The sequence below is a fragment of the Larus michahellis genome, chromosome 2 (genome assembly GCF_964199755.1).
Source record: "Larus michahellis chromosome 2, bLarMic1.1, whole genome shotgun sequence".
Lineage (NCBI taxonomy): Eukaryota > Metazoa > Chordata > Aves > Charadriiformes > Laridae > Larus > Larus michahellis.
Genome location: NC_133897.1, coordinates 27665954 through 27727391, shown reverse-complemented (window position 1 = coordinate 27727391; position 61438 = coordinate 27665954). Strand labels below are relative to the sequence as shown.

The following is a 61438-nucleotide window of genomic DNA, read 5'->3' as shown; positions in this document are numbered from 1 at the left end:
GGAACGGATACCCAAGTCTTATCACAAAGAAGTGATCTATGAGATCCTGGTATATAGAAAACAGTAAAGGCTATGGAGATGGTAGTATCATTGTGTACAGGGCCAGAGAAACACGGGCTTAAATATGAGCAAGGTCTTAGAAACAGTATTGTTTACTATTGGGCATGCTTGTCAAAATGCATATTTAATGGTTAACCTGCAGCAGGGGATGGGGGGGGTGGGTAGGAATGTAATTCCTGAAGCTCCAGGAGAGACAAAGAGCTCATACTCCCAAAGGAGCTGAGGGCATCCCAGCTCAGGAGGAGAGAGCTGAAATGTTAGTTCCTCTCACCGGGCAAAGAGAGCAGGCACAGGGAATGGAGCCAGCCAAGGACACTCTCATCTGTAGGCACAAGCCACCAGCTTGTCTTGCACAGAGAAGGAATTCTGAACCCTAACTCTTAAGATATTCAACAAATTGGAGACTACTAACTAAAACAAGAGTTTCAAAAGTTACAGGAACTATATGAAATAAAGTATTTGAAGTCTGTACTCCAGAACCTGGAGTACAGGAGGAACTGAAAAAGTTCAAAGGACCTCTTGTATCTTATTTGCAAATAATAGTGGCTGAGAGAGATGACGATGACGCACACTTTAATTCTCCTCTTTGTGTACTGTGAGGCAGGTGCTTTGCATGGATGTGGTTTGCCCTCTTTGCTCTTCTTCAGAAGAATAAGCAGAGGTCCTTTGGATTTCATTACAGAGTCTGGGGAAGCAGTCATTTTGGGTATGTGCAGCTTCTGTAGGAACTGAAATTTTAGATGACTGTGGTAAACCAAACACGGTGTAGAGATAGATACGGCAATCATAGCCATGGATGTCCTTTTGAATTGAGGAATTGGAGTTAGTCTTATTCCCTGTTAAATGCCAAAAGATAAAAATTAAGGAGAAGGTAAAACAGGCTATCAACCAGAAACAATTGTATACATGAAAGTGTTTTTCATAAATTAAGGAAGGGTCTGTGTGAGTGACTTTTTCTTGACGCTTTTTTAGGCACTGTGTAGAGAATTTACTGGGAATCAGGAGCAGAGACTAACACCTTGAGATGCAAAATACCTTAACCAAAAGGTAGTGGTAAACCCCTTTGGACAAAATTCCCCAGAAAAACCTATAATCATTATGGAGGGAGGATTTCATGACGACAAAACCCTGTCCTTTAGACTAAGTAGAGAAGGTCATTTCAGCAGTTAGGCTATCGCATGATTTTTTCCCAGGCCTGAGAAGCTGGCCTTATGTACTGCCTCAGGGAAGAATACAAAAAGGGTATGGGTACATTTGCGTATGGCGGTGGGGATACACTTAAAAAATAAATCTAAGTGTAGAGCTAGAGCTGGCAGGGTGAGATAGTTTGCCATACTGGTGTTAAGCATGAAAGAAAGTGTGAAAAGAAGAAAGAGACAGGTATTCCTCCAACAGTCATGAACATGGTAGAACAACTTGAACAGAAAACCAAAAGCAAATTCTGTTTTTAATGGGAAATTTCTAATTATCACATCATGTAATTATTTAATTATTGCTATTTAATAGTATAATATTAGCATTAATCAACATTTTCCTAATTAAATGCAGTTAAATGGTTAATTAATATCATTAATATTTACTATAATTATAACATCTAGTTATTACTACTGCATCATTTAGTTACTCAGACATCTTATTGATCCTGTCAGTTTTTAGATAATATAGATTATTTTTTTTTCCCTGGAAAGAGCATGAGTAGGCTGGGAAATGCCGCTCTGCTGGATAGTTTGAGTTTTAACAAAATAGTTAAACCTCAAGACACAGGATGAAAGATCCTTTTCTTGCTTTCTGAAGTGAGAACTACCATCTGTTTGAAAAAAAGATGCATGGTGATAGAAATATGAGGTCTGTGCCATCACCTGCCTTTGCAAACAGTAAGTCAGCACTCGACTCTCCCGTGCTCTGACTCTGTAATATGGAGGAAAGACATTCTGCGCTCCTACTGTGGAGTTAATGCCTCCGGAACTTGAGGCAGAGTTTGTTCATATCAAGCACCCAATAAATGCTACAGCTGGTGCGTTCCCATGGTAAGAATCTTGGAATAGTGGCATTTCTGAAATAACCCTGTCGGTTGACTTCTGCTGTGGCAATTCGTGGAGGAAATTTGTGCCCTCCGTCAGTGATGAGAGGGCATCCAAACCCATTCTCATCTCAAACTGGTTTCATAATGTCTTTTCCCCTATTATGAATCATAGAATCATAGAATCATAGAATTGTTGAGGTTGGAAGGGACCTTTAAGATCATCGAGTCCAACCTTTAACCTACCCTGACAAAAGCCACTTCTAAACCATGTCCCTAAGTGCCCCATCTACCCTTTTTTTAAACACCTCCAGAGATGGTGAATCCACCACCTCCCTGGGCAGCCTATTCCAATGTTTAATAACCCTTTCAGTGAAAAAATATTTCCTAATATCCAATCTAAACCTCCCCTGACATAACTTGAACCCGTTTCCTCTCGTCCTATCACCTGTCACCAGGGAGAAGAGGTCAGCCCCCATCTCTCTATAACCTCCTTTCAGGTAGTTGTAGAGGGTGATAAGGTCTCCCCGCAGCCTCCTCTTCTCCAGGCTAAACAACCCCAGCTCCCTCAGTCGTTCTTCATAAGGTTTGTCCTCCAGACCCCTCACCAGCCTTGTAGCCCTTCTCTGGACACGCTCCAACACCTCAATGTCCCTCTTGTAGCGAGGGGCCCAAAACTGAACGCAGTACTCGAGGTGGGGCCTTGTTGCGTGAAACGGGGCCAAGCGGTTTTGGCAGAAGATAAACCCCCTTGCGTTCTAACACTCCTCACCGAGGTGGGAGGCTAGGTGCGGCTAGGTTTAAATTCTGAGTGATGCCCAATTCAGCACTATCAGTCCAATCGCGTTTAATATGTGTTAAACTATTACAATTTGGATCCACTAATAGTGGACTGCACCTTCAGTCTAGTCGTGCTCCTGAACTAGCACGGCCACTCTTGAGTCTTTGGTCACGTTCAGTGAGAAAGCGGAACGACTAGCTACTTAAACAGTGCAGTTTATTTAAACAACAGATATACAGGTTCTTTAGGATTGCCGGTGATAAATACACTGTCTGCAAAGCACGTGCAAATAAAGATATTGTTAAGTATACAAACGCACGACAAAATTATAAACGATACAGCCTGGCTATAAATGTAGGGTAGAGATTCTCTAGAGAAATTTCTAAGTCCCCGAGAAAGCGCTCGGTATAATCGAAGTCTTACCCAAAGGCGTCCCTATGGGGAGGAAGAAAGGCTCAGCCCATTGACTGATCCCGGAAATCAGCGGTGGAATTCTTCGCGATGGTGTCTTCCCTGACATCCCCTCTCTCTTGGGCTATTTTTATATTATTTTTTTATCTTCAAAGTGGAGTTTGAGTGACTTTAGTCATACGTACTTTTATTATGATTAATGTATTCAAGGAGGAGTGTTCACACCTCGGGGGCAGATAGCCTCTGGGATGGAGGTGTGTTTTGGTACATTGTGGTGAGCAAAGTTCGCACAAAAGGACAGCATTTCATCAACATTTGACGAAATGTTGGCTTGGGTAGCGTGTAGGCCGCTTATCAGTTCCTAGTACCATCTTGTCCACATATCTGCTATTCGTCACAAGGGAAGGCCACGGAACAAGCGCGTTCCGTTCCATCCCTCGTGTAGTTTCGCAAACAACCTTGTACAGGGAATCACAGATGTTGCATTCTTCACATGCCAGCTGCGGCTGTATTCTACCTCAGAAGCCTCTTGATTTTATGACTTTCCTTAATGTGTGAACAATGCTGTATTTTTGTATTCTTGGCCAATTTAGTAATTATTCCACAGGCCTCACCAGTGCTGAGTACAGGGGGATGATCACTTCTCTAGTCTGGCTCACCACACTGTTCCTGATAAAGGCTAGGATGCTGTTGGCCATTTTGGCCACCTGGGCACACTGCTGGCTCATATTCAGCTGGCTGTCAACCAACACCCCCAGGTCCTTTTCTGCCGGGCTGCTTTCGAGCCACTCTGCCCCAATCCTGTAGCGCTGCTTGGGGTTGTTGTGACCCAAGTGCAGGACCCGGCACTTGGCCTTGTTGAACCTCATACCATTGGTCTCAGCCCATCGGTCCAGCCTGTCCAGATCCCTCTGCAGAGCCAACCCACCCTCAAGCAGATCAACACGCCCGCCCAGCTTAATGTCATCTGCGAACTTACTGAGGGTGCATTCAATCCCTTCATCCAGATCATTGATAAAGAGAACCGGCCCCAGCACCGAACCCTGGGGGACACCACTTGTGACTGGACACCAACTGGATTTAACTCCATTTACCACCACTCTCTGGGCACGGCCATCCAGCCAGTTTTTTACCCAGCGAAGAGTACACCTGTCCAGGCCATGAGCAGCCAGTTTCTCCAGGAGAATGCTGTGGGAAACAGTGTCAAAAGCTTTGCAAAAATCCAAGTAGATAACATCCACAGCTTTTCCCTCATCCACTAAGTGGGTCACCTTATCATAGAAGGATATTAGGTTTGATAGGCATGACCTGCCCTTCACAAACCCATGCTGACTGGGCCTGATCACCCTGTTCTCCTGCATGTGCCGTGTAATGGCACTGAGGAGGATCTGTTCCATGACCTTCCCAGGCACCGAGGTCAGACTGACTGGCCTGTAGTTCCCCGGATCCTCCTTCCGGCCCTTCTTGTGGATGGGTGTCACATTTGCTAACCTCCAGTCAGCTGGGACCTCCCTGGTTGTCCAGGACTGCTCATAAATGATGCAAAGTGGCCTGGCGAGCACCTCCGCCAGCTCTTTCAATACCCTTGGGTGGATCCCATCCGGCCCCATAGATTTGTGCACCTCCAGGTGCTGAAGCAGGTCCCTCACCGTTTCCCTTTGGATTACAGGGGCTTCATTCTTCATTCTGCTCCCCATCCCTGTCTTCTAGCTCATGAACCACATGTTAACCTTGCATATGTATTTGTGTAAAGCATAATTGTTGATGCCCAAGTCCCACCATGAGGTCTAGAGGCTAATTTAGTGAGTTGTCAATAGTTTACTCAAGCATGGGTGCAGTTGTTAATGGCTTCCACTTGTGCCTCGGGACAGGTCTGTCTGCCTTGCAAAAATGACTTTTAACCTTACTAGAAGTGCAGGCAGATGACAGGAGGAAAAAGCTGAAACCTTGCCCTGGATTAAGGTAAAATTAAATAGTCCAGAGTGATTCTAGTGTAAATGTATTGCTTAGAAAGCGAGGATTTTCTGGTCTGAAAACACAGGGTACGTTCAAAGGCTAAGGCCCTGAACATGGGAGCATCTAGCAGTTTGTTAGGAAGACAGAGAGGAAGACGGAGATGCCTGTGAGATGCCATCCTGAATGTCCTTTCTGCCACCTGTGGGCTTATAAATCTCACAGCAGTATTGTGGAACAGAAGGAACCCGGGTTCTGCAGCTCCTCTGTGAGTTCAATTCTTTTTGTTCTGACCTGTTTGAGACATACTGCATACCCCAAATGACAGAAGTCCATTTAACAGCAGTACCTTTGCACAGAGGTGGTTGCAGAAGGCTGATAGGTGAGTTACGGGCGGCATGTTAACAAGAATTTGCTTCATTGGGGAGCTATTAATCATTGGATTCATAGAACCTAACAACTAAAAGACTAAATTGTTATTGTCTTGAGTCTTTTCTACTCCAAGTGAGACTGCGGTTTGCTGCCAGGAGCTTTCCTGGTTTGGATGCGTGTCCTTCTGATAAGCTGATATATGTTTAGGATAAGTTGTGTTGCTGTTATTTTGCAGAAATAGCCCTTGGGATATTCTTGGCCACAGGCAGATTTGGATAGTAACCATGGCAGTGAATTCAGGAAAAAAACCTGGAAAAACACTCTTCAGGGACCGGTAGTTAGTGTGTAAGTCAATAGGTGGTGCACTAAGTGTGTGGAAATGGTAGAGAACTGCTCTTGCTGTTTTACTAAAGGTCTTAACAATTGGCATTTGGGATAACTCGCTTCATTTCACCCAAAGAACCAATTTTGGTAGCTTGAAAGCAGGAAGAGAGAATAAAATATATATGTGTTTTTAAGATGGTGTTGACAGCAATTGTTGGAATGAATTACATGTATTTGAAATGCTTGTGTTCAAAATGGCATTCAAATGTTGTTTTGATGCTTGTATTTGGCTTAATAAGAACCATCGTTTCATGAGTAGTTGGAGAGTATACTTATGCATGGAATCATGTTTAGGAAATTTTGCTCATGTAACACTTGTATTCAACCACCTATTTTCCAGGAAGGGACAAATTTACTCCAGCCAAAGAATATGGAAATACAGTCATTTCTGTGTCAGATCTACATTTATGCACCATAGATTGCATTCATCTTGCATCTGAGATTTATGGGGGAGCAATACAGAAAATCAGTGGTATTTTAATGAGCTCAGAATGAAGCCTGAATAAAACTAGATGAATTAGAGATTACTTCCGGTAGCATGTCTTAAAATTTCATTATTTGAACTTGCTATTATCTCATTGTTTAAAATTGGTATACATTATTCTAATACTGTAAAACACTGCATCAAGTGGGTGGTAGAAAAACAGCTTCCAGGAGATCCTGTCTGAAACCACTAAGCACAACTGGAAAACTAACCAAAGTCACATCAAAAGCTGCAGTTTAAAGCTGTGCGGTGGAAATGTAGATCTGTTAATCTGTTAATGTTGCTTTGTCCCTTACTTGTATTAAAGGAAATTTGTCTATTTGTAGTCTTTGGCACTTTATTCATATTTTAAACTGATAAACAGAGATCTTTAAGGTAGTTGTCAGTGGCTCATGATCGATTCTCTTCCCAGTGAAGCAGCCTGCACAGTTACAACCGTCCCTTCTACATCAGCTTTCCAGGTTTTGAAGCTTCTTTTCGCTCTGCCTTGGTTGAATTTACCGTGTTCTCATCACCTCCATTTTTTACTTACTTTACACCGTGTTCATGCAAAAGCAAATGCTAGAGGGAGGCCAACGTGCTGCCAGCTGAGCCTGCTGAAACGGGAAACAGCATCTACCAGCCTGACACTGGGCCCAGGAGAGCAAGGTAGGTGCAGGAGGAGCAAGGAAAGGGGAGACTGAATTCATCACCCCCGGCAACCTCCGTTTTGTTTGATTCCCATTTATCCGAATGATTCCCCTGCACGCTGGGATCACAGACTCCTGAGAGGGAGTTGTGCTCATGGAAATACATGCTTATAAAAGCGCAAACCAGCCCCAAGAGCTGTTGCCCATCACAACTAGTAAAATTCAGGTGTCAAGAGGACTACGTAGCAAGCCCAGTTCATACACAGAGATGCACTTTAAACACTTCTGAAGACTTTTTCGTAAGATTTATGGATACAGTAAAGAATATTTCTACAGGACACTTCAGGCTTCAGTTTAGATGCAATTCAAAGCACCTACTGACAGGAGCCTTTTAATCTCTGTTCATCTCTGGGGAGATGGCTTAAGGGACACATTTACTGATCACCCAAGTGGCCGATCAGTCCCACAGAGCCCAGGGAGGAAAACAGTCTGAATGCTGTAATATTTGAATTTACCCATGCGTGTCAGCACCCCTCAGCCTCCCTGCCCAGCCTTACCCAGCTTCTCCAGCAATTCTGGTCCTGTGCTTCACCAGAAGTTCACTCAACATTTTATATTCCTGAAATCAGACAATATGAAGGCTTCCTGCGCTCTCTACAGTTCATCTCACTTATTTTCAGATATGGTCCTTGAGAGGAAAGACAGTTTCTTCAATATTGTGCATAGCATAAGCAAAATGCTTGATTGGGCAGTAAGTTCTGATGAGCTCAAAACCTGCAGGCCAAACTGAGTGTCTTCTCGGTGCTAATCAGGCTAGAAATTTTGGGGGAGGTGCTACGTATTTTTTCTGGTTTAATTTCCAAGTGAGTCCGCTTTAGTGGCGAAATTTTTAAAACGGAAGAATTTGGGTGTTACCAATGGGCTGGTAGAAAGGCAGCGTTCTCTGCCCAGCAGGATGTGCTGTGGAATAGGTCACAGAGAGCAAAGGAGAAATCAGAAGATGACAAAAGAGACAGGATTTGCCCTCTGTAGTTTCCTTTCTAAACCTTCAGTGTTGCTTTAACCACAGGTTTTTTTCCTTCCCAGGCAGCAATAGTCCACCTCCCAGCCCTAGCAATAACCTTTGCATACTTCCTAGTGGATTACACAGACTGAGGGATGTAATTTTATCTTTTCGGTCCTTGTAGGAACTTCCTGCCATGTAGATAACCTATGTGAGAAAAGAAACTCTTACCATTTTAAAGCATTTAATTGTTTTCTTTTTACATCAACAAAAATTGTATTTTGAAATACTAAGACAGTGATTGCAATATTAACACTGTAAGAATCATCATGGTCCAATGAATGAATTCAGGTGTTTACCTGCAGCGCGTTTTACTCACTTAGGAAAGAATGGGCTGTATTTTATCACGGCAATTCCCCTTCTATTAATTCAGCACACAGCTGTGGGCACAGAGCAGTTGCACTTAGGGCCATGTTTTGGTATTTGCCCTTTTTTCCTTAGTACTTTGCAAGCAAGAATGAAAAAGCTTTCTTCAGAAACAGTTTTTAGCGCTTGTTCCTTTCTTGCGCTGTTTGGAGCTGCCTTCAGATTCTCAGCCACTAACCTTCAGGTTACAGAGACCTTCTGGATATTTCTTCGTGCTTCCCTGGGGGGGTTCCTGCTGACTCAGCCTGGCTCACCTCTCCCCTTACCTGCTTTTGCTGTTGTCCTCGCCGTCCTTTGTGTGTTCTCCCAAGCACCTTCCCAATTCCAAAAACATGGCTGTTGGAAGTGAAGTTCGTTTAGGGTTTTCAGAAAAGCACTGTTATGATAGCAGTCTCTTAAAAGGCCTCAGATAAGAAGTGTCTTTACTTCTTCTGGTGGTTTTTGTGATAGTAAACTATGAAGGTTAGCAACAGTAGGTAGTTCCACGTCTTACACAGAACTGAATGAACTATGAAGACCTAACAAACCCTAATCTTCCTGATGAGACAACTAAATTCAGAGATTCCTTGCATGGTCTTCTGCACATCATTTCCAAAACACACAGCACCAAGGAGCTTTCTGTCTTCAGGCGCAAGACAGAAGCCTCATTTTTCTTCTCTCAGCCATTAATCCTGCTTAGCATTTGGAAAAAAGGAAGGAATTATTTCTGCTTTTGAACTTCTCATACTATGAGGCACGGAGTTACTGAGTTTCTTGTGGACTTTCCAAAAGGTGGTGTTGAAACGAATTGTGGAACAGACAGTCACACCCGTAAGACAGTTGAAGGCAGACTCTGAATGCCGTAAGCAAATGTTTTACAGCAATGGGCTAAGAGAATTGCAGTCATGCGAATGTATTGTAAATTCTGGGTATGAATATCTGCCAATGCATCCAAGTAAGTAACTTAACTCATTAAGTAGTTTCTTTTGGAACACTGGACATGCTTTATTTTATTTTTTCACAATTTATTTAAACATCTCACATATACAAAATACATTTTATTTCTTTTTTTGAGAAATGATGATTTTTTTTTTTAACCCATTGTAGAAGATGGAAATGAGATTTGAAAGCAGGAGCACCTGATTTTGGAGGAAGAGGACAAAGATGAGGAAAAATGATCCACATGCTTAAGCTGTGGGTGAGACAGGACATTCTGAGTTTTGAGACAGACTTCAAAGAAACAGAGAAGTGATATTTTAAATGCTACTAGCACCATCAAAGTTCAAGTATTGGAAAGATACTCTGTAGTAATAATGCAATTAGCACCACTGTTATTTTGAGTGGAACTGAAAGTACCTCAGATCATATAGAGAAGAACCTACAAAAGATGTGGATCACACTCGATTTAGTGTATGAGGTAGTTTAAACCTTTGGAAGTCGTGGTTTTAAACTTCCTCTGTGGAAGATATTCAAAGGCCACAAGTGGTGCGAACTTTCATGATTTTTTATTTTGTTTTTTTTTTCTTTACAAAGGTTGACATTTCCCAAGGCAACGTGTTGAAACTTGAAAGATTTCCAAGTCCTTTTGGGGCTGTATTAAATTTCATTGCACAATGCTCCAATCAATTCTTCTCCTTCTCTTTCGCCCAGAGTTTAAGCAAGTAGATGAACAGAAGAAATGGAAGGAGTCAGTTTTCATTATAAAAAGAAATGACAAAAGAATAATTTGGGAGAGGCTTTAAGTTAATTTTAGTTCATTCATTTGAAACAGACTGGGCCAATGTCCAAACCGAATTCTTGGTCAGCGCCGCCAATATCCAAAGGTGCAATGTCAAGGATGGGCAAGCGAGATGGCTTATTTGTTCTGTATTCAATGATTGTTTTGCCCCATTCATTGTTCTTTCTCTGCAAGAGAAGATTCATTACAATTGATATTGCATTGTTCATAGTATTGAGAATTGTTTCACCTGAATGGATAATTTCTGAAATAATTTTGTATTAATTTTGCTGCCGTTGTTTGCAAATCAGGTATCCATATCCAACTGTTTAGATCTCTGATACAGAGAAAATATTTGCTTTAATCTTCTGAAGTCTTATGTGTGATGCTCTACAGAAACTACCATATTATTCACACTGATATTAAATCCTCAGTGCCTGAGTTTTGAAGATCCTGTCCCTCTTAGGGCCTGTGCACTATTTTCTAATCAATCTTCAGCTTACACAGAATTTAGGTCTGGTCACTCTGAAAAGCTTCTTTTTTGCCACACTGCACAGTACAAGGTGGGATTTGTTTGTACCCCAGTACTTCCCACTTGTTGAAGATCTGGCATACTTGGTTTTGTAGGCTATTTATCTTCACTGCATAAAATTTTGCTGGTCTGAATGACAACCCAATTCTGAATCAAAGCGCAACTCTTTCCCTAATCACGTGCTTAAGCACGGGCAATCATAGTGCCCGTGGTTTCTGTGTTACTTACAGAGCAGCCATCCTCAAGAACACTGAAAGTGAATCTGCTGTTGCCTTCAGCTCGTAGTTCAACATCGTTGGATCCCTGCAGTACAACAGCCTTTTTAAGGTTGCCAGTTTCCGCATCCATGTAGGCAATGCTGTTCTTGCAGTGGTAGGTGATATTCTGAGAGGCATGGTTGGCCAGCAGACGCATGAAGGCAAGTTGGGTGGCCATATCCTTTGAGGTCACTCCTTCATTGTTGTATTCAAACTGAAAGCCAGAAAGAAACCCAGTCAGTTGTATTGCTGAGGAAAGGTGGACGTTTGTAATGGAAGTATGTGATATTTGACCTAGGAATATTAAAAAAACCCAACATTTAAGTCTGCAATCACTTGTCTGTTGCAACTCCAGAGCTAAAGAGCATCACATAAAACTAGCAGGAGCCAGGCTGAAAACCAGACATGAGTGGATGAATTGTAGAACTCTGTTCCAAGATGGAGAGTTAACAGTTTGTGGGGATTCAAAGACAAGATCAGACAAGTTCAAGGAAAAGAAATCCATTCTTGCCATAGATACACAGAAACAATGCCTGTCTCAAGAAAACCCTGATTATTTTTTTTTTTGGTATAATAGAATAGTCTAATAAAATATTACAAATGTTTACTTCATTCTTATATTCTTTTACAGCATCTACTTTTAGCCACTGTAAGAAACAGGACCCCATACTGCCCTGGACCCTTGTTCTGACCCTGTGTGATCAATCTTATGATCTTATATTAAAGACCTTGGACACTGAAATTTCGTCATAAGATCAACTCAATTTCATTTAAGAATTATGTAATTAGGTCTCCTTAGCTGTACAAAAGTGATTTATTTACAATTGGCTGGTACAGTGTCTAATGTGTAAGTAAACATATTTCTTGTTTTTACTTACACTGGCAATTCTGGCTGTTATGGTGGCATACACTCAGGATCTGTGATGTGTAATATAAATATTTTTCCAGGAACAGTGTAATTTGTAAAAATCTCAATTAAAAGAATAAAAAAAATAATCATTTTCTTACTTTTTCAGACACTTTCTGGACTGTCTTTATACTAATGCACCCTATTCCAGTCCAAGCTGCCCTTAGTAACAGCCACTAGTCATGCTGAATTGATCATTTGCAGACACCAAGTAAAATTAGAACAATACTGAGAAATCCTTTTTGCAAATTGTGATCCAAACCAGAACTGAAGCCCTGTTCCCTTGAGACAAAGGTTAGTTCCCTTTTTCATACTTCTTCTCTATGAGAGTTTAATTTATGTATTTGCCTGCTGAGAGTCAGTGATTTGGGATTTTTTCAGACAGCACTGTAGGAAACAATCATCCTCCCATACGTCACTTACCTGGCTGCCACCATTGATAGTTTCACCAAACCATACATGCTTCTTGTCCTTGGGATTCTTGTTGATATACCAGTTCTTAGCGGGAATATTGTCAGGGTTGGCATGGATGCAGGTCTCACCAGTGGCAAAGTCACAGTATGCTCTAATGGCATCCGCAGAGCAGCCTTGGTTAGGATCAATCCAGTAGAAGCCTGCCGTTGAGGAAAGAAATGCAAACAATAGATCACTCAGCCGAACATTTGCATTGTTTGATATAGGAACACAGAGAGAGGTCATAAATATCAAACTAGTTACAGTGCTAAGGTGACAACTGGGATAAATACATATTTCAGATTGTTAATGAATAAGAAACTGTATTTGAAAGCTAGGGTTAAATCTTTTTATATTATTTTGGAAAAAATATTGCAATAATTGCAGAACAATAGCTATAAAGAGCTTTTCAGAATGTCCTTGTATCTATTTTCAGTGGAGGCAGAGAGAACTTCTTCGTTGGTCGTTTAGTATTTTCACAGGATGGCCAAAGATACCGTTTATCAAAGGAAGCTAACGAGCTGGAGTACTCCCTGAGCCAGAAAGGGCAAATATCTGGCACTAACATACCGCTGCTCCATTCTGGGTGGCTAAGTCTTAGGTCACGGCAGGTGCGAGCTGGGTTCTTTCTGGAGCCTTCTGGGGTCAGCAGGGTCTCAATTTGGTTGTTCAATGTTTTCAGAGTGGCATCAACTTCATAATCCTTGGGTCTGAGAGAAGGCTGATCAGCCCGGTAGTATTCTGCATCATAGCCAACTTCGTATCCACCACCATTGGGACCAGGGGGACCAGGGGGACCGGGAGGACCAGGAGGACCCTGAAGTTTTTCAAAAGCAAAAGACAAGCAGCATTCTGTTACACATATGGTTCTCTCAATTAAATACTTCCACCCATGCATAGTCCTACTTAATTCCTAGCACCCTTAGCTCTGATCTGAGGCAGCACATATGGACCTGCCCTGTGGCAACTACTATGGGCTCAAGCAGTAGAAGATGCACAGTGTAGAACTACCACATCTTCTCTGTGTATGTGCTGTCTCGCAATAAGGACAGAACACGCTCTTCAGGTTTAGGCCTATTAGTGAAACATTTAATGTTAAATAACAACAGACATTCGGAAGTCTTTTTTTTTTAAAAAATCCAAATAAATAATTAAATCACATCTTTTCCTAAACTGCTAAGCTTTTGAAGTGATTTTCTTGTAACAGTGACATAAATGTGTTAAATCAACAAAAAATAAGTTATACTCACAGCAGGGCCTTGGCTACCATGAGAGCCACGCACACCAGCAGGGCCAATAGGTCCAGGGAGACCATTACGACCATCTTTACCAGGAGGACCAGAAGGACCAGGTGGACCCTAAAAGGAACCTCGAACAGTTTAATGACAGTAGAAAACACTACAAATAGAGATTCATATAAATGGGAGTGTACATATAAATTGCACAAAAGGAATGGGAGAATCATTTGAATATGCTCTTAAATTCACCTACCCTTGGGCCAGCAGGGCCGTTGTTACCAGGAGGACCTTGATCACCATGTTGGCCCTATTAGGAAAGATATATCCATAGTCATAAAAAAAAAAATAATGCAGTGTCACACATTTGTTATTAGCATGATTCAGAAGGGAGCTATAGTCAGCATGTGTATTTGGGCTCAGTGAATGGGAATCTAGGGCTAATAGCATTTTTTAGTGGAGTTGTGGTATGAAGTGCCTGTTTTGGGGAGGGAGGACAGAGAGCATGAAGAGATATTTAAGGGGATAACCTATAAAAGTTTCTATATAATTTTTTCAGATTTTCAGAGAAGGCTTTCAAATAAAAGCCAGAATTCCTAAAGAGGATACCAGAATTTAAAGGGAAGAAAATCTACAAATTACTTCTGCTTCTCTGTGATACAAAGGCTTTACAATTTCTGGCCAAAACCAGAAATAATATTAAAACAAAGGCAGAGCATTTTGAATTCTGTGCTAGTCAAATGCAGTCAAGTTTCAGGGCAACTAATGGTATTGACAGTTCTAAAGTCAACTATCAATGGCAGTATCAAAATTTGCCATTTTATGTGAAGAGTGTTGAGTATTAAAAGAGAATCTTATGACTTTTGAAATATGATGCCGAGTGGAATTAAGCGGTATCAACCTGCTGGGTTGTGCATATCTAATTCCACACTAGGGTGACCTTATTTCCTTCTTTTGCTCTTTATATTCAAAATACTGAAAATCATTTACTTACAGCAAGACCAGGAAGACCCTGCAATCCATTGTGTCCCTTCAAGCCAGGCAGACCTCGAGGCCCCTTATCACCAGGCAGGCCCTTCTCACCACGTGGACCTTGTGGGCCCTAGGAAGGGATACAGGTGTCAGAGGAATAAAATAGAAGGCTTCAGGTATATACTACTGTCAAAGCAAGAATAAAGCATGAACATTCAGTCTTATGCCATAGGTTGCCCCAAATATATGTGTATATATATGTACATCCTGTTAACACACCCAGGAAGAGTGTGAATCCCAAAAGCTTCAGGATTGGTCCCAAAAGAGAGGATGCTGATTGAGATTCTAGGTCTACAAATATTTACAGCTTCTTAAGCACTACTTTTTGGGCCCATATCTTCAGCACAGTCATGAGTCCTCGCTAATAAAGCACGCTTTCTCTTCTTGCATCAATGTGGTAATGTATTTAGAAATCAGACTTACAGCAAGACCTCTTGGACCAAAAGCACCAGCAGGTCCGACAGCGCCAGCAGGACCCTGAAACAGGAATAGAAGATGCATGTCACTGCTGTATATTATACCTAATAAAGGTCCCATGCTCAACACATCTCTGCAGAAAAGAAAGTAATTACCAACATATTGTAGAGGTTTGATGTATAATGTATATGTATGATGGAAAAATGTTAGTCCTGTGTCAATCAAAAAAATTAAGGTCTCATCAACTTACAGGATCACCACGATTTCCAGGCTTTCCAGAAGGACCAACTTGTCCATGAGGACCAGGAGCACCCAGAGCACCACTGGGACCAGCGTTACCAGGAGCACCACGCTCACCCTAGGTACAAAGGAATGCAAAGGGAGAGACAGTGAGTTGCTACTGTCTTACACATATTGTAATATTTCTTCCATGATTATGAAATGAAGGAAAAGAACAAGTTACCTTGAAACCAGGAGCACCATCACGGCCTGGAGCACCATCGTGTCCAGGACTGCCCTGTTAAAATACCATGAAAAAGCATTAAATGCCATCAGCCTTCATCTCACGTGGAACTGTGTGTCAGTCTAACTGCTCCCAATATGACTAAGAAGACGTTGAGATGGGATAGCATAAATCTTGAAGATAACAAACTCTTCCTTACAGATGCCACTTTCAAATCCCTTAATTATATTAATATTCTCAGAAAAATAAGATGGTCTTCAAGTATTTTGGGTTTTGCAAGTTCAGTGTAGAAGAAAGTTACTGTGTTTTGATATTTTTCTCTAAACGAAAATGTCCAGACAATAGTGGTCTTCATCTAGCTTGCACTCTTGTAAAACAGAGACCTACTTTTAAGATGAAAAATGCCAGTGTCTGAAAAGGACTTCAACAGTAGTCACAGCTAAATTACTTTGTTGTGGTACTTCACAAGCTTAAATGGCTTCCTTTGTGAATTTCACTTCAACTGTTTCACTATGTACACTAGCAAACCTTTTCCTTCAGAAAATTCCCACAGAATAGAAAGTTCGTTTCTTTTTAATACTTATAACATAAAATTACTGCTCTCTGATGTCTTTGAACTTTTGAGTCTCAGGACTTCATAATGCTTCAGGTTATCAAAAAGGCTTCCCTGACAAGGCCCAGAGAAAGCTTTATATAGTTATGCTTACAGGAGACAAGATAACTTTTAATACTTTAACTGTTCTTTTAGTGTAAGTCATGTTTAGCCACTGTACGGATACCTTTCTTCAAGGTGAACTACTAACTTGGATGGTTAAATTGGATAGATAAGTTTATTTGCTGCTCTATGAAGAACTGGGAGCATGGCCCTGTCCTCCAAGTAATCACTCATAAGGCAGGGCATTAGAAGGAGCAATTTGTTCCATTCCAGATTGACTCCAGGATGTATTTCAGACACAACTTGTGCCTTAAACAATCTGTAACCTAGTTGGGGTTGGGAATCCATGTCTATTAGAATCCTGCCCTGAAGACACCAGAAGGTACAAATTTGCTAGCAGAACAACCTCCAGTTGCATCCATCTTTTCTGTGTATTTGTCTTTGGCTCAGCAAAATAGAAAAGCAATCCTGAAGAGGAAATAAGACATAGCTTACATCACGACCAGCTTCACCAGGAGCACCATTTGGACCAGGAGAACCCACAGGACCAGAGGGACCACGGGCACCAGGAGGACCAGAAACACCCAGGGGACCAGGTTCACCCTAATACAGGAACAGTGATAACAAAATGTGACATTATAATACAACACAAACCAGTCTTACAGAACTTTTGGCCTATATCTAAGAGAAACATTTCTCTGTGATCAATTCTGGAAGTGAAACAGATCCAGGACACAAGAAACATATCCAACTATACCAAATACTATCTTCATTCTAAATTTTCTACCTGTTCTATCAGAAATCTCTGATACCATTCAAAAATACGCTCACCTGCAGACACAAGTCTAGTGTGTCTGCAGCAAGCAATAATTTCTTCCACCGCTCTGTTAGGTCCCTAACCTCTGTTTGCAGCAGCAATGGAAATAGCAGGATCTACATCTCCTTTTTCCTGGTTTCCCTTAAGAGGAGACCTCTACTTTTTTCTTTACACCTATCTGCTTAAAGGAGTTAACTGGTCATATACTCACTGTTGCTCCAGAGATGCCTGGAAGACCACGTTCTCCCCGAGAGCCAGGCAGACCAAGGATACCAGGAGCACCAAGAATACCCTGAGGACCTGGGGTACCAGGAGGACCCTATGACACAAAGAGAATATTAGTTATATTAACAGAGAAAAATCAGTTTTTATGGCCCTTGAGGTTTCTCATTTGTTTTGCTCTAGAACAGCACCAACTGCTTTCCGAGGATCTCAATGTAGTGTCAGTGCTAGTTCCTGCATGGAAGTAGTTGTAACCAAGACATAAGACTTTAAACTCCAAAGCTAAAGGTCTATAAGTACATAATGCTGGTTATACTCCCCTCACAACTGCTTTCCAGTGAAAATGCTGTTTCGGAACACCACTATACACATGCTTTTTCCCCTCCCACTCAGTAACAGTGGGTGATGCAAGAAAATTGGGGCATTCAGTACAGAGAAGATGACTATGTGAGGGGATTCCATAGCGAAGAGATTGATCATCTGAGACTGATCCTGAGATTGCCTTGGAAGGTCTGGCATCTCCAAACAACCCTTAGAGCTCTATACTGACCATCTGAAGGTAAAGGCTGTTTAATTAAGTGACTTTTAAATTTCCTTGGAATTGAGCATATGTGGCACTGAACTTGGCGTAAGTAATCATCCTGACAGATTACCTAAATTATTATCCTAACTTGCAGTGAGCTATACTAGTTCAATTATGTTTTTCATAACTGAAATTAAATTAGAATATAAAAATTAGAAAATGTATTGCTTTATTTTGGACATTAAATGGCAAATTTTCAATTGTCACTTTCAAAATTTTAAGATACATATCTGACAGTGACACTGAAAATTTCATTCTTAGCTGCAACTTCTGCAGATCAAGGAAAAAAATTCTATAAATTTTTGAGAAACAGACTGGTAATTCACACAAGTCCATAGCTCCGTAAGACAGAAATGTGTCTGACTTTAAAAATGCCAGTAATTCTGGATGTGCAAGCTTCAAGACACTCTAATTTATTTATTGGCATGATTCTAAGCCACCCTAGGGTCAGACAACTTTAACCTTATGATCCCCACAGATTAGTGGGTCTGATGCAGAAATGAACTGAGATTGTTCTAAATGGATGTTCACGTGTTCCTCCGTTTCCACCCATGATGCTCAGTTTCAGAGCAGGAGACTCTGCTTCCCTTTCTCAGACTAAGTAGCAATTTCTGCAGTTAGCCTTGTTGCTCTCATTTGGACTACTTGCAGAGAAAGATGCAACTTGCCATGAGAAAAAGACAGAAAAAACCTGACCCATGTGAAACACGCCTTTTGAACAATTTCTTGAGACTCAGTGGAGCGTCTACTTAAAAGCTTTGGTAAATTTATGTATGAAACAGAAAAGCCCTACACAAATGCCCAAAGTATCTTAGAAGCCATAGCATTTACATGAAGAGAAACATTTTTAATGAGATGTGATACTCAGTAACTTACAGCAGCACCAGCCTCTCCGGATGGACCCTTCTCACCAGCAAAACCAGGTGGGCCAGCAATACCTTGTTCACCAGTACGGCCAACTGGACCAACATCACCACGTAGACCTCTAGCACCATCTTTGCCAGCTGGGCCAGGAGGACCAGGGGGACCAGTGATGCCCTAGGATTGAGTATGAATATGATATCACTACAATATAGACCCATTAGCTGGGGAGAACAGAGATAAGTTTCATTTTGTGTCCACATACAAAAATTGTGCTTTGCAATAAGCAGGTTATCAGCTGTTCTGAAGCAGCAACTCTATTACTTTTGTTAGCAGCGGACAACTGGAATCAGTAGAATTACTGAACTGAGAGATTTTTTATTTTTTTTTTTACTCAGTGTAGGTGAAAGTGGCAAAATTTGGCAGGAAAATATTGATTTGGCTCTGGAGACATTAATTGCAACTATAAAATCTATGAAAAAAACTCTTCAAGGAGGATTATGTGCTTTGGATACTGGAATTTACAATATATTTAAATGCAGGGTATCTAAGGAAAGAAGTGCTTTTTGGTAAAGGTTGGAAATACCTTTGAAAAGAAAACCACAAATGTCAAATTGAAATGAGAATTTTTGGCTGAAGCAGGGATTCACATTCTTAAACACAGTAAGAGGTTGCCCTACTGGAGACAGGGGCTGGAACTGCAGACAATTTAAAAAGCACGGACACATCCTATTTCAAATAGGATACGACCTTCTTATTCCACTCAAAATCAATGGCTATGCAGTTACTCATGGTGAACAAAAGCAAAAGAAAAACAGATTTTTCCAAATGGTTAGGCACCTCAAGATGCAGATGGACGCTTGATGTAGTGTAAAAAAAACACCAAACAACAAACTAAATGCATAACTCCCACGATGGGAGTTTAAACAGTTAGGATACTTTTTTCTTATCTCATCCAGTCCTATAAGGATCTGAGGCAATTCCAGTGCAGTTAGAATTTGTGTCCACGTAACAAAAAATGAGGATTATCCCTAACTAATGCAACTTCTGGCTTATCTCCCATTAGAACTTTTTCATTAGTTACTTACAGCAGGGCCAGGAGGACCAACTCTTCCAGCAGCACCAGGGAAACCAGTCATACCCTAAAAATAAAAGTGAAAGGAAGATTTAGTTTAAAGGAAACAATGACTTCATGAAAAGCAACAATATCAGTGCCAAAAGCCTGAATACTTACAGGAGGACCAGCATCACCACGAGGGCCAGCAGGACCAGCAGCACCAGCGGGACCCTATGCATGAAGGATTGAAAAAGGGAGATGAATCAAAGACTGTTAATGTTCCCTGTCTACAGTATGGGTTCAGTCTCGCTCTCATAAAAGCTAAGGGCGATTTTGCTTTTTACTTTAACAGGAGAACTAGGCCCAAAACCACAATTCCTCTCCTGATACTGGAGTAGTAAATTCTCACAGATATTTTAAATCAGTATTGTATGGACTGAGAAGAGTTGCATAAGGCATTTATGTTTCAAATGAATTCACCTTGCAAATGTTACGTGCATCTAAGCAAATCTAGAAGTCAAACTATGAAAAGACATAGTAAGGTGAAGAACAGCAAATCCTCTGCTTGCACTGTATGACTGATAGAGCTATGTAGTGCAAGGGCCTGGTATTGCTCTATTAGAAGCAAGAGAAGTAAGAACCCCAAGCCACATTATCTTGCAACACTTTACAGCATTTGAAATTCCAGGGCCTGACTTTCTGCATCATTTCAACCAGTTCCCTAATAATGGGCTGCATGCACGTGAAGCAGTATATACCTTCAGGCTAGAAAGGTGTTAGCACATGAAATGCCTGTATGCAAGTAGGTGTGCAGACAAATTTGCACAAATGCTTCTGGATGACTGGGTCTGAAAGTCAGACTTGCGACAGCACATCCTGTCTTTGAGAGGAAGACACTATCATCCTCAGCTCAGAACTTACCCACAATCACCCCCTGAATGGTCCAAGACAGATTGATTTTGCTGATCTTCAGGGCAAGTTGAAAGTTTATTATTTTTTCTCTTCATTTCATTTCCAGACTCACGATCTGAGCCCACATAAATAGACTGACAAAGTTTACATAATGTGCGAAAATCAGTATGGTGACTTTCCTCAGAGCCTAGTTTGAAGTTTTGTTTCTTTTTTTAATTACCTTTTCAAAATTCAAGGCCTTCAGACTAGTGTTTTGCTTGCATAGCACAGTTAAGAACTATGCATTTTACAAAGACACAGTTCACTTACTGGTGGTCCAGAAGCACCCATTGGGCCGATAGCACCTGTTGGTCCACTTTCACCCTTAGGTCCTTTAGGCCCACGCTCGCCTTTAGCGCCAGGCTGACCAGCTGCACCCTGTGGAGAGAAAAACACACAGAATAAAGAGTTGGGAAAGCATGCAAAGGAAATAGAGAAATGGCGTAGCATCAATAAGAGGAAAGCAAAAACAATACTCACAGGAGGTCCAGCAAATCCACTAGGACCTACGGGACCAGGCTCACCACGTTCACCCTAAAGAGGACAAAGAAGAGAAGAGCGGTTGGAATGGGCTTTAAAAAGACATTTTTTTGAACATCATGTCTTTGACACAGGACAAGTTGTAGGAATTGCTACTTACAGGGATACCACGGGCACCAGCAGGACCAGCGGGACCAGCGGGACCTCCTTCACCCTACAACAGATGGCAGAAATCATTATGACAATGTGGAGGAAAGGCCTCACTGCAGTCAGAACAGGGATGATCTTGTGGTACACATGCATGTTGTTCAGGCCCAAACCACGACACATACAGCGAGTCTCCCCGTGTCTCCACTGGAGAGGGTGTTACTGAAAATGCTTCTGTTTTGACCCACCCTGTACTAATAATTTCTAACGATACTGGGACAGGATAAACAATCATTCTGAGGTAATGTGTTTATCACCGTATCAAAACCTCTTCTCATAGTGTGAGGAGGATTGTGGAGATTAGCCTCAACTACAAAGAAATCAGAATCTTCTCCCCATATATAACCCACTGCCATGTGGATGGGCATCCCTTCCCTGCCCTTTTAGGAAAAAGTTTGGGGTGCTATAGCAAATTTCACTGAATAGTTCTGCAGTCCCAATAACACTTGCCTCCCAAATCTGAAAAACTCGCAGAACTTGTGCACACTAGAAAGATGGAATTGTTTCCTATGGAACTCCACATCTTGGATATTCATGCGTGGGTAAACTGTATAAACAAAAAAGACACTTTTTCATTCAAAGAGTAGACTTACCCGATCACCAGCACCACCAGCCGGGCCAGGAGCACCAATAGCACCAGGGAGACCCTATAGGACAAGAGAAAGGATGCCATTTCTAACAAAATGTAAGCAGGAGTGACTACTTTTAATATTTTTTTCCTCTTTCCTCCTGGAAACAGGTGTGTGACTTTCTTCCAGCTGTTTTTTTTATATAATCATAGAATGGTTTAGGCTGGAAGGGACCTTAAAGATCACCTAGCTCCAACCCCCTGCCATGGGCAGGGACACCTCCCACTAGACCAGGCTGCTCAAAGACCCATCCAGCCTGGCCTTGAACACTCCCAGGGATGGGGCATCCACAGCTTCTCTGGGCAACCTGTTCCAGTGCCTCACCACTCTCTTAGTGAAGAATTTCTTCCTTATATCTAGTCTAAATCTATGCTCTTCCAGTTTGAAGCCATTATCCCTCGTCCTATCACTACATGCCTTTGTAAAAAGTCCCTCTCCGTCTTTCCTGTATGCTCCCTTCAGACACTGGAAGGCTGCTATAATGTCCCCCCGGAGCCTTCTCTTCTCCAGGCTGAACAACCCCACCTCTCTCAGCCTGTCTTCGTAGGAGAGGTGCTCCAGCCCTCTGATCATCTTTATTGCTCTTCTCTGGACTCGCTCCAACAGGTCCTTGTCTTTGGGGGCTCCAGAGCTGGATGCAGTACTCCAGGTGGGGTCTCACCAGAGCAGAGTAGAGGGGCAGAATCACCTCCCTTGACCTGCTGGCCACACTTTTGATGCAGCCCAGGATGTAGTTGGCTTTCTGGGCTGTGAGCACACATTGCTGGCTCATGTTGAGCTTCTCATCAACCATCACTCCCAAGTCCTTCTCCTCAGGGCTGCTCTCAAACCATTCCCCACACAGCCTGTATTTATGCTTGGGATTACCCTGACCCATGTGCGGGACCTTGCACTTGGCCTTGTAAACCTCATGAGGTTCACGCAGGCCCACTTCTCAAGCCTTTCAAGTTCCCTCTGGATGGTACCCCTTCCCTCCAGCGTGTCGACCGCTCCACACAGCTTGGTATCGGCAGCAAACTTGCCAAGGGTGCACCCAATCCCAACATTCATATCGCCAACAAAGATGTTAAATAGTACCGGTCCCAGTAAAGGATACATGATTTTATAAAACAAAATCTATTCTGTTATTTTCCTTCAAAACTACGAGTACTAGGACAGGCAGCCAAATTCTCAAATTAATGATAATTTTGTGTGGCTTTGCAGGCTGCCTGTAGAATTAGCTGTCTGGGCTGAGCCCATGATGTTAAAGAGGATAACATCACACTGAACAATTGTCTATGAAATACAAGGTTCTCTGCTGATGTAATTTCTCTGCTTGCGTGCATGAGAAGTGATTGCTTTTCTCTATCTCCCCCTAAATTGAAGCATCCCTGGACAAGGTGCAACAAAATCATACTGATTTGGATCAAAACCAAGCAGAAATAAGAGGAAATGCAATAAAGTGGGCAATGTAAGTCCTGAACATCCTTTTTAGTCACTTGTGTTCTCAGGCGTAGCAAGGTAAACTCAGGCAGAATCAAAAGATACTTACACGAGCACCATCTCTTCCTGTTGCACCAGCATCACCTCTCAGACCTGGGGCACCCTAGAATACACAGAGGGGAAAAAAGCATTTTATTGGTAATGAGCACAATAGTTTGCATGAAAGAAGTCTTGAACTGCTTGCTGAGTATCCATGTATTACTTGCATATCATATGAGATGCTTATCGTGCTAGTTTTTTTGGGTAACGGACTTTGATTATTATTTCATTGTTATTGCTGAGTATGTACTAACTTGTAAAGTGAGAATTTCCAGGCAAAGGGGACTAACATGCTTTTCAGAATTATGAGCTCGCCTCCTTCACAGGAAACCTATTTAGTTTCCCCTCGGCGGCAAGAATTTTGAATGGAATTAGAAATTCAAACCCAAGTTGATGTATATTCCAAATGATGAAGGTAAATCCCCCTCAAAATCCCTTTTCTTTTGATCAAATAATAACCATACATGAAATTCTTTTGGGTATTCATGTTATAGTTTCTAGTTGAAGCAGGAAAATAACTGTTAAAAACAATGATGTCATATGAGTGGTTACATAAAATGCCATATGTTTCGTATAATGAAAAGTTATATCCAGGCCATCACTAGTATCAAGAAATCGGACCAACACTCTGTTCTTTTTTTTTTTTTAATACATTCTACTCTTTTGTGTTTATCTGCATGTCAGTACATAGTGGTTTATAAAACATTGCAGCAATTTTCATCTTCATTTCCTTACAACTGCGTTTATCCTAAATGACTATGGATTTTTTTAGTTAAAACAAATAAAGCAGTTCTAGAAATCTCAGTTTTGAGTTTAAATAATGTAAAGAAGAGAATATGGAATGAGATGTACGTAGCAAGATAAAAATCAATTTCATAGATAATTATATGGATAAAGCAGAGGTAGCAACAGGACTTGCAACCAGACTTCACAACTTTATATAAGGGCTTACACTGGCTAAAATGCATTCTGATTTTATAGTCAACTGATATAATCATAAAATTTTTGTAACTGATTTACTTGTATCATGATCACCACACCTAGAGTAGTTAAGGATTTGATCAGAGACTCGGTCCTTTATGATCAGTAGACCCATTCCTACTATAAAGCCTGTACTCAAAAGACAGCTTTAGTATTATCTCGGTAAAGATAAGCTCATAGTTAACCAATCCTGTGAAGCACTAACTGCCACTTAAACTAATTCCAAATGCTGAGCAAAGATCAAAATACAACCTTAGAAAAGACTGTCAGTCTGTCAAACCAACAAAACCTCTACTTATTCACTACTAGTGAGTCATCATGTAATACAGTTTCACAGTAAATAAAAAAAGTTGCATTGGGGTAACCAGCAGGTTTTTTAAGTTAGTGAAATTCAAGCACATCACAAACCCGATCATGCAGTAACAAAGCAGGTTGTCCACCTTACCTTTTCACCCTTGCCTCCTGGAACACCAGCAACACCTCTCTCTCCTGGGATTCCACCAGGGCCAGCAGGACCAGGAGGACCAGCAGCACCAACGTTGCCAGGCTCACCCTAGCAGCAACAGCATGTCATGTATGACAGGGTCAAATCAGACACACAATTTGGAACAAAATTCTGTCATTGCTACTTTGCCCATCATTCTGCCTACCTGTAAACAGTGTGAGTAGTAGTATTTCATCTTAAGCTATTGTCCTTATTTTACTTTTTCGGCTAGTAAAGATGCCAGATGTCTCTCTGATTCTGTGGGCTCCTGAGATTCTATTCTCCCATATTCTAAACTAAACTTCTGTGGAAAAACTACCCATGGAAATCTTGAGAATTAAGACCCGTATTCAGTTAGCATCAAGTCATTTTGGTAGACGACTGCGCATTGTTGTGCTAACATTTTAGGGAAAACATTGCTTACTAGACACAAGAGCTTCCTGTGTCTAAGTAGAGGTGGGTATAAATAGAAGTTAGCATGAATTTTGGCCAAAATCTTGGACCCTATCTCAGAACAGAATAATAGTACCCCCACCTGACAAACTGTATTCAAACTGAATACAAACTGGAGTTCCCCCTCCCATCATCCATAATGCTAAACATAAAAATCTTCAATATTGGTGTGGACTAGCTGGGATGGAGCTTTACCATTCCAAGAAATGACCCAGGGCCTATGGTGTATAGGTAACTACATATTACCAGTAATCACTTTTGCTCTTAGGAAAGAAGGTTTTGAATTGCCTTCATCAGGAATTCAACAGTAAGGCAATGGCAGCTGGAAAAGGCATACCTTGTTACCCTCAGGGCCTGGTGGGCCAGATGGACCACGGCTTCCAATGGCACCAGCAGGACCAACAGCACCACTTTCACCAGGAGGACCACGTTCACCCTGAAGGAGACAGTCTGATTTGAGTTCTTCCTTGAATTGTTCTGTAGCTTAGAGGTTTAAAAGCACTGACTAGTAGCAATTACAACGTGATGCATTTTTGTCTGAACAAACCATTAAGAACTGTACTAAAATTGTGCAGATATTAACTAAACTGGTCCTAAGAATTGACTCTAGCTTTCGATACAAATATAGCAAAGCGAATTACTAAAGTCTTGCACCATGATAACAGCTGACAAAGTACAAGTATTGCTTGAACATGTATTTTGGCTACTGTGCCTTTTGTAGTAACAGTGTCTTGTATCCTATTGTCAAATGGAGCTTCTGATACCAATTTGAGGGCAGATAATGGATTCTAGTGAAATTGGAGCCATAATAATTGGCAAACAATTATTTTTACAGTGGCATATGCTGGTGAATATTGGAGAATAAGGGTGACAGCTAAAGCCTACAGTTGTGACCTGTACATTATAACAGGATAAATTCTGAAACAGAGGTCATCTGGAGATGTGGAAGTAGCCAGAAACTGGTCTTAAACGCACAACAGATTTATCAAGGATAGAAATATCAGTTTTACTAAAGACATGTCAAATTATCCCGCTGTGATCAAGCTGGACATCAGTGAATAATCTGATAAGGCATAATGCAGATTTTTAGTTATGCTGGAGAATCTGGGAATTTGTATGAGAACTGTAACATGGTCAAGGAACTGACTCAAGGAGAGACAGCACACTGGTAAAAAGCACCCAAGATGCAGAAAGCTAAGTTACGTTGCAGGGATGTTTCCCAATTAATGTATCTTTTCATTATTTTTACATACATTTTGGCAACAACAAAGAGGCAGAAAAGGAAGAAAGATATTTAAGGAATATGCAGATATCACAAAGATGGAAGGTCTTGTCAAGAGGAAGAAGGGTTGGCATATTACACAGGAAGAAGTGAATAACCTGCTGGATGGCTGTCACAGTAGAAGTGGAACAAAATTCAAGCATGCAAAGTACCAGGCCATTTATTCAGGCACCAAAAATGAGGAGTTTCACCTGGTAAAAATGACAGAAAGGGAAAGGTGATAGCCAATAGCCAACAATATGCTGCAGACATGAAAAAGGCAAGTGTGATCTGGCACAAGCAGTGAGGTATTTTTCAGAAGTGTTAATTTTGTTGTACAAAGCATCAGTAAGACCTAATTTGAAATACTGAATGAAATACACTCTGGCTGGGTACGAGATGCTGAAGGCAAGGTAGAGCTGAGACAGATAACTGCTACTACCGCGATAAAGGGAACTTGGCTTGGATAGATTAGTAAAATGAAAGTTTAAAGAGGGCATGGCTATCTATACAGCCTCAGGGCACTAAATATAGGGAGGAAAAGTGCTATTTAAACTGATTGACATGACTGACAAGAGTGAATGGGAATATTTGTCATGAATATATTTAGTCTGGGAGTCAGAAGAAAAGAGGAAGCAACAGAAGTAGTTTAAATATCAACCTCTTCATAGGTGGATTTGGAAAGCAAGTAATTAATTGAGCATTTTATAAACTACTCATTGCTCTGCATAAATAGGACCTTCCTGCTATGCAGAAAGGCCTCCACACAACGGTCTTAGAAATGTTTAGTCACAGTGCAGGAATAAAGGGAAGTGGGAGGCAATATCTCCTATTGCCTATTCCAAGCTTTGGATTCAGCCCACCATTTGTTCATGAAGACCTTACATGGGAGGTAGGAGCTGGCTAGCAAGGGACAGTATGGCTGAAACAGTCAAGCTAAGAAGGTCTGCACACAGGCACTGGAGATGAAAATTCTCATATGCACCAGACCTCAGTGTAACACTGTAGGATCAGTCTTTTGTCATCCACATTCCCATTGTGAGGTTCATTAATGAAAAATAAAATAGATCAGCTCATCAGGATTATTTGTCTAATATTCATATTGCCTATCTAGAATTTTACTAACACTGGCAACTATTGTGTTATATAATTAATATACCCTGACACATGCAAAATGCAGAGAAAATCCTCCCTCATTGCTGGGAGTCTGCTGCAATACACTGCATTCTGTAACTGAGAAGAGCGATTTGTCTTGAGAAACTGGGAAATGTATATAGCTACTATTATTACTGAACGCATTATTAAGACAGTCTGTACTAGATTTCAAATGAGTGACTCACTCTTGGGCCAGCAGGACCGGGGACACCAAATTCACCATGAAGACCCTAGAAAAGAGTAATGTATTGGTAAAGCTTATTTCTAAAGCAAACTTATTAGCTTAAATTGTGCTTTGTTTTTTAGCAGTAAATAGAAATGCTTCTCAAATTGCAGCAGTATATTGAAAATCTTCAGACTAAACCCAGTCTTTTAGACACAGAGAAATTAACCCTTTTCATATAGCTGCACAATATCCCAAAGCACACATAATAATTTTTCAACTGGAGAAGAGAGTTGTCAATTCAATTCCAAGCTCATTTTTCAGGTGCACGCAATGTAAACTTTTTTTACAGGGACACAGAGCGATGTAACTATAAACGTAAAGGTGGTTATAATGCATAGGATGCACAAATTTCAGATCACATAACATACTGACCAAGCAGAACCTAGAGCCTGAATCACCACTGAGCTACCTCAGTTGTATGCCATTATAAATTCACTGAAATCAATTGAGTTGCAAAAGCATACAATTGGAGTAAACCACGTTAGATTCAATCTCGAAGATTTCAAAAGAAATAAAGTAAAATATTTTTCATGTACTCTCTTGTCTTTTGGGGGAGGGGGTATATTTTATTGCTGCTTAAGGACCGAAAAGCAAAGGATTGGCTTTGCTCAGTTTCATACCAAAACTTTGGAAAAAAAAAAAAGTATGTTGCAAATTCCAACAGATCTTTTTCGTTTGTGGCTAGCTTTGACAAAAGGGGCTATTAAACTTTGCATATAACACTGATTGATTGCATTCTTTTGGCAAATGGATCCAACAGACTCTTGTTTTACCACACGTGCAATTGTAAACATAACACTTATGCAATGCCTGCCCCTGCTTGTGGGGTACTGCACACTCACCCTTTCGCCTGGTTTACCAGCTTCACCAGCCGGACCCGAGGGACCTGGCAGACCCTAAGCGTAAAGAAACAAGAATACAAATAAAGTTAAGGCAGAAGCCCTTTGTGCTTTGTAAACCATAGATAAGGCTGAGCAGAGCATATAGTTACTTACCTGGAAGCCAGGAGGGCCAGCGGGACCTGTTTCACCCTTTGCACCTTGGTTGCCCTGGATGGAACAAACAAGTGATTAACTTGGAAGGAAAAAACCAGCAAAATCGACTTTAAACTGGGAAGTCCCATTAATGAAAAATAAATCACAAATTGGATCTATAACTTACAGTGACTCCAGGAGGACCTTGAGCACCGTTGTTTCCCTCTGGGCCAGGAGCACCCTAAATGTGTTCAAGTAGAAAGCTGTTACCAAAGTTTGAATTTGTTGTGAATAATATATCTCTAAAGTGATTCTGTGCCAAGAAAAAAAGGTCCCTGGATGCATATTTTGAACTTAACCATTTACTTGTAAGAGCTTCACTATCAAAGGGTAGTAAAGATGCTTAAAATTTTAAATTCTGATGACTGTTTTAGTTATTGCACCACATTCATCTTTAAGGAAATGTCTTTTGGAATTACAGATTATAGGAACCGTGCTGATAGTTTTTTTCCCACAACAAACCAATTATTTGGTCCCTTACATGGAAGAAGTAGTAAGTTCCAACTATCGGTAAGAAGTTGGAAATTTACAGGATAAATAAGAAACCATACACTGTCCTCAAAAATTTGCACAGGAAACGCTATTTTTTCCAATTAATAGGAAGCTAATACTCCACAATTAACCACCCAATTAATACCCCAGAAGGGTAGTTTTCATTTATCCTTTAATTAATAGTCCCTAATAGTCCCCACTGACATGAGATTAGCTGAATGCGTTCCCAAGTGCTTTTCTATTTCATCATCTATTCATGCTCGCACAAGATAATGCTATCTTATTACAGAGGTTTTGAAAATCTACTTTTTTCTGTCTGGAGATTGATAAAGAAAACATATCCACATACCCGTGGGCCAGCAAGACCAACATTGCCTTTTTCACCAGGTTTGCCAGGTTCACCCTGAAGTTGAAAGAAAAAGATACAAAGTTAACTAAGACTTCATAATACATGTAGTTTAAACTACTAAACAGCAACTGATACTCTCCTTCTTTAACCTGAATTTAAAACACCCACAAGCTCCCATCTGCCTTGTTGAACCACTTAGAAAGAATAGCTCAAAAATAAACATCTTTCCTTTTCACAACTCCATTCCTTTATTTTTTGAGATCATAAGTCATGACACACTGCATGCCATCCTATGCAATACACTATATTATGTCTGCATGTATATATGTATGTATAGCAACACCACGAATCCAGGAGATGATTATTGTTATCTATGGCCTCTGTGTCACATGTCAAGAGCCCCACTGAAATCACTGGTAGCTTTTCTTCTGAAGTGAGTGAGCTTTGGATTGTGCTCCATAAATAACAATACTCTGGAACTGAAACTTAGGCTTGGTGGCCAACCCTTCCAGAATGTTTACAGAAGTGTATATACAGAAATTATAAAATGGGCATGCAGAAATTATAACATAGACATATTTTTCTAATCACCTCAATGTCCAAATATTCCTCAACTAATTAAATTGTTTTTAATTTCTTTAATAAATAACTGGAAAATAATTTAAAACAGAACTCTTCAATGTAAGCAGATGCCATCCAATAAGGAGTATGGGAAGACACAGGGAGATGTGTTTGATTGTTAGAGTTGTGGACCTACAGATTAGTCTGGAAATACTTTCACAGTAATAGAAAATTTCTGTACTGTACTTACAGTGGGACCTTTTGGTCCAGGGAATCCAATGTTGCCAGGCTCACCTCTATTACCAGCTGGACCAATTGGCCCAACCCTACCATCTGCTCCAGGGAAACCCTAGAAAAAAAAATCATACTATTAAATGGCTGCGGTAATTAGAGTTCAGTTTTAGGAGAAATGTGTACTGACAGGAAGGAAATGCCATTTAACTTTTAAACACTATTTATACATTGCATGCTCATGTATTCCTCTATTCTTCTCCTTTTTGTACAACCATGTATGTCTTCTTCCCCTCCCAAGACATAGGCCTGACCTGAGACCCGTAGAAATGAATGGGAATTTTCTCACCAAATAATATGGTAGTAAAATATCTTGCTGATTTTACATGAAGTTGTGTTAGAGCTCAGAGCTGAGATCTCTGCTTTTTAAAATCTCAGGTTTTGTCCATGTTTCACGTGCAATGGGGAAACAGAATGAAAAGCAAGGTACTTACAACAGGACCTTCCTTGCCAGCAGGGCCTGGGCTTCCAGGCTGACCCGGGAGACCCTGAAAAAGGAAAGGTTTCATGTTTTTCAGAAGGAAACCAACGCATCCAACTGTTAACCGAAGTTGTTTTTTTTTTCCCCTCTATGTGTTTGCACACACATACAGACACCAAGTTATCAATATATACTGTGGAAAAAGGACTATACGTCCTACTAAATTTACATCTAAAACACACTGAAGTTTCATTTGGTGGTGTGCGCTCCCATGCCAGTTCAAAATCAGTATAGGTAAGTACCGGTTTCACTTACATAAACTCATTTAGGCTCTACTTGAGGAGAGAATGTGCTTAAACGTTTGCAGATGCCCAACAGTTCATATGTGCATTGAACACTCACTTCATGGAGGAGGGTAGGAAAAGAAATAGTAGTATAAAAAGGATAAAAGACAATGACATGAACATAAACCGACTGCAGCCAGCACCAGTGAAAGTGGATGACTGTTTTCAGTGAAATAATTTGCAAAATAAAATTGAAATAATTGAGATCAGCCATCTCACACGATTTTAGTACGGTTTGCTTTTCTTTTAGTTAGTTAAAGAGGACGCACACTTTAGCTGTGCTCTTAATGATCACGTTCTGTAAATAACCTCAGAAGGTAATGCAGTATCCAGTATGAGGGGCACTGCTCCATGACAAGGCAATCAAATGCTACCACATACAAAAGAAACTAATTTCAATAAACATTTTGATGCTTCTTAATCATTTCCTCATAGATGCTTTTTCAACAAAGTGGTGGAAGTGCCCTAATTGTGGTTAGCACAGGCTGAATTTTTGCAGTTGGATTTCTGAATAATTTTGTCCCTAAATTGTACATAATTTTCTTTTTGCATAGTTCAAACTTACACCACAGAGTTCAAACTTACTCTTGGACCCATAAGACCAGGCTCACCAGGACGGCCACTATCACCACTAGGACCCTTAGCACCAACAGGACCACTAGCACCACGGTTACCGGCAGGTCCCTACCAAAATAAAAACATAAAATTAGGTGGACGTAGCAAAAAGCATTACACATAAAGATGTGTAAATAAAAGATCATTTAGAGACAGTGACGCAGACAAAAGTCTTACTATGACACCAGCTCTGCCATCAGCTCCAGGGAGACCACGAGATCCAGGCACACCCTGCAAGTGAACACAAAACAAATCAAGAAAAGGAAAGAAATAAATATATTCTTGTAAAGCATATAGTGCTTGCTAAGTTTCAGCCTTCCAAGCAGGTCTGCTAAATTTGAGGTAGGTGCAGCTCTAAGCACACACACCTCAGTGTAAAAGTAGACTGTGAAAGAAATCTCTCACTTCCTTTACGTTTCTTTAAATTCTAATCTGCTTGTATCAGAGTATTTTCACTGTTCATTGTAATCTATTAGTGCCTAGCCAGCAGCTAGGATCCCACAACGTGGCCCACACTGTTTCACTGTTGCTTCTCTGCAGGAAGTTAACGGCTTCTCTATGACTCTGTACAGCCTACCCAAGGTGCAGTACTGAATCCTTATCGCTACCAAAAAAAACTGGTGGAAAACACTGCCATTTTTCCTGTTCTTTTCCAGTTCCCACTCCTGTGTGAAGCCATGTGCCTCCTGAAATTCACCGAGTGGTTTCCTCAACCAGTGAAAAGGATACTAGGCATCCTTGAAGACACTGAATTGAAACCTTTTGCCTCACATTATGTGTGAGCCAATTACCTGATTTAGGCAGTTAAATGCCATCACAAAGCTTTAAGAGTAATCAAAGATAATTCACTAAATATTACACAACAGATAAATCAAAACAACCTCTGATTACTTCAGGGATAATACAGTAAGCAGCATTAATACAAAGCAAAAATAGGTTTGGTCACAACTAATCAAAAGGCTCAGAATGGCAAATGATCTTTGCTTAGCAGCATTAATGTAAATTTAATTACTCATAATTACTTAATTTGCCTTTATCAGTCTAGCTTTATTTCCTCTTTCCTTCTTGCTTCTACTTCTGGAACATGAAAAGAAAACGTACTCTTAGACCAGCAGGGCCTGGGGGACCAGCAGAGCCAGGTTCACCGTTGCTGCCTCTCTTGCCTTCCTCACCACTAGGACCAGGAGGGCCAGCGGGTCCAGCAGCACCCTATTGCAGGCAAAAAAGAAAAAAAGAAGAAATCAGATGCTGTGCTGCAGATACTATCAGGCTTTATTCATTGAAACAACCTTCACATGTTGCCATACTTACAGGTTCACCCTTGTTACCGCTTTCTCCCTTGGCACCAGCAGGACCTGGTTCACCCTAGAGTCCAAAACAAAAAGAGATCATAAAATTAAACATCATTCCAAAAATCTCACTTCTACCTGGACAACTTTTTAATTAATCAAAATGCTCTTTAATCATCCAATGCCATGCCTGCCTCTATTTTGATAAATAGTCAGTGAACTTAATTGTATTTTTGGCTTAACAGGCACAAAAAGAAACACACTAAGGACACTTAGAAATGGCAGTAACTCTCCAAAGGGAGAGCAAAGTGTACGTCTTCAGTCTCAGCATCTGGAGCAAGCAGTGAGACACAGAAATGAACTACAATGTTTAATTATACTGAAGCAAGAAAAAAATATCTCTATGATGAAGTACAAAAATATATCCAGAGGAAATCTTTTACAACTGTGGACACTGTGTCCGATTATCAAATGAAGACATGCAATACACAAGGTCACTTACAACAAGTCCTCTAGCACCACCAGGACCAGCAGGGCCAGGAGGACCAGGAATACCACGGGGACCGGGCAGCCCAGGAGCACCAGCAACACCAGGAAGACCCTGTCCAATGGAGAGGAAAAAAGGCATTATGAGACCATTACCTTTTCTCTTGCATTAACTGAATTATTTTTTTAAAGCAGACAAGTGTGAGTAAGGCTGTACTTACAGCTGCACCTTTAGCCCCTGGAAGACCATTAGCACCAGGGTTGCCCTGTTAAGAAAGATAAAAATACTGGTTATTTCAGAGTCTCAAGTGCACCTGTCTGACAATAAAGTCTGGCAAGTTACTCACTGGAGGGCCAACAGGACCACTAGAACCGGGAAGTCCAATCTCTCCTCTTGGACCAGCAGGACCAGTAGGACCAACATTACCAGCAGGTCCAATTTCACCCTGTTTGAGAGAAGGATAGAGCCCTCTATCAGCGAACACAGTGTTAGGGCAATAGGGAGCAATCCTATATTACCCTGACATGAAGAAAAATATCCAATATATATTTTCCCACTTCAGAGGCCAGGAAATCAAGGATCTGAGAGATTTTAAAGGCACTGAAGCTAGGAAGCCTATATAGGCCCCATCAAAGCTGATGACTAACGTGGGAACAACAGATGCTCAGCATATCTAAGAAACTACATTATCACTAAGGGTTACATAGAAGTTTGACCTAGAAGATCAGAATTACAATTACAGTCTTATCTGCAGACATGTACCTCCAGCATTGGCCTGAGATGCCTCATGGTGTATGAGACCTAATTGACCATTATCTTACATCTAAAGATGCCATTTGCACTGATGCAAAATGAAAACGATGCCTGATCAGAGTGCTGTAGGATAGTGTTCACAGTGGAGTAAATGACAGGAAAAAGGTTCTTGGTTTCACTCTCAGAAGCTTGTGTTCAGTAAGTCTACTACAAAAAACTGAATATAACGACAACTTCTCTTCAGCAGTTCTCTAAGTAGTCAGAGTTCATCCTGGACATGTAGGCAGTCTCCTCTTGAAATTGCATGCTGTAACCACACTCACTTCTGCATCAGACAAGACTTCATCACTTCCAAAAGTCTTGCCTTTTGACAAAAATAACCTTAATGTGATCTCAATTTTTCCTCATCTTCCCTGCAGTTAATATTAAGAAGTCTAGCAAACAATACCTTATTTTCTTCTAAAGGTAGATTAAGATAAGAGTTCTGTCCATTGTGACATGGAGTTTGTGTATTTGTGTTAAAGATGAAAAACTATATCACACTACATGTAAGCGTATGCAGCTCTAAGCTTCTTGACAAATGGTGAGTGAAATTTTTAAGTGCACTATATGGGACACTCTTGCCCAAAATCCTCTGCCCTCCCTTGGACAAAGTAAAATTCAAAATAATGAGAGTCTTACCCAGGTAAAAATGCTAAGATCTGAGCAATGAACTGAATCATCTAAGTTACAGTCTGCAACAGCAAAATGGTATTGCCCTAAACCTGAAAAGTTTCTCCATTGTCATTTCAAGAACTTAGGCTGGATGGGGCCTGATACTCACAGGCAGCTTCTTGGCCCTCCACTACTTCTGTAAAGTGATGTAAACTGCTACTTTGGTAATTTATCACAACTCCCATCACGTTTATAAGGTGTATACAACTGCACCACATAGGAAGTAGTACAAAAAAACAGAAAGAGGTTATGTGTCTTCCTGAACCCACCTAACTTCTCCAGCTGGGAAATAACTGCGGTACTTTAAATAAGGATTCATGTATGATTTCTCCAAATACTACAGGGAATAATTCTCATCCTAATCTTGATAAGAAAGCATTCCTATTTCAGGGGGGGTTTTTTGCTGCCTAGCAATACCAGTTACTATATTTCACCTTCATGATCAAATGGACCAGTAGAAGCAGATACTCTTACCTTAGCACCAGGAGCACCTGGGAAGCCTGGAGGACCAGCAGCACCAATAGGGCCCTAGGAAATGAAAGGAAAGCAGTTGTGTAGAAGTATTCAATGATGACAGAACTATCTTGCTTGCTGAAGTAAACAGATTTAAAAAATGCACATTTACTTAGACACTACTGCCCATTACACCTCAGAACATCAGCTGCCTTTTGCAACTCCAAACTGACAGATTTGGTTCACTACAAGCAGTTAAGAGCGAGGTCAATGCTGAAAAACATTTGCAGTGCAGCTAAGAAAGTCTGAATTAAGCAACAACTGGTAAAACCTTGCCTTGAGGCCAAACACCTGAGCAAGAATAAACAGAGGATGGGCAGAGGCAGGCATCTATCTGCAAGGCAAGATGTCTTGCTGTACAGTTCCGCAATGAATGAAGGGAGCACTGCATCCTGCAACTGCGAGTCTTAGGTGCTCTTTCCAATACATTTACTGTGCAGGGCTAACTGTAACTGTGTACTTTCACACCAGTGGTCCTTCTGGACTACTGGTCACACACAAGAAAACAGCATTTGTCCTTCACACATGGGAAGAGGGTTGGTAAGATCTCTGCACCACTTTACAAGACAGCGTCTGACACAACTTGTATTGAAGTCAGTAAGAATGTACTACAAATTGGATGAGGCTTAATAGCAGCTGAGGGCAGGAGTTGATTCTTACACACGAATAGATTAAAAATCTTGATTCATACCTGCAGTACATGTTTTGAGGCACTGAACATGCGCAGCCCCCACGCCCTTTCATTAGACTGGTTTTTTTTCCAGCAAAGGCAATGGCATGTCAGCTTGAAAAGGGCTTTCTACTGATTCTATTGTGTCTAGCTATTGCTGCAAGATTTGTAAGTGGGATGGGACAAGCTTCCTAGCCTACAATACCCAGGTACCACAAAAGAAGATACGCTGATGGATTCACAGCCTTTGTTACTCTTTAATGCATAGAAAGACATAGGCTTTTTTTCAATTATTAATGAAATACCCAACCTATTCATAGCTACTGAGGATTGATATCTACCTTTTTTTTGAGCTAACATCTTTCAATTATAAATATTTATTGCAAAACTGCCTCACAAATCCAAGGGAATAAAATGGGCCTGCTGGGGTAGTAAATAGGAACTGGACTCTGACATTCTATAACCTACTGTGGTTGTTATAAACTGGGTACCTGAAATTCTCACTGGTTTTGCTTAAGCAAAGGAAAAAAGACTAAATGCCCTGTAACATATGTATGAAAATATAAACTTTCTGAATTTCCATTACAGTGACTCTTTTGTTTTAAATTCCCAGTGGCCAGGAGAATATAACAATATTTCTAGTTTCGTTTTTAAAAAAAAGAGTGTTAATAAATGCTATATAGAATGTTTATAGCATCATAACCTAAGCATGTGTAAAATAACTTTAGTCTGGCATACATGCTGGGACCCAATGCAACTCTCTGCTGCTGCCCATTCAGAGTAACACCTCTGCAGTCAGCAGCTCCGCAATATTTTTCCTATGGTAACTCATTTGCCTTCAAGATAGCTAAAATGTTTTGGTTCTACTACAAAGTATAGCATCAGCTCTTGGCTGTAATGTCCCTGTTTGCCTGCAATTCAAATGCCCTATCACATATTTTTCAGATGCTCCATATGGGAGAACTGAAGTGAAATTCATGCCTCTGCTAACATTCCACTCTGTTAACGCATGACAGGTATTTGCAGTGACAACGTGTATTAAAACCAACTTCAGCAAGACTGAAAGAACCAAGTACATCTTCATCATTGATCCAAATTTTGAAGGCAGGAAGGAAAAGCTATTCTGAGCTATTCCTGATTTTTTTTTTTTACAGCTTTGAAACTACACCCTTGTACACACATTTATTTCACTGAAATAAATGAGGTTTACTGAAGTCAGTGGTACACTATGACAACACTAACTCCTTTTAAAGGGACAATCTGCACTGAATTAGCACTTACTAAAATAGTTATTGTTTACCAGTCAGATCAGGACAGTTGGATCTTTCTGGCCTTTCACACTAGCTCACATAACTCAGGTATCAGTGGTGAATGAAAAACCTTAACTCCAGTCAGTCAGACAGGACAAGACTGCAGGTGCAAAGTGGTGTCCTGGAGTGCATATTAATAGTTTCAAGATGGATACGAATGTAGTCATCTGCAACATGTGCATGGTATATACCTGTTAAAAGGTATAAAGCCTTTTTATTTTCAGGATGAGAACCGTTCTGTTAGACTGTTGGAAATGAGGATTCTGTTCATCAGGTGTTTTCCTATGAACTCACCAGTGCAAGTGAGAGAATATTTGGTTCCTTTGATACAGATGTGTTTAATATAAATCCTCAGGCTCTCAGGATATTGTCTGCAAAGGGCTTATGGTTTATTAAGTCTTTTTGTGATGGTCTGATAAGCAAAGAACTGTATTAAAAATGTCCACACCGCAACTTCTTAAAAGCCCAAGAAATCCTCTATGAAGAGAAAGAGGGACACAAGGCCTAATGGAACCAGATTGTCAAAGATCAAGACCGGAACTTACAGCAGGTCCGGTGGGTCCAGTGCTGCCATCACTTCCACGAGCACCCTGTGAGGAGAGAACGTGATAAACAGGGTTTGAAAAGAGACTCAAAGATTAGAGAAAGCCACAGTAAGTGACTGGTCATGATGACAAACAAGCAGACAGGAAGCCACTTACAGCTGGTCCAGGGGCACCTACTCTTCCTCTCTCACCAGGGAGACCACGAGCACCCTGAAAGAAAAATTAAATTAACTCATTTATACCTATTCACTGAACAAAGATACAGATTTTTTTTCTTCTGCTAAGTCTCTATATGAAGTGTGTTGCAGCCAGGCAATTCTGTTATAAATATTCACATACCATTACATTAGAGTATCTAGCTAGCTGGAGTGTCACTGATGACAAAAATTGACCAAAATGCTGGCTGAACCATATCTATCAGATTATCATTTTACACAGCATGGAGTAGATACTTACAGGTTGTCCTGGGGTACCATTTTCGCCAGGGGCACCAGGTTCTCCCTATGAAAAAGAAAGTTTGCAGGCTTGAATTACTTAAAGGCTGCTTTGGACAGACAGCACACCACCATCTACAGAGATATTCAACTGCTAGATCCTACTGTCCTGTAGCACTGTCTTCTATAGCACATACACCACAGTATACAATAACAGCACATCAGATCCTGAGGGTGACTGTCCCTGCATCTACTGAACGTGGCCAACTGGAATCCCCTTGGAAGAGGAGGGCCACAGCAAGTTGAATCACTTACCTGTCTCAGCTTGCTTTACCCCTTTTTCTTTATTCTGATATTTACTCTGTAGCACACACCTAAGAGATAGGGCCTGGATAGTCAACTACCAATTCAGATCGATCAGCAGTTGGTTTTTCGCTAGAGCAGAAGCAGAATGCTTAGGTTAAGGTGACAAAGTTCCTGTCAAATGGCTGGAAATAAGGATCTGCCTCAGGTATTTTTAACTTCAGACCAATAAAACTGACAGCCATCAAAACATGACTCCTCTCCCTTTAGTATTAAGTGTTCTCAGTGAGCCTGCAGTTGGTCTAGGCTGGTCCGTGGTAACAAGATTTGTCCTAGAGCACTGGTATCCTGAATATATCTGAATGCTGCAAACAGCGCAAGTTTTTGCCTTCATCACTGCCTTCAGCACAATTATACCATAAGTGACCTTGATTTATTATGCTTGTGTTTTCCAGTCAGATTAGCACTCTTACTAATAGCTGTTCTCTCCTTTACTTAATTGCTTCATCTGCTTTTCATCTCCGAAGACTGGACAGACTGTTTGCTCTCTTATTACCAAACTTTTTCTGGTGATTAACAGCTTGCAGTGATATTGGGGAATGCTATGTTACAATTAATAACTCTACAAGCAAGTTGTGCTAAGCTCTTAGAAACAAGCAATAGGGAGAATTAGCATTTCAGCTTTTCATTGTTATATTAAAAGCTCAAGTGAACACCTCCTGTAATAAGCCAGCAACATTAAATCTTTCTACAACTCAACACTGCAGTAGTGTTTTTTAAGGACACTGCTATTTGGTAATGAGGTGGAATGAGAGAAGAAACTAAGAGAGGGAGAGGTTGCTAAATATGTTTCTAGACCATGTTTCAAAACATTTTTTTAAGGATACTGTTCAAATGGGCACTAATCTGAGGAAGGTAAAAAGCAACAAGACTGTGAAGATCAAATAGCCTTAACTCAGAAGAGCACTGCACCTATCCAAAGTTTTAGAAGAAAGCTTTACACTAGAGCATGAATTTAGTGGAAAAATGAGATCTTTTCATTTTAGTGTGTTTTAAAAAACCCACCAAAACTCCAAGTACCATCCACAGAAAAGCAGACATAGCAAAAATCAGTCTTACGTGCTGCTGGATAACCAATCACTAGGAGCCAAATTCTGCAGCTCTTACTCAATGAAAGCACTAACTTGACTGAGGGCTCCAGAGTAAGGCCCCCAGGAATAATTTCTCATGGTAAGGTGCATGTATTTGTCCTACATGGATCCACTGACTACTAGATTATTGCAGCTGTGAAATGTCTGATGACAACATGGAAGATTAATTGCAGGGGATTTCATATATCTTTTGCTAGAAAGAGCTACAAATTCATCCTACATTTTCAGATTTCATCTTTACCTTGGTGCCAGGAGTACCAGGTTGTCCCTTTTGACCGTCCAGACCATTGTGTCCCTATATTGAGTAGAAAAATAGTATTAAGTATGTATTTTCTCACTAATGGCTATACACAAACTCTTAGTCTTGTAAGGAAATCCTTCTTTAGAAAATTATTTCTTAACATAATCTTATGATTTTTTTTTTTAAGAAATCACTCTTTCATATCGGGAGATATTAAAAACTTCAAAGAGGTTCATGCACTTAGAATATATATTATTAACTTTGAGGGCATTTCCAGGGATTTTCAGTATGCCGAACTGTTGTCAGTCTTAATTATTCAGGGAAACAGTATGTATAGACTCACCCTAATTCCCTTAAAGCCAGGCAGACCAGGAGTTCCAGGGAAACCACGAGCACCCTAAAAACACATAGCGCATGAATGATTGTCTCTCATATTATATACTGCAGTTAAAGAGAAAGAAAATGCCTAAGTCTTTCAATAAAATTAATGAGTAAATCTGGGTCATGATCATCGAAGTGAGGAACACAGTCCATTCCGTAACCTCCCAGGACCAGACTTGTTCCAAGACTAAGGGTAATCAACCTGATTTTACAGTTCTGAATCTCAGAAATTTCATGCATTAACATGTGATAGCACAACTGTTTTAGCTTTATATGCCCAGGTGCCTGCTCACCTGCTCTTGTGTAACTTCTCACTATGTCACTTCTGTTACTAATTACACTAGCTTTACTGGAGGGAGAGAACACAAAAAACCCCAATAGAAAAAAAACCCCAAGAACTGAAATTGGATTAATGCATAAAAGGAATATTACTAGACTGTTAGTGTGGTGCAATTCAGAAACTTCATCAGGTTTCATTGATAAGAACTGTTTTGTATTGTATACAGTAGATTGCTACATACCTGAGGGCCAGCAACACCTCTCTCACCAGGTCTTCCAGGTTTGCCAGGGTGACCCTAAAAAATGCAGTAAAAATGCACTAAGAAGGAAAACTCATTTTATAAAACAACAACATAAAATACCAAAAAAAGAGAAAAGACATTGAAAAAGAGAAAATTTGCCAATAAATACAGAGAGCTTGTTAGCTTTCAAGTTTCTCTCTTCCTGTATTCAGGAAGCTAAATTATGTATTTGGAGAGGTTTTGAACTTATAGTTTTTTCTGTACATTTCCAACATACAGCATCTCCTGTACTATAAAATAATTATTTCAGGGTTTATTTATTCTATCCAATATCATAGAACAATGTAAAAATTATAGCAAATAGAATGCTTAGTTTAATGATAACCTAATGTAAGACCCAGAAGAGATGAGAAACATTTAATAACCACTTACGTCTTCACCAGCCTTTCCTGGAGGACCAGGGGGACCACGAGGACCCTGGGGACCCTGTTAAAAATAGATCCAGGATTACTTAAAGCATCATTCTTCACATAAGTCTTCACTGGTTTCTGACTTGAGTTGGGGCATAGCTGGAGCCTGAACTGAAGCAAGGTCCTTCCATCCTACTTGACCTTACGCTTCATGATTCCAATCTGAGTGTTCAGCTCTGTTTGTGCAACAGGACCAAGCAGGAATATCCAATTCCAACACTCAAGCACGTGCATATGGATAGGAGAAACGGGCCTAAGCTTTATAAGCCTACTTCGGTCTTCTATTTCTAATGTTAACAGGGTCTGTATGTGAAACCTGTACTTACTGTTTGACCAGGTTCACCAGGCTCACCAGGAACACCTTGAAAACCAGGAGGACCCTAGAAGAGGAGGGAAGTTTTGTTAGTGTTTGAACAAGCTATTTTGTGATTTTACAGGTATGTTAATGTTAGTCAGTAGGAGAGATGAGACCGTACTTACAGGGGGTCCAGATGCTCCGGGTGGGCCTCTAGGTCCCATTAAACCCTAGGGGAGAAAAATTACAAAATCTTTTTAAAAAATCACCTTTAACTAAACTCATCTGTAACACCAGTTCCTGGTATTCCTAAAATATTGGTAAGCATTAGTTTTCAGTGTGCAATGTCCAAATCAAGTTAGAGGAAGTTAAGAGATCTGCATGAATTTGCGCAGGCAGCCCAAGTGCAAACAGATCTTCTAATGGCAACAAACCAGCGCAGAATCCAGTGAGGTGATTAGAAATGTACCATTATGGCTGGGAACCTTGCGACTAAGCTTCTTAATCTATTCTGGCTTGTTAACCAGTTCACCAGTTCATTCTTCTACGTACCCTCTCCCTTCCCGTGCATCAACTTCCAGAGTTTAAAAACAGGATCATCACAACATGTTAAGAAAGGTTGCACTTTTGGGCCTGTTAATTTTATCATGATTTTCAAGAAGCGATATTGGAGAAAAAGATCATTAAAATGGTAGAGAGGTAAAAGGGAAAATTAAGGTATATAAATGGCAGTATTACCATCAACTGGGAGGTTCACACATAATTTTGGGAAGAAATCAAACCACTCATACATATTGTGTATACATCTATTTCAAATAATGATCAAGTTCAATTTAAATTTTTCATTGCTTTCTGGTTTTGATTCTGGTCATACCACCTCCAGAATAAGTCACTAACGTATTCTCCTTGACTGAATTTAGAACTTACATACAACTTGAAAAAAACAGTCAAAAATAACTTTCAAAAAGGAAATTTCCATAGATTACTGCACCTTCTTAGCAGTTGTCTTAAGCTTTACTAAGCAAGCAAACAACTTTGAATTAAAATTTAATTTAGGCTTCTATTGTCCAAATGGAAGTTTTTTGAGATCTTGGAATAGAAATTATTATGTTTTTAATTGGTTTTAAAACTTCTTGGCAGCTTTTTTAGATTTTCTCATTACAAGATTAAAATCATGATGAACTTTTCAGTGGCTTGTGTAGCTTTCCCATAAGACTGAATACTTTTTATTGAGGGGAATAAATGCATATTAAATACAGGCATTGAATTATGGAAGCTAAAGAAATCTTGTGGCTATAACAATATACAGTAATTCTGGGAAAAATAACTGTTTATGGACAGTTGGAATCATATATGCTGCATAAGCTCTGTGAATCTCTTCACAAATTATATTCCATAATTGTTTTTCCCTCCTTTTCTATCTTCCCAGTCTCTCACATTTTCTTTATAAAAATTAAAAATTCCTCACAGTAGGTAGATTCTACTGCTGTTGCTGTCAGACAAACCCTAACTGACTCAAAAACTGGAAATCAGAAATTGTGACCCCCCCAAACAGATCCTCATCTACATTTTCTGATTTATTGTCTGACACTGAGGGCAGAACTTGGTTAAAGATGCTCCTGTTTTCCTATATTTAGTATCTAAATGGATGCCAAATTACTTTCAAAAGTTCATTTAATGTTACACTATTTTCAGGAACAGAAACAGGCACTTGACCCAGAATAATCCTGGACAGCCTTCATCCTGCTGCTCACCATCAGATGCATTGCCTCTGATGTCAGTGTGTGTTGCAAATTTAACCCATATTCTGCTATCTATGTGCACTGAACATTTCTGCTAACACCAGGAAGGATTACAAATTCACGTCAACAGGCAGTAGACTCATTAAATGTCCATTTGGACACAGTATAGAGTAACCAATAAAGATTCCTCCACAGAATAGCCTTGTAGTACCAAATACTAACATTCAACAGTTGAGAACCAAATGTGGTGGCCAATTTCCTACAAAACCTGTGCAACCCAGGGACATGAAAAGGGTTGTATAGCCATGGGAGAAAAACGGTCACCAATTGGAGCTGAGATACTGAGTTACTTTCTAGACCTGCTTTAGATAGCAGCTTCAAAATCGATCTCATTCCTAAAACACTTTCTGTCTCAATATGGGTAAAGTAATGCTATGTCAAAGTACATGTATTATCTGACAGCAGACTATGAGATTCACTGATTCATAGAAGTGTGGTCAACAGACAGAATTAAAGCACAAGACCGAGTAGTGCTATATTCAAGTTAAATATACAGTCCCAAGACCGTATTTCAAGTCCTAAGACTGTATTTCAAACACCTCCCACTGTCCTACAACAAAGCATCAATTTACAGTCTGAATCAATATATGATCAATACAGTAATTTTAAAACTATGCTTTGAATTAATACAGATGGATTAGACTCAAAGGACAATACTAACGTTATCTACACAAGTTATCAAGTGCTAAATCATATACCTACCATAGGTCCTGGGCCAAAATCAGCTGCTTTAGATGGATCATACTGAGCAGCGAAGTTCTGTAGGTGACAAAAAGTTTGAAATTAAAATACTAAAAATTTTACTTTAAGAAGTATTGATAATTATCATTATACATCAAATTAATGTGACTTGCTATACGGTATGTTAAAGCAGCATATCTAAAACTCAGTAAACATGGTCCTATTATAAATACATTACTATTCACTTGTTTCCAGAAAGACTTGATTTTACTAGGAAGGCCTTTTCACACAGTGGCCTCAAATATCTAGGCAACAGGGATAGAGAGGCATTGCAATAATGTGAACTGAAAATTAAGAATGTAAACTCAGTGTTCATTCAAAATTGAAAACTTTCTTGAAACCCTCAAATCGTTCTGCCTAACTTCCAATGAGGGGACTTATGCCTGTTTTTTCACTGCATTGCGTAAGTAAAATTCACGTACCAGCCCTGACTATCAGATCAAGGGGCCCTTCAGCTTCAGAAAGATCTGAGGAGCATGCAGACTCAGAAACAATGCACTAGATTTGTGGTCTTTTATCTATATAAGTTTTGTAGGCAAATATACATCTAGTTTTTTATAGTACATTTTCCTTCTTCACTAAAATGGAAAGGAGTTCTACACAATACAACTGAAAATCCTTTTCTTGCTTGTTTTATTAAGCATAATAGAAATAATAGAAATTAATGAAAACAGTTTGGGGTTTGCTAATAGGAAAGTAAATTATTGCTCTTTATATTGAAGGCAAAAGAGCATTCTTCCATGCAGGAGGATTTACTAAACTTGATCAATATGACATTGACTGTGTCTTCATGCTCCCTGTGCAAGCTGATGTCAAGCAAAGAGTTAACGCCGGCGTTCTGCAGAGAATGCATGATGGACACTTCTGCAGAAAGTGTGTATGCGACACTACACTTAGTTCTGCAGCATGGATACAGATAGAAATGAAAATTACGAAGGAAGATATTCTAAAGGACTTTTAAGTACGGACTTCCAGCTGAAGGGCAGTCTTCTTCACCTTATTCTAATACAGTGGTTGCCTCTGGAACCCAACCGCAAAGTGCCATTTCTTTTCCCCATCTGCTTAACCGCATAAGTTTAATTTAGTTGATTCCTAATCCAAACATGTTATGGCTGTATAAATTTAATGCTAATTAACAGGGCTGATCTTCTCCTGCGCATAAGTCCTTGTTGAATATGGAATCCAAGTTTGCCAAGGAAAATATACATCTCAAGGAGAGTTTCATTAGAACCGGGACCATCAATTTCTTGATGATTGCAAGAGAATTTTTCCTCTACTCTCCAATGCAACATCAGTGTTTTCCAGTAGATATGCATTTAGTCTTAGCCACAAAGCACAGACTATCAGTTTCAGTAATAGAAAGTTTGGATGCCTTACTCCGCCAAGACCTGGAGGACCAGGGGGGCCTGGAGGACCTGGTAGACCATTTTCACCATCTCTGCCTGGTGGACCTGGTGGACCCTAGAGTCAAAAAGAGGATTATAAAGTGAACATTAGAAGTGGCTAAAGAAATCTCTGAAGTGATAAATTCACTAACAACCAGGCACCTGCAGCACACCTTACAGCAGTACTATATGTGCTGTTCCAATAAACAGCTAACTAGAAAATATGCATAGCATGAATTTACCTTGCCTTGCGACACCTTGTATCAGGTATTTACTGTAGTCTCACGTTTGAGGAGACTTATAAGGGCAATACTGCATCTCTGCTACCAAAGTATAGTCTCCAAATAGGGAACTTTCATTTTAAGCGCCCAAATTCTGGACCCGTGGACCTCAAGTGACCCATGTGGTCCCACACAGCCTGTCAGGCTCTGTTAGGGAGAGCCTAAAATCTGACCAACTGAGGATTGGCAAACATCAGCTCTACTGGTACAAACTAACATAGATCCAGAGTAAGTCAAAGCCCAGTTTTTAATGTCTAGAGTACTTGGTGATATGTTTGCAAATTCAGTGATAATAAAACAGTGCTTTTCTACAGATTTTTGATACTGTCACTCTGCTACCACTGTCATAACTTTTTACAACAGCTTGAAATTACATGTGTTTAGCCCAGCAACATTTGCCCTTATATTCTTTCATCCTCAATGCATAAAGCTGGTCAAGTTTTGCCAGCGTGGCAACTGAGGTGTGGTATTTCACTTGGTCTGTATTTTGGACTCAGTTCAGTGCTAGATTAAATCCATAATAAAAGTCTTACGGATTTCTAAAGGAGCAGGATTAGGCTTACTGCCTTCAGGACAAAGCACGTATCTCAGTTCATAAAACAAATTTAGTCAGTGGTAGCCTAAAGTAAATACACAGTTGACCATACATATATACTCTTCCTAATAGCTTCCATTATGTTTGTCAGCATATTAAGATCTAAAATCTTCAAGAGCTATCTTATCAGTACTATGGCATCTACATTTTCAGGAGATACAAAAACCACACACAATAACTACACACTGCCCAGATAAGAATGTAAGAATTTCAAAATTCCACTTTACAAAAAGCAGCAACAATGCAGAAGCAAATCAGAAAAGCAGGTATCAGCAATATGAATATTATAATTAAATTATTCAACTTTCCTTATTTATGGCTACTTCTCCAGTAGCCTTTAACAGTAAAATATCCACCTTGACTTATAGCAGGTAGATGACAAATGCCTAGCTGCCAAGAAGAGCGCTTCTTCAAGCCGTCTTCGGAGGCACAGATAATGAACAATCCTCAAAGCTAGCTTTGTCTATTTGGGTTTGATGTAGAGAGCTTATCCATATACCATATTGTTCAAAGACTACATCTTTACACGTCAACTTTCCCTTCTGCATTTTCATGCACTAATTCCACTCTGGGCAGTTAGAAAAAAAGTTTTTCAAACCATCACTTGGAGGGCTAGGCTGCTGTCTGAACTCAACCACATCTGCTCAGGCACAATGACCATAATTAGGTTGGTGAGGTATTGCCGGGGCAGAATGTGGTACATAGATAACTTGGTTTCTTTTTAATGAAATTGTACATGCAAGCTTCTACAAATACATTCATTTAATCTCACATCAGTGCCTAAACTTATTTTTTTCCCGCTGGTCTCCCAACAACTGTTGTTCAAAGATCACAAACAAAAGAACGTCAATCTAATCCCTTACCCTTTCTCCCTGTGGCCCTTTGTCTCCTCTAGGGCCCTGTTGGAAGAAAATAAAACTTAATGAGTTACCGTGGAAATTTTCCAGGACAATACAGGGAAACAGACACATTACATGTAATTAGTGTACATGAAAAAGGGAAAGAAGGCTGCACATACAGGTCCGATAGCTACTTTCCAGAGACAGCATATTCTTTTTCCACAATAAGCTACTGGAAATAGATTAGTCACTGTCATTACTACGTCAGTTAGAAGTACCACTGCACAGTCCACAGAAGTACTTGCAAAGTTGGTTTTAGTCTCTAATAAATAACTGGATCTGATTTAACAGTAGTGACTTTTAGAAATAAAACAGAATCCATTTAGCCTTTTAGACCTGTATGGATATTGCTGTACTGTTCAATTCATGTAAATCTTTCCAAAGGAACTCCAGTTGAACGAGAATGCTACTTTGATGCACTTTAGTTCTTGGTAGGCTTACTTCTGCTCTTGGGTAAAGCAGCTTAAATCCAGTATTTTAATTCAGCCTGCTGTTAAGATGTTGCACCCATTGCTCCCTCCTTTTTACTTCCTACTCATCTCATTGCTACTGCTATTCTAGGGAACACTGGAAATAATTAATGTAGTCAGTTTTCCTTTCATCCAATATTCAACAAAATACTAATTTGCCTAAGAATATCTGACATCATCTCTACTTCCACATAAGAAAAATAAAAATGCTTACCTTCCGCCCTGCAGGTGCCTGGAAAAAATTAAGACGATAATTAAGAAAAAGATACAATTTCTCCCAATGTTTTAAACTAAAATAGTGGACAAACTTAGACTCATCTTACATATCTATAATTTTTCTCAGTGCAGTATAATTAAATATGCCCTATGATTTTAAATTACTATGAAGGCTAGGAGTTCATTATATAGCAAAGATACATGTAACTATATTAGATTATTCTGTTGAAGACTGACAATTTTATACCTACTACAGGCTACAAAACTGGCATACAAAAAGTCACACCTGCGTTCCTTCATAATCCTTCGGTGCAATGAAATTTAGACTGGAAGACTGGCTATAAAGCGCAGTCAGCTCCAACCCAGACTGACAGGTATAATGTCCAAACACCACTGCTCCGTTACTTTCTCCTCATGGTCTTTACACCTATGAAGGCAGTCTCTTAAAAGGGACGTCCCACTTGAGAAATTGGGGTGGGTACATTTCCAGGCAGTCCCTTCAGGATTTAATTGGTATCTTTCCATGGCCATCTTGGGAATTACCATTAGTAAGTAATACTGCCATGAAAAAGGAAGTCTAGCCCATTAATTGAACTTGAGTGTTACATATTAGATAAAAAATTAGTTATACTGACCTCACTTACATCTGGAAAAAGAAGGGAAAGAAAAAAAAGGAGATAATTAGAGTGTGGAATCAGTTATTTTACAAGTTTTACATTTCAATACTTTTAAATCAAAATGCAATTTTGCTAATTTTCTCAATGCAAGGAACATTTTCTTAATGTAATTTCTTACTTCTAAGGTGATTATCTTAAACTGTAAAGACTCACAGGTAGATTACTATGTAATTCAAATTCAAAACAGACTTGCTAAAGAAATTAAAACAAGTAATATGGTAAAACAGCAGGTATCTTCTATAAGCCTGCTCTAACTATGCTTAAACGTATCTCCATGGAAGAAATGCACATACGTATTTTGACATATATGTGCACGCAACAGATGAATAAACCCAGACAGGCTGATGCAAGTGAAGATACTAAGTTGTAGCAGTAATCTTAAATTTTAATATAAACGGCCCCATCTCACTTTTTATGGGGACCAGTCCTAACCAAACATACCTATTCCCACAATTTCCTGTAAAATGTCACCATGTGCAAAAGAGAACAGTTTGAAGCTATTAAACACCAAATAGTAAATACCTGCTTTCCGTATGTTATTTACTACTAAGTATGCTCTTGTTAATTGGTTGGAGATGCTAACTTTCAAAAATCCGTTTTCTGAATTTCAAGCAATTACAGATCTATTTTGGCTGAAACTTACCACAGTAAAAACGTCTTTGACCACACTTTACCACCAGCCATTTGACATTATTACTAACTAACAGCTTGTGGGGTGGTTTTCCACAAAGTGACACTTTGGCGACATTTAGCGATCACGCTAAATTCAGGTGATGCATACAGCCCGGCAAAAAGGTAACAATACTGCAGTCCGAAGCACTACAAAGCATGGAAATACCATGGCAGAACACCCATTGCCTATACTAATGCAATGTAAAATTAAAGTACTGTCCCCGGGTGATGGTGACACTGGCGACTACACTGCCTAATCTCGGGAATGGCAGGGCGGTGGGTACAGCGGGGTCCCCACACCAACCCCTCCGTCTCCTCAGCCTTTGCCATCGCTGCCTGTCACCGGCGGGGTGAGGGATGTCCCCGGGTGAGGCTGCCGTGGTGCGGCGGGACAGGCCTCAGCCGGGCCGCCCCGACCGAACGACCCCGCCGCGGGCCCTCGGGCCTCCTCCAGGCCGCGGCCGCCCCGCCGCCCTCCGCCTCGCTGCCCGCAGGGGCGCGGCGGGCACTTCCCCGGGGGGGCTCCGAGCGCCCGGAGCCGGCAGCGCCCGCCCTCCTCCGCCGAGGACAGGCGGCCAAACGCCGCGTCCCGCAGAGGAGCGGCGGCGAGGGGCTGAGGGGGGCCTCACGGGATGGTGCCCAGCAGGGAGGCAGGGGACAGGCTCCGCTTCCCCCCCGCCACGCAAGTGCGTGGGGCGCGTTTCTCTCCCACCCGCAGCGTGTGTGTGTGAGGGGGGAGCTGCGCTTCTCCCTCAGCGACGGGGGGAGAGACTAAATCCTCTTCCCGGCGAGAGCCGCACCGCACCCTCGGGGAGCCCTGTTCTCTTTTCGCACTGGAGCTCAGTGATATTCCTCCCCCGCCGCCCTCCCCCTGCCTCTTTCGGCCTTTGCCTCTTCGGAGATCCCCCTCCAGGAGGGCGGTCTCGGTGCGCGGGGAGCGGCGAACACCGTTTCGCCCCCAGGATGGGTCGCAGGGCGCCCAGTGACGCCGCTCCGCCTCCAGGGGGCACCGCGGCGGCGGAGGAACGGGGTGGGGGGGCACCGCCGCTGCCGCACTGAGCTGCCCGCCGCCCGCCCGTCGAGGGAAGGGGCGAGCCGCCGCTCCGCCGCTCCCCCCGGTCCCGCCCCGGGCGGAAAGCGCGCCTGGAGCCTCACGGAGCGCATCCCGCATCCCTCCGCTCGCCTTCAAGCATCTTGCGCTTGAGTTAGGGCTTTGCATTCTCCTTTGGGTACGAGCCCGTCTTTCTCTTTTCTTTTTCTTTGGTTTTTTTTTGTTTTTTTTTTTTTTTTAAGGGGGGATCTCCTTGGCCTTTTGCCATCCTTTCTCTGCGTAAGGAAAAATTAAAAAAAAAAAAAAAAAAAGCTAGATCCTGGTCCGGGACGGAGGTGGCAGTTTTACGAGATGGGTCTCCACGGGCGTGGGAAGGCGCAGCTTCCCCGCAGGCTGCCACCCGCGGGTGGGGGGGGGGGGGGAACCGGGGCAGCCACCCCCCTGCCTCTGCCACCGCCCGGCGCCGCGAACGAGCTGAAAGCACTTACGTTGGCCTGTCGCTAGGTATGAAGTTACTGCGAGCAGCAACACAATCCGCGTATCCACAAAGCTGAGCATGTCTAGTTGCCAGACATGCAGACTCCTTGTGGCGCAGCGTCCCCCCGGTCCGGTGGCTACCTTATTACCTACGGGGCGCAGGCATACAGTCCCGAGGAGTCACTCCAAACCTAGCACAGACCCTGCTGCCCGGGGACGCTAAATTAATCCGGCCCCCGTCCGCCGTATTTATACCGCAGGAGGGTCCCGGGGGCCGCGAGCCGCCGCCGGCGGGGCAGCCAATGGGCGCGCGGCGGCGGCGGGGCCCCGCGCGGCTCCCAGGCCGTCACGTGCCCCGTGTCTCCGGCCCGCCGCGGCAAACTTGGCACGCGGCGGCGGGGTCGGCGAGGTGGGGGGGGGGGAGGATGGATAGAGGGAGGGAGGGATGGAGGGAGGGAGGCGGCGACGTTAAATTGGTTCCATGCTTTGAGGACGTGGACACTTTGAGGCTTTCGGAAGGAAAATCTGACTCGTCGTCTGATTTTTTTTTTTCTTTTTTTCCCTTTTTTTTTTTTTTTTTTTCCTTTCCAGACGTCCCCCGCCCCTCGCCCCGCTTTCCCGGGCTGCGCCGGGCGGCCGGCGGGCAGCGGCCAGGAGGGCTTTCAAAGCAGGAGCTGTCCAGGGCCTGCGGAGCCTCGCGCCCCGCTCGCACCGCCGCGGGGAAGCGGCGACGGGGCAGCCGGCAGCACCCTCTGCCCGAGCCCTCCCCGCCGCCCCACCGCCACCGAGGGACAGAGGCGACGCTCCCCCTCACCAGAGGTCCCGCGGCGCCCGGGGGTGCGGGCAGCCTGGCACCCCACACCCTCTCCCCCCGCACTCCCCCGCGGCGAGCAGGGGGCAGCCCCATTAGCCCCGCTGGCCCAGCCGCTTCGCGTCCCGGCGGTTTGCTGGCCCCATGGAGGTCTGTGTCTCCGGCCGGGGCGCGGGCACAGAGCCGCGACTTTCTTCTCCCGGCTTCCCGGCCGCCCGGGCAGTGTGCCTGTGTGAGGGGGCACCGCGGGGTGTCCCGGCGGCCGCCCGTCACCAGCGCTCCCCGCCTCCCGCCCCGTTAAACGGAGCCCCAGGGCAGCTGGAGGAGGGTGGGCGCTCCCGGCAGCTCCCCTTCCCGCCGGCCACCCCAGCTGAGGGGAAAGCTGGCGGGCTTGCTTGCCACGTCTGCCCGCCGGCCGGCTTCGCCCTTCTCGGGGGAGGGAGGCGGGGGGGCGCCGACCGCCCCACGGAGCTCGGGGAGGCCGAGGCGGGGTGAGAGAGGCCGGTTGGGACTGGCCGCCCCTCACGGGGGGCAGCGGGGTCCCGCCATCCCTCCGCGGGCGCCTCTGCCCCGGGGCCTGGGGTCGGGGGGGGGGGGGGGGGCGGTGTGTGGCTGCAGTCACTTGGGGTCGGCCATCGCGGCCCCCGCCGGCCTCTGAGGCTGAGGGGAGCTGACGTGGTCCCGCCGGCCGGGCCAAGCGGCGGCGGCGGCCAACGCCCGCCTCCCGGCCCTGGGGCCGGCCCCCTCCCGGGCCCCCGCTGCTCGCCGAAGGGAGTCCCGGGCAGAGGTAACGGTGAAGGCAAAGGGGAGCCCCGCCTCAGAGCGGGCCCCCTGCTCCGGGGCGGAAGGTGCTGGCTCCCCTTGCCTCCCCCAGCGCCTGGTCGCCAAGCCGGCGAGCCGGGATACACCAGCGGCGGGGGAAGCGGGAGGGCTCCCGGCAGCGGAGCCCAGCCCTGGGCGAAGCGGGTGGTCCGTCCCGCAGCCTGGCTTTGGGGGGACGCAGGGGGTGGGTGAAGCACCTTATTTATAAGCTGCTTCCCGGGGGGACACGGACGGGAAGCATGGGAAAGATGGGACACGGGTGTCCATCTGAGGTGGGGCAGAAGTTGCGTGTCAGGGGCACGGCCAGCACCGGGCACCGGCGAAAACAGCAGCCCTGTGCCACGCTTCCGCGCGTGTCGGGGAGAGGCAGCCGTAGCCAGGCCGAACAGCCTGCCTGCAGCCGCCTCCACGCAGGGGACCTTCCCTCGCCATCAGGAGTGACGATGGAACGGATAAGGTGCATGGCAACGCACGGAATTAAACAGCACGTGGGATTAAACCTGCAGTTCGGATTAAAGAAAACCCCAGCATTAATAAAAGGTGGTCCAACAAAATACATCTGACCACAAAATAGGAGCCCAACAGATGATGACAGATAGATACACTGTCATAAAAGTATATGGCATAAACAGTACATAAGTATTCTTTCAGGTTATCTTTCATGCGAATGACATGAATTTAAATCAAGTAGGATTTAAAATTAATCTAGGTGGCAAAGTTAACCACATTAAAGTTTATACTGACATAAACCTAAAATAGCTCAGTAGGCTTCAAACAAGTTGAAATAATAATTGAAATTAGACCCAAAGCACTGAGGCTCAAGTCCGAGTATTTCCTGACACCCCCACTTCCAGTGAATATATATATATCTATATATATATTTGAACTTGTCACTTGAAGTCTTTTGAGTATCTAGCCAGAGCTTTTCTTCATTTTGTCAAATGAATTTTGACTCTGCTGCATTAGCAGAACATTTATTGACTGATTATAATAGTAATTAGACTCTTTTGAGACAAAATCTGTTCCAATTGCATATATATCATGTCAAACAACCACTGCCTGCCTACTTTTATGCACGTTTCCAAGAAATGATAGCTGTTTTCTGCTAATGGGGTACTCTGATGGTGCCAGAATGCTGACACACGTATCCTGACCAAAGCAAACTAAACCACCATTCCCCTCCATCCTGCCCATGAAGTTTCACACAGGAAAGACGAGCCCACACCCCAAAGGAGGAAACCCCTCCCTCAAAGACGTGGATTTTCAACTACCACGTCTACCATAAAGCAAATGGCTGAGGGAGACACATAGCCAGAAGCTCAGCAACCCACAAAAGCTGCTGAGATGATATGGAACTACAGCTCCCAGGCTTCAAGAGAGATACATTCTTGGTATGCAAGAGCCATTTCAGGATTGATGCGTGTGGGTATAAAAAAAGAGAAAGAGATATAGAATAATGATTCATTGGTATGGCTCTTCTCCCATGTCTACAGATCTCTTTTCAACAAACCACCATGCTGGAAAACCTGTCAGTGAAGTTCTCTAGGATCAGCGGCTTTGACATAACAGTCTCAGATGTATACCTGACCTCTGGAACCTATGGAGCCCGTGGCCATTTTTTATGCTAACACTCATCCCTAGTCTTCATATTTCGAGGAAAGATGAGGGAAGAAAAAAAGGAATCTCTTTTCCCTCTAGCATTAGCACTAATTCAAGCAACACCAAGTGATTTTAGGGTAAATGACAAAGGCCTATTAAGTTGAACTTCCTGCAAGGTATCTTGATCATACAGATCCTGTCACAGCCTCTGTTGTGAAGGCAGGCTACGTTGCTCATCTACGCTATCTACGCATGCAAAAGTAATCTTAGAAACTTGGGGGAAAAATAAAAGGATTTCCAAAAAAAGGGAGTGCTCAGTGAATTTGGTTCTATAGTGTAAGCCTGGAAAATATTTTTTCCTTTAAATACAATTATTGCAAATTGTTGCTAGTATGCAAGTATCTTTACTAGTACAGGGAGTCCTAAATTAACAGAGGTAAAATGACAGATTTTGGAGCCATTAGCATACCAGAAGTGATTTGATCAGCTAGCTTTAACAAGGAAACATCTAAGAACTTGTTTTCCCTTTGGATCACGTCTATTTAAAGGAACTATTTCACACTGAAGCCAGTAATGCCTATGGCACAATTTAAACTGAAACTGATGATAACAAAAAATAACCTCTGGAAAATTTTCTGTTAGGGCAAGCTTTGAAACAGATGAGTTTCCAGGTGATGCCAAAACAAATTTATTTCTCGTTGTTCTGAAAAATTAATTAGAATGCAGACGTAAAATTCTGAAAACTATAACTGTTTTTAATACATACATTGGGAAGCATTTGCTCTGCCTGCTCCTTCAAAACTTATCAGCCATTGGGTCATTATCCAGCCAAACAATTGAATACTATCTGGCCAGTATCATATTACAAAAAAACACAGACCAATGCCAGAGTTTGGAGAAAGATCTGAATCTTTTAAGGCTGTCCCCAAACCTCATATCCTACGGTGGATAACCGGGTTTGGTGTGCTCCCAGATCCTAGTTCTCCTCAGGCTGATGTGAATGGGAGAGTCACGGTACTTGTGGCTGGTGCAACTAGTTATTGAACTCTTTACATCTATTCCAACACAAAGCTTCACGCATTTGTTTGGATAATCAATGTGTGCCCAACCATATAGCACTAAAGGATGAGCAACGAAGCTGCATAAGGGAAGTAGTTTCCCAGTGGGACTCCTTTGAGTAGTGGGGCTGGTTAAGTGACACGATCTGGCTTTAGTCTTTGGTAGGATACATAGATATATGAGGATCTATACCATTTAGTGCAGCACTAAGCTGAACCCTGGGTAGATTTTACTTGGTGTCTGCAGTGTAGACATATCAGCTTGATTAGAGCCAGCTTTAATACAACTGTTTATGATTCTGCACTTCACATCTTAGCTTGGTTGTAGTTGGTATCTTGCTCTGAATAACAAGGAGACTAGTACTTTGTCTGGAGAAAATACAGAAACAGTATGGCATATCCCCCCCACTGCAATTCATTGTTTCATGTTTGCTGTTTTCTTCCCGACTGCTTAGTTAAAAAAAACTAACAAAAAAGTTATGCTATACTCTTACAGGAAAATCCTGAGGAGAGACGAGACAGTGCAAGGAACTTCCACCAGTCCCCTGCACCCTGCGTTGAAGGGCCAGGTATGCTCAGCTCCTGTGGCCAGGACACTGTTCTCGTGTAGGACTAAAGGTATACAGAGACCTGAGAGCATGGCACAGGTACACGAAGAGAATCATGACTTGGCTGGTCCATGGATCACCACTGAGGGGGAGTCTGTAGAGTGCCAGTAAATGGTATGGAAGCAGGAACATTGTTCTTTGTGCAAACAGCTCATAGCCATTGACTTCTAATACTTTTTTGATGTTTTAAGACAGTTCTTTCAGAATCATTTGAAGTGGTTTTTAAGAAGTAGTCCAGCAAATTGTCATTTAATGAGAAACAAACAGGTTCTATGTGAACAGCTATGGCAGCTGCTTCCTTTAGTTTCTGCTCCCCAGTGGTTGTGTACACTTGAAATAAATCATCATTCGATATTCTCAGCAGGAGTAATGGTCATGGATTCTCAAAAAGGAACAGCTGATAGGCACAGAGCAGGTCAGAAGCCCATGGGGAGTGCTGTTGAAGGGATCAGTAGACAAATTTAATATAAAACTTTCCTCTATTATATTTAAGTAAAGACAAAAAAGAGGATGGCTTGAGGCTGGTTCACTGAAACTGAGATGTCTAGTTACCCTTCTCAGAAGTGGTAAACTTCTGCAGTGGCAGTCAGTGAGCTTTCTGGGGGATGTTTACTTATATAAACTACATACCGTTTTTCCTCTTTTTTTTTTCTTTTTCTTTTTTGTTCCTGAAAGGTTACATATTTAGGAACTGAGGAGGTCAAAACAAAGGCTTAATCCATGTATTGATAGAAGGCTCAGTTGGTTGTTACTGGAGCCAAACTAATTTATCAAGCTTACGTAAATTCAGGACGCACAGACTACTTTTCAGATCATTATCAACACAATCTATTGCTCTATGACACTGAAATTGTCACATATATAATATAATAATATATATATTTTATACATATATATATAAGAATGCAATTTTTAGTATGCTAGCTTACTTTACATCCAAAAGCTAATTTTAAAACTAATTTTTTAAGACCATTTGGACTTCACATCCATTCCATTTAATAAAGCTATAAGCCTTCACAGCTGTTATAAACAGCCCTCTGCACTGGCTCTGATTCTGTTCTCATTCAGATAATAGAATGGAAACTCACATTGACTCCAGTAACAGGCCACTATTCGCTATAGTTGTATATCTGACAAGTATTTAAGCCATATCACAGAATTTTTTACTTTTTTTTCAGCTTTAACTATCAAATAAGGTTTTTTTTCCTGTTCTATGTGCCAGCCTTAGAATTTTGACTTAAGGCATACAAGATTCTCAACAAAAATAGAAGACAAGATAAAATTAAAGCAGGTGGTCCTTTTAAAATCATCATCAGTAAATTCCAGTAAAAGCAAGTTAAAGTAATGCTGGTGAGAATACTTTCTCTATATGAACACACATATTAATGGATGTGTGTAGACAGACTCTTAAGAAGTTGGTAAGTCTGTGATGGGGCAGTGAATTCTGATATACTTCTACCACTGTTGATCAGCATATTGCTGAAATGGAGATCAAGTAACAATGTTAAAAAGGTTCCCTTGCATCTTTATGGCATAGCACTGTGAAGTGACAGCTACAGAGCCTCAGCTTCTGGGGATTTTCAGGATTTTCTTTATAAGAAAAGAAAAAATGAGAATGCAATGAACATCCCTTGTAGTGGATCCACATAGATCCATTCCTTCACATTCTCACCAGGCTTGGGAGTGATAAGGTCAAGGATTCAGAAGAAGATGAGTCAAATAAGCACTGGGAAAGCTAAGAGGCAGAGATCAGTGGAGTAATTGAAAATAAGCAAGCATGAACATGGGTTGATTTGGGTTTTGTGAAAATGTATTTGGACAGAAGGTTGTGGAGGGTATCATATAAAGCTCTAGTTAGTTGTTACAGCAATAAAAATCAGATAGGCAATATTAGAGGACACTACCAAATCGTTGGTACCTTGCCTTGAAATTAAGCACTGAAAAAGTTTGCTGCCCAGTTAGAGTAAAAAAACCCCAAACCAAACCAACAAAAGAACCCACAACCAGACCTGTTTATAGCAGGTGGGAAAATACTCAATCCTTTTGTTATCTTCAGGTCCTGAGTTTCAAAGAGCGTAATAATAAATGGTAGTTTTCCATATCAAGCGATAATTTCCAGCTACAACAAAGAGAACGTAACTGGAAAGAAATCAGTCTCAATGAAGGAAGCACCTTCAACCTGATCCTTCATTATATGGACACCACTTGGTATGCACACTGACAGTCGAAAATAAGCAGCAGTGCAAGTAAAGGCTTGTTTCAGACAGGGCACATCACTGAAGTTAGCTTCTGAAGCAGCTAAATTCCCACAGGCAGTGGGTGTAGTTTTCAAATGCATTTGAATCCTACTTTGAAAAATGAGGCAGCTTGCAGATATAAGTAAGATTCAGAAAACAACATTGCCGTGTCAGTCCAGGCTTTTCCATGACTTTAAAACTTTTCACCCCTTGTCATCCCACAGAGAAAAAACCCCTTCTGCACAGGCCTGAAATGCTTTCATCTCCTACGGCAGCTATGGACGGACGTCTGTTCTGCTTGTGTATTTAGAACCCCTCATTCTGGAGGGAGGATGCAGAAGAAATCATCTGCCCACTGATTACTTTCGGATGTCCTTCCCACACTTTCTACTCCCCATTCACTGAAAAGACAAACAAGATCTCCTGCTGCAGACTAGGAAAAAAATCCTAGAGCATCTGAGTACAAGGACTCATGGCATATGCTCATGTCACACAGAGGCAAATGTGAAATCTCCGCAGGTGCAATCACGCATGTAAGACTTGGCTGAGTGCAGCATCTTGCTGTGTCCCAGAATTACTTGTACACCACAGTGTTCCCATTTTTAAGGGGTAGAATCAGTGAATGGCACTTCAAAAGATGGCTGTGCTTTGCTAAAAGCATTTAATACAGTTTAATAGGTCATTGTTCATTGTAATAGCATGTAGTTTTGTAAAAAAACCCAGGTGATTCCATGAGTGGTGTAACCAATAGACCTTAAAGATAGATGTGGCATACATCCTAAAAACCTCAGCTCCTTCCTTCTCCCAGATTACCCTCTCACATCCTCTAGACCTGCTCCCTCTCATTAGGCGCAGCTCCCTCCTGTGCAGCTATCAGCTGGGCAAACAGCAGCCCACGCTGGGGCCAGCCCCAAGCAGGCCAGCGTATTTGTTCTGATTAGCCAGCTGGTAAGCCAAACCAGGAAGGCTCTGCCTCACGCTGCAGCCTTTCCTTCTTGGACTTGCTGATTTTAGTCTTTTCCCTCTACCTGCCTGCCATTTTCATGAAACTTGCCAAATCTTAGTATCTTTGTGGGTTCTTCCATGCATTCCACTTAAGTGGGCTACAAGGTTAGGAGTTGTGGGGGGATGCAATGGGCAGGCAAATAGACAGAATGCAGGTGTCCCTTCCTGAGGTCTGTTGTGCCTTCAGACCAAAATATGTTATGCTGAATGTTGTCAACACTCTTCAGCACAAAAATACCTTCTTAGGTAACTTTCTTTGTTAGTAAATACCGCTAATGCATAAAGCGTGGTAGCTCTCCATTCTCTCTGCTACAATGTTTTCCACTCTTTGAAAATGGTTGCTAATCCTTGACTTGGAATATTCCTGCATAGTCCTGTGAGATGATAAGTACCCTTGTTGGAACGGTGTGCTCCACCTTTTTCACAGGACAATATTTTCACATATCGAATTTTAGTAAGATATTTGAACTATTAAGCCATAAATCAGTAGGCTCCTTGAAACTCTGCAAAGGGAAAATTGGCAGGTGAGAATTGAGGCTTGTAGTTGCTGCACTGTAAGAAGCTAAAGGCAGTAAGAATATTTTAATAAAATATCACCTCATTTTTCCCCCCCCCTAAATGTCTGCTATTGGTCAATGTCAGAACCTGTCAGAGACAAAACACTGCATTAGATATACTTTGATCTCACCTGATAAGGCAACTCTTAGGGTCCAAAATACTTAAAGAAAAAAACACAATATTGGAAGAAAGCTAGGTTCTTTAAACAGATAGGTCAATCGTATCTATTTATTTTCTATCATTGGTATCAGTACTGAGCCTGTGTATTTAAAATAATTGTTATTTCCTATATAGTAAGTACTTTGGTTGCCAGTGAAATGTGCCTCCCTCTGTATCCCTGTCATGAAACTGAAAGACGTTCAAATGAAGGCAGCTTCCAGCTTTTCTGAGGGCTGCTGTGTACTTCTGGTGGTACAGTCTAACTGCTTGTGTGTCCTCCAGAATTGATTTGTAAACTTCATCTCAGTTTAAATGCTCTTAGGAATTATTGCTTGAAGCTATTTGCATTCAAATACAGAATGTGAGAGAGTTACATGAGCCTTAGTTCATTATTTTCTGTAGTAAATACTCATGCTTTTATTTCTTAATTTAAAACTTTGAGACCCTTTGTGCTCTCATTGGTGCTCAAACTCTAGCTCTGCATTGGCAGCATCAGCTGTGTCCAAGCTCCCAAGACCTTTGCAATCTTTGTGCATACACAGACATGTCAGTGTACTCGGTCTTGCAAGTTCTAATATTCTAATGTTATAAACTTTAATACTCTGATAGTCTAAGAATTTAATGCTTTTAGCTTAGGTAGATGTGTGGCTCAAAATATAAGCTTCATTGTATATTCTGGGCCATCAGCTCAGGACAAGATTCGCTTGTTCATTGCATGCAAACTCCAGCCTCACTGATACCTGATCATCAGAGGAGTCTGAGTGGTAACAAAGGGAAAAGGAAAGTGCAGCAGAGAATGTATGCGTACTGTACAGGAGTTCTCTTTTTTCTTTGCTTTGGGTTAATTTAATTTTCCTTAGCTGCTTCCAAATCCATAACTTACCCTGCAACTCAGTGTTGCCACATTCCAGATGATTTCTGACTGGAGTTACCCAGCTGAACTTTTATTGCTTTGTTTCCAGACTCTCATATTTCTCAGCTCTTTCCAAGTTGCTGGAACTGCTGCCCCTATTGCAGGGAAGAGCTCTACTGAAGGGGAACACACAAGCTTGCTGTCCCTTTTTCATGCACAA

General features: G+C 41.7%; 1 protein-coding gene across 1 annotated transcript; it reads right to left on the bottom strand.

Annotated features, from left to right (window-relative positions):
- Window positions 1-9991: 9991 nt before the first annotated feature.
- Window positions 9992-51717, bottom strand: COL1A2 (collagen type I alpha 2 chain). Its single transcript, XM_074574695.1, has 52 exons — window positions 51520-51717; window positions 49267-49277; window positions 48630-48647; window positions 47910-47945; window positions 46163-46246; window positions 44747-44803; window positions 42428-42472; window positions 42274-42327; window positions 41910-41963; window positions 41478-41531; window positions 40919-40972; window positions 40576-40629; window positions 38903-38947; window positions 38603-38656; window positions 38447-38491; window positions 35883-35936; window positions 34288-34386; window positions 34162-34206; window positions 33957-34055; window positions 33477-33530; window positions 33267-33374; window positions 32343-32396; window positions 32136-32234; window positions 31220-31273; window positions 30745-30843; window positions 29934-29987; window positions 29220-29273; window positions 29054-29107; window positions 28901-28954; window positions 28018-28062; window positions 25754-25852; window positions 24925-25032; window positions 23509-23562; window positions 21942-21995; window positions 21302-21355; window positions 21142-21195; window positions 20932-21039; window positions 19888-19941; window positions 19742-19795; window positions 18669-18830; window positions 17199-17306; window positions 16666-16773; window positions 15516-15569; window positions 15303-15410; window positions 15059-15112; window positions 14598-14705; window positions 13860-13913; window positions 13619-13726; window positions 12939-13185; window positions 12339-12529; window positions 10980-11222; window positions 9992-10407 (listed from the first exon to the last, which is right to left on the bottom strand). The coding sequence occupies exons 1-52, from the start codon at window positions 51587-51589 to the stop codon at window positions 10261-10263; spliced, it is 4092 nt and encodes a 1363-aa protein (XP_074430796.1). The 5' UTR covers window positions 51590-51717; the 3' UTR covers window positions 9992-10260.
- Window positions 51718-61438: the final 9721 nt, after the last annotated feature.

Bases quoted from the DNA above. Each gene is read 5' to 3' on its own strand.
- COL1A2 (XM_074574695.1), bottom strand. From the start codon at position 51,589: ATGCTCAGCTTTGTGGATACGCGGATTGTGTTGCTGCTCGCAGTAACT. The intron at 38,948-40,575 runs GTAAAGATGAAA...TCTTTTTCATAG, and splicing joins CTGGTACTCCTGGCACCAAG to GGAGAACCTGGTGCCCCTGG. The intron at 15,113-15,302 runs GTAAGTTGATGA...TTCCTGTTTCAG, and splicing joins CTGGAAATCGTGGTGATCCT to GGTCCTGCTGGCGCTGTCGG.